General features: G+C 48.6%; 3 protein-coding genes across 3 annotated transcripts; 2 read left to right on the top strand and 1 right to left on the bottom strand.

Annotated features, from left to right (window-relative positions):
• Positions 1–1,715: 1,715 nt before the first annotated feature.
• ESAM (endothelial cell adhesion molecule) lies at positions 1,716–10,448 on the top strand. Its single transcript, XM_027531678.1, has 7 exons — positions 1,716–1,940; positions 5,415–5,611; positions 6,943–7,144; positions 7,312–7,467; positions 8,869–8,991; positions 9,283–9,409; positions 9,617–10,448. The coding sequence occupies exons 1-7, from the start codon at positions 1,871–1,873 to the stop codon at positions 9,930–9,932; spliced, it is 1,191 nt and encodes a 396-aa protein (XP_027387479.1). The 5' UTR covers positions 1,716–1,870; the 3' UTR covers positions 9,933–10,448.
• A 106-nt stretch (positions 10,449–10,554) lies between these two features.
• On the top strand, positions 10,555–28,623 carry VSIG2 (V-set and immunoglobulin domain containing 2). The gene is made up of 11 exons (XM_027531681.1): positions 10,555–11,595; positions 11,940–12,103; positions 12,891–13,098; positions 13,878–14,036; positions 14,983–15,102; positions 15,449–15,593; positions 16,551–17,799; positions 18,143–18,242; positions 21,638–21,741; positions 23,638–23,759; positions 28,167–28,623. The coding sequence occupies exons 1-7, from the start codon at positions 11,532–11,534 to the stop codon at positions 16,678–16,680; spliced, it is 990 nt and encodes a 329-aa protein (XP_027387482.1). The 5' UTR covers positions 10,555–11,531; the 3' UTR covers positions 16,681–17,799; positions 18,143–18,242; positions 21,638–21,741; positions 23,638–23,759; positions 28,167–28,623.
• NRGN (neurogranin) lies at positions 16,967–24,445 on the bottom strand. Its single transcript, XM_027531680.1, has 4 exons — positions 24,250–24,445; positions 18,412–18,638; positions 18,180–18,197; positions 16,967–17,782 (listed from the first exon to the last, which is right to left on the bottom strand). Exons 1-2 carry the CDS (start codon positions 24,262–24,264, stop codon positions 18,417–18,419), a joined length of 237 nt encoding a protein of 78 aa, XP_027387481.1. The 5' UTR covers positions 24,265–24,445; the 3' UTR covers positions 16,967–17,782; positions 18,180–18,197; positions 18,412–18,416.
• Positions 28,624–68,816: the final 40,193 nt, after the last annotated feature.

Here is a 68,816-nt window from a genome sequence, read left to right on the forward strand (position 1 = left end):
AACCAAGAGCTCGCTGCTCTTCTTGGAAGGGGTAACCTAGCCTGACCTGGAAGTAAAGGAGGGATGTTTATAAAAGGTGCTTTGCAATGAAGACTAAAGTTAAAAAAAAAATGACTGTGATAGACTAGAAAAACCAAACCAACAGCACCCCACCACACACACACACACACACAATCTAGTTGACAGTTTCAAGCCTGTAGCCCCTGCATAAAGGTATGAGACTAGCAGTTACCTATTACTACTCCCTTTGCTGGCACTAAGCTGCCGAGTACTAGATTCCAGGGATTGCATGAGCAGTCTAGTGTTTACATTGCCATTTCTCAGCGCCACTGCATGGCAGGTATTTAAAGAGCAGTCACGCAGGTCATACTAGGAAGAAGGAGCTGAGAGGGTCAGTGGGGCACCGTGTATTCTCCTGCTTGGAGAGTGCAGGCTCAAAGACCTGAGAACCATGTGGAGTAAATGGAATCCAGGAGACCTGGCATCTTTTCTGCCCAGTAAACTATCACCTGGAGCAGGCAGCGCCAGGGATTCGTTGTTATGGTTTCTGCCCTCGGTGACCTTGACTCGGTGGTTGAGCTGTGCCCCGACGTTTGAAGCATCTTTATTTTGGCTGTCCGACAGAGAAGCCAGAACAGGTGCGCGCCCTTCTCTAAGAGAACTGCGGCCGCCAGAGGGTGCAGAGGAGCATTTGACCGACCCGCGCGGGGAGGTGGGGGCGGGGTGGGGTGGGGGAGGGACGGGTAAATTAAATTTCACTAGAACATGATCTAGTCCGGGGAATTAAAAGATCAGAACGCGCTGGGGGCGGGATGGGAGGCAGCGAAGATATGGGCAGAAATAAACCGACGGACTCAGTCCAGTCTATCTTCCCGCAGCTGCCCCCTCCTCTCCGGTCTGCCTAAGGCTTTTCAGAGTTGAGAGAGGAACTTGGCTCCTCTCTCCCGTTTCCCGCCCAGAACCTGGGGTTCCTTGCGCCAATCGTTTCCCTCCTTGGGTTTCCGGCACAAGCTCCGAGTGACCCTCGGGTCTGCCTTTTAGGGAGCCTCGGGGAACCTGCGGAGAGGTCCGATCTCCGCCCGCAGGTCCTCGCATCCTGCCCCGCAGCCTAGGGATCCCGCGGCACCTGCAGGGATGGGCGGGGGCGGCCGCGGCCGCATCCCTGCGCCGCTCTCCCGGCCGGCTCCCGCGGCCAGCCCGCCGCTGGCCTTGGAAAACTGGTCGTTTCGGGCAGCAGAACCGGGCCCGCGTGGCCGGCACTCTGGCCCCTTCCTGCCGCCCCGACCCCCACACTGTGAGCCCCAGTGGCCCCGGGGACACGCGCCTGAGGACGCTGTACCCGCAAGCTCCCCCAGTCAGTTAATGGGGCGGGACCCCCGGACGCTTAGGGTGACCCCTGGACATCGGACAATCCCCAAACCTCCCTTCCTTCCTGGCCCTCCTTCCTAGCCCACGTAGCGGACGGGGAAGGGTATGGCATGGTCTGACAGGTCAGGACCCTCTCTTCTGCCCTGGACCTCCGCTGGCTGCGAGGGCCCCACGACTCACCCGACCCCACCCTGCGTCCTGACCGGGTGGAGGCCGCGGGATCCGGCCGTCGGAGCGCGAGGATCGCCCCCCTGCGGCGGGTCACCCTGGAGCCACGCCCGGGAGGACGGCGACCTCTCCGCCCCCTCGAGTGCCCCGCCCCCCAGTCCCCGGCGGTCCCCACCCCGCCACCGGCACACACACTCAGAGACTCTGGCCAGAGCCGCCCTTGGTATCAGTGGCCCGGTTCCCGCGTCCGCTCCAGCTGCCGGGCAGCCTGAACACCTGTCGGTCGGTGCGCCCCGAGCCGGCGCCCCTGACTGCGTCGGGACCAGGGAAGGCCATGATTTCCTTGCCCGGGTCTCCTGCGACCAGCTTGCTGCGGGTTTTGTTCCTGGGGCTGACTACTCTCGGTGAGTGAAAGCCTGGATGGACCTGGAGGGGACATGAGATGGGAGATGGGATGAATCCCACCCTGAGAGGCTGGTTTGGGGAGCTGATGAGGAGCTGGGTGGGACAGGATCCCGCCTCCTCCGGCTCTTTCCCTCCCAGCACTTAAACTTTCCCCTAGGTTGGGTGTCACTGGTTGGTGCTGATTTCTGTCGCCTGTGTTGGGGAACAGCCACCACTTTGGGTGCTGTATGTTTGTGGCAGGGGAGAACGTTTGTTGGAACCATTCCTCACCCTCACTCCCCACCTCCACCGGCAGAGCCAGATGAGCTGAGCTGCTAGAGGAGACACTGGCTAAAGAGCTTAAGGACTTAACTCTAGCCCCCCTCCCAGCCCCCTACCCCACACACAAGCTGATGTGCAAGAGCCCCTGGGGAATTCCCTGGTACTCCAGCTTGACTCACACAGGGACTTCACCTCAATTCACAAGCCTGGATCCTTCCTCTGGCCCCCTCCTTCTGCTTCCTGCCCTGGGAATCAAGGGAGGTGCCCCCAAAGCTTGACCGTGAGGTCATGTAGGACACAGGAAATGGAGGAGGGGTTCGAATGCCTAGAGGAGCAGAATTGTGACCACCGCCCCCCCCCAAGAGGTCCATCACCCCCTGTTGGTTCTCTGAGCCAAAGGGACAAAGGAAATAGAGAGGAGGGCCTCAGAGAGTCAGAGAGGAAAGCCACCTCCTTGGGGCAACTGCTTGAGGCCTGTGTGAAGGCCTTCAGGAACACCCAGAAGCTGGAGTGGCCCGGTCCAACATCTGGGAGAAAAGGACCCACAGGAACAAAGCTCATTATAAACCATTTCACATGCTGCCTCCCAGGCTTTCTTGCCATCCTTCAAGGATCCCAAATGAGGGCGAAGGGTGGGTTTGTCCGGCTCAGCTTTAACTCCTCATTTCTCTCAGGCTGGAAGTCTCCAGGGCTTGGAAAGAACCATAGTGATTGAGACTGAGATGGGGACCATCTAAATCTCACCTGGGTGCTCTTTAGCCCAATCTGTGCTGCAAGGGTGTCAGGGCAGGAAGTATTAGGGTCCCCAGACAAAGTGGGGCTCAAGACCAGACTGCCAGCCCCTCTAGGCTTGGTGGCCTGCTGTAGGATCTCTCCACTTCTCAGGTCCCCCTCTCCCAACTTAAACTGTCTCTTTCCTGCATTCTATCCTCAATTTCCCCATCCCCCTTCCTGCTGGGGATCTCTGAAGCAAGGCAGAAAAATTCAAGTCCGTGTCCAGGGCGTCATCCGATCATCTGTGTCTCTCCTGCAACCCATCCTCTTTCTATCCGAGCTCTGATAACTCTGAGCCTGTTTTCACACTGAAGGTCCAGGCTTCAGCATCCCTACCTCTCCCCACCCCCACCCCCCACCCCACCCCCGCTGGGGATTGCAGAACTCTCGCTGGCCACTTGAGGGTTAAATGGTCCTCTGGATGGTCAGCATTTTGCGAGATACCGGCTCCACTGGGCTCTGCCCGACCGGGTTCTACCCGGAGGCCCTTATGCTCCCTCGCGGCTCAGCGATGCTGCCCCTGGGGCGTGAGAAGCCCGCGGGGGGAGTTTCTCAGAGAAAGGGAGACTAAAAATAGTAGCCCTGGGGAGCCAGCCCAGAGCCCATTTTCGCTCTCCTTCGCTCTTGCCTGCTCCACAAGTTGGTCTGGAGAGGCCCAGTAGGGTCCCTTCCCTGCCCTGGGTTCCTTCACTCAGATCCGCCCGCCCCCCTTTCCTCTCCCTGTGGCACCTGGGAGCAAAAAGCCCTGAAGAATTGAGGGGTCTGTGGTCCGGGGGACACCCAGGATCAGAGCAGTGAAGCCTGGGACCTTCTCCAGCTCCTAGCTGACCTGTGTCCAGGCCCCAGTGTGTCCAGCTTACTACTTACTGACTTACCCTGCCCGCCCCCTCTTTGTAAAGTGATATTATAAATGCAGGACCTGAGCGAGGGGCGCCTAGGGCGGAGGCGGCTCACTCTTCTCCTGGGACCCCGGCAGGTTTCCCGCGGGAACTGTGTCTGGCCGCTGGGAGTGAGCTGTAGGAAGGCCCGGCTAGGGCCTGCGCCCCCCGCAGGCCTCTCTGGTGTCCCGGCCAGCCGGTCGGTCCTCAACGGGCGGCGGGCTCCTTGAAGCGGAGGTTGTTTTCGCCTGCAGAGCCTCCGGTCCAGCGGCGCCCTCGGCATTGTCTCCTGGCTTATCACCGGGCACAAGTTTCCTGCTCAGCCCTCAGGGACCCCGCCAGGAAATGGGGAGAGGGGTGCTAAGAAGGCCAAGGAATTGGGGTGAGGGTTCTGTAAAGACGCGCAACCAGGAAGCGGAGGGGGTGGCGCGCATCCTGGCCGGATCCGCTCCTGGGCCCTCAGAGGCCTTCAGCCGGCCTCCAGGAGGGTGGACAGCCCGGCCTGTGCGCGGCCTCTGTCCGCTCGGCGGCCCCCTAACCACCACGCAGAGATGGCATCTCAGACTCCAGTGCAGACCGTTGAGGCCGAGGACTCAAGAGCCTCAGCAAGAGCTGGGTGAAGGTCCAGAGCCGCCAGCATCCTCAGGCCTGGCTTCCGACAAGCCCAAGGTTCTTCCCCCAAAGGACTTTTGTTTGGGCCTCTCCTCTGCCTCTCCAAAGGGCAGTAAGGGAGTGCCTCTGGACGCCGTGAGGCAAGCTCCGATTCGACAGTCCCCTCCCTGAGACCCATACCCCCGGCCACCTCCTGAAGGACAGCCACAGGCAGATGGAAGCTCTGTGCTTGATCGGTTTTGTACCTGATGGTCAAGGGACTTTGCTTCTCCTCCTAGCTCTGCCGAGGTTCCCAGTGACCTCAGAGTACCCTCCCCCCATCTCCCGTGGGCCCCCAAAGGGCCTTTGAGAGGTTTCCTGGGGGGAGCCCACGTGTGGAGATCCAGCAGGAAGTCGTGGAGCCCAGCAGTCACTGGGCCGCACTGGGCACTGGCCGCTCCAGTCTCTCTGGCTCGGAGTAGTTCTGAAGGAGCCGCGGGGTTAATCGGTAAACGATTAACCTTCCCGGTCCCCTCTGCCCATCTGGTGGAGGACTGCAGGAGACGGGAACGCTGTTGATCCTGACCCTGGTCTTTCCTTCTTGGCTCATGCCCCGGGGAAATTGCGGGAGCAAGTGGCTTAAGTAGAGTGTAGATTAAAGGTATTAAATCCGCCCTTCCTCTTGGGTGTCTTCCCCTTCTCGCTGGAAATCTGCCCCCTCCACTTGGTGCTCTGAAATCTGTGCCTCTGAATACAAATGAATTTACAGACATGGGTCCTATCCTTGCTACAAGCCAGCGGGGCTGAGGCTGGGGAGAAGACGCGGTGATGGATTCGACCATCGCGGGATCACAGGCCAGCGGGCCCTGGGCAGTCTTGGGAGAGACCCCCGAGAGTTTCGTCCTCTGCTGCCACCGCGCTGGGCAGGGTCCCTGGGCTCCGCGCTCACTCTCCTTCTCTCCCCCCCAGCGTCCCCCTCGCGGGCCCAGATGGAGGTGCACGTGTCCGCCAGCCTCACGAAGCTGCGGGCGGTGGAGGGAGCGGAAGTGGTGCTCCCAGCGTGGTACAGCCTGCAAGGGGAGCTGTCTCCGACCAAGCCCAAGCCTTGGGAGGTGCCCACCGTGATGTGGTTCTTCGTAGAAGGGAAGGATAAGAATATGAGCCAGGTGAGGGAACTTCTGGGCAGGAGGCTAGCTACCTACTAGAGGCGGGGCTGGGGGGTTCGGAGTGGGAGGGGGTTAGGGGGAGGGAGGGGAGAGGAGTCGGGAAGTGCATTGGGAAGAGCTGGCGACGGTGGGAGGGGTCGCCAGAGATGTCAGGGAAATGCAAGATCCGTGTCACCAGTTCAAGTTTTGTTTTGATCTTGGAGTCTTCCCCTCACCCAGCCATTTCTCCTTTTCCTAGGGTTCCCTAGAAACCCAGCACACCAAACACTGCCAACGTTTTACTTTGCTGGGTGAGGGGGAAAGTGGGGACTGAGGATACAGGAAACAGGAAGTTTAGGGCAGGTGTCACACAGCTTTTAAAAGTTGAGCATCTTCCTGTTTTCACATTATCTGTCCTTTGGATGTGCTCACAGGCCACAGGTCACAGTAAGCCCACTCCCCAGATGATTATCTGCCCCCCTCCCCCAACTCCTTTATGAACTCCTTGAGAAGCAAGGGTAGGTCTCTTTCTACAGTCTCTTACCTGTTCTACTTTCCTGACATCAGAGGCAGATTTACCCCGAAGCCAGGGAAATGTCATTTTCAGAGCACCTTCTTTACATGGGCTCCCTGCAAGGTCCTAGGAAGAGTGTTGAGGGGGGAGTCATTTGGTAAATAGGGGATGAAAGCATGTGAAATATGAAAGCAACTTAGATTAAAGGAGTGGGGCTGGGATTTATACACTGGAGGGGAGGGTCTTCAAGAAAAAGAAAACTTTATAAGATACTTTTTCTTTTTGGCTGTCCCCCTGCAGCCTGTTTCTTTCATACGTTCTCCCCTTGTTTATATGATTTATAAACATATGTTTTATATGTTTATATGAGCCCCTCCTGGTGGCTCAGATGGCAAAGAACCTGCATGCGATGCAGGAGACCCAGGTTCAATCCCTGGGTCGAGAAGATCCCTTGGAGAGGGGAATGTCTACCCACTCCAGGATTCTTGTCTGGAGAAGTCCATGGACAGAGGAGCCTGACGGGCTACAGTCCAGGGGGTCTCAAAGAGTCAGACATGACTGAACAACTAACACACGTCCATTTTTACCACTTTCTAAACACCCAAGTGGGAGATGAAGAAACAGCATCCAGGGAAAGAGGACCTGTTCTGATGCAGAGGATCTGGGGCGGTGAGAGGGTGGCTAGGGAGACAGAGGTGGATGGACAGCTGCTACAGGTTAGAGGGGATGGTGCAGATAAGGGGTATTTGAGGACCCCCAGTTTGGGGGAGGGGGACGAGCTGAGCCCTGGGCACAGAGCAGGCATGTTGTGATGGGGAGGTGTTGTTGCCCCCACCAGGTGTTGGCACACATCGGTCAGGTCACAACGGGCATGCCTCGAGCATCCCTGGTCCACCCCATGCCCTCCCGGAACGTGTCACTGCGGCTGCGGGACCTGCAGGAGAAAGACTCCGGGTCCTACCTCTGTTTTGTGAACTTGCAAGACAATCAAGGCACTGTTAAAGGTCAAAGCAGCAAACGTTTAGAGCTCGATGTGCTGGGTGAGCCAGAGGCACCCGTGGGAGGTCAGGCAGGCCTCTCCCCCAAGTGACCGAGGGGGAAGGTTGGGGGAGGGGCAAAAAGGGTGGCAGAGGGTCCATGTGTGGGAGGGGGAGGGGGAGCTCCTGGTCCCCTGGTATGAGTTTTTAACCCGTCTTCCCTCCCCCAGTCCCTCCAGCTCCGCCATCCTGCCATCTCCGCGGTGTGGCCCACGTGGGGGCCAACGTGACCCTGAGCTGCCAGTCCCCAAGGAGTAAGCCCACTGCCCAGTACCAGTGGGTGCGGTCACCCCCATCCTCCCAGGTTTTCTTTGCACCTGTTTTAGGTGAGGGAACTTCCAGAGACAACTGAGAGTGTGGCTGGGGTAGAGGAAAGATGAGGGCCAGAGGGACTGGGGGGCAAGGGGCAGCAATGCTGAAAAGCACTGTGGTGGGGGGCGGGGGGAAGGGGGATGTGGGGAGGGGGCGAAGAAAGAGGCCTGCCAGGCGCAGACAGGTGCTGAAGACCATGCCACACAAGAGACGCTGGGGCTGGAGGATCTGCCATTCACTACACGTGTGACTTTGTGACTGTTTCCTCGTCTGTAAAATGGGAGTATCAATAGCCTTGACTTGAGCACACCAGCTGGCTCAGTGGTAAAGAATCTGCTGGCCAATGCAGGAGACACAGGAGAATGGGAGTTTGATCCCTAGGTCTGGAAGATCCTCTGGAGGAGGATATGGCAACCCACTCCAGTATTCTTGCCTGGAGAATCCCATGGACAGAGGAGCCTGGTGGGCTACAGTCCATGAGGTTGCAAAGAGTCGTACACGACTGAGCATGCATGTATGAATACCACTATAAAAAACACTTGGAGGCAGCTGGAACTTTTTTTGTCAATTTTATTAAGATTATTGATGGAACAATTTTAACCCGATGCTTTGGAAGAATTATTCTTAATTTATCAGCTATGGTAAATGTATTGCAGTAATGTGGGATAGTATCCTTATGTTTTGGAGTTTCATGCTGAAATGTTCATTTTAAAATGTCCTGAGAAAAAGAGAAAGAAATGAAATAAGTGTAGTAAAATGTTAGCAAGTGTGGATATATGGGTTTTCATTTTGTTCCTCCTTCTACTTTTTATTTGACCATTTTTATAATAAAACTTTTTAATTTTTTTTTTAACATAGAGCTTACATAATAGGTTTGTTGTGAGACTTTTATATAAATTAGTACATGTAAAGAACTTAGTCTTTGGTGAAGAGTAAGCAGCCAACAAACTTTAACTGTTAAAATCATTAGATTATTTCATACATTCCTTTCAACACCATCAATTAGGTCATATCACCCCATTTTATAGATGAATAAATTGGGACCCAGAGATAATAAATAGCTTTCTTAAAGTCCCATGGCCTGTTCTGGATGCCACGTTTTCTAATTCCTTGCTCAGTGTTTTTTCTCTCTCACTACTCAGAAATAAAAGTGAAAATCAGGTTTTGGTTTTTCTGGGCATCACTTCCTCTTTAGCCTTCTTTCAGATATCACTTGGGAACACTGAGCAGTGGAAATGGGAAAGGGTAGTGAGCTAGCAGTTTGGCAACTGATCGTCACACCTTCACCTTTCATCAGGGATTCAGATAGCTAAGGCTCTCAGAGAGTCAAAATAGACATTCCAGAGGAAGGGCAGGGTGATTTTTTATGGGAAAGGGGATCGATCCTTGGACTGATGGCCAAATTGTGTCCACAGATGCCATCCACGGGTCTTTAAGCCTCAAAAACCTGTCCACTTCCATGTCTGGAGTGTATATCTGCAGGGCCCACAATGAGGTGGGCAGCGCCCAGTGCAACGTGACCCTGACTGTGAGCACAGGTCAGTGAGGGGTAAGTGTGGTTAAGGAGAAGATTGATCAGTGGTGGGAGCGGGTCAGCAAGAGAGGGGAGGAGGGCTGTCTGCGGAGGCCTCTCGTTAGAACAGGACAAGGTGCTTGTCCTGGTTACATGTCTGTGCAGGTGTTTGGTCAGTGACTACTTCCTGCTCGACAGTCACCTTCCCCTTAACAAAGAGAGAAACTGGGTATGGTGGTGGTGGGGCAGAGGGGCAGTGGGATTGGAAAGGGCCAGGGAATGGCTGAGAGTCCGCCTGACAGTAAGGGTTTTCCAGGGCCCAGGGCTATGGTGGTTGCTGGAGCTGTCGTGGGCACCATGGTCGGACTGGGGCTGCTGGCCGGACTGGTGCTCTTGTACCAACGCCGAGGCAAGGCCCTAGAGGAGCCGGCCAATGATATCAAGTAAGTGCCCCTGGTCTCTGCCAAGATGAGGGCTCTCCTTGGGGATTCAAGGAGCTCCCATCTAAGGTAGGGATGGGCGGTGGCTGAGACATCACTTCTATGGGCAGATGTTAAGGGAGGAGAAGTGAGAATAAGACAAAGCATATGGAAACTCCCCTCTCCTCCTCCTTCCACCTTCTGACCTCTTATCACTTCTTTGATGACTAGGGAGGACGCCATCGCTCCCCGGACGCTGCTTTGGCCCAAGGGCTCAGACACAATTTCCAAGAATGGGACCCTTTCCTCTGTTACCTCAGCGCGAGCCCTCCGGCCACCCCAGGGCCCTTCCAGGCTTGGTGCATTGACCCCCACACCCAGCCTCTCCAGTCAGGTCCTGCCCTCGCCAAGGCTGCCCAGGACAGATGGGGCCCACCCTCAGCCAATATCTCCCGGCCCTGGTGGGGTCTCTTCCTCTGCTCTGAGCCGAATGGGTGCTGTCCCTGTGATGGTTCCTGCCCAGAGTCAGGCTGGGTCTCTGGTGTGATGGCCCAGCCACTCGGTGGCTAAGCCATTTGGTTTCTCTCCTTCCTGCAAGGTTCAGTCACACCTGGCACAGAGGCCTGAGATTGGGAGGGTGGCCGCCTTCCAGACCTCTGGTCCTCCGCCCTCACCTTTCTGAGGCTCAGTTGAAACCCAAGTTTCCAGGAAGTAGGAGAAGAGGAAGTGGACCTGGGATTAAGAAGCACTCCCACCCCTGGCTGTCTCTAAGTCTGCAGTGGGATGCTGCTGAAATTGCTACCACTGCCTCCCCCCAACCCCCAGACCTGGTGGGGATCGCCAGTCAACCAATCCTCTAGGCCCCTTTGGTACCCCACCCCACCTAACCTCATCCTTCACTCCCCACTTCAGCTCCTTGCATTAATATAACCTACCCTGCTGGCTTGGTTGGGTTTTGTTGGGGCAGGGGATAAGGAAGATATTTTTTCCCACTCACTTGAAATGCATGATTTTGTTTTTATTTCGCCAACTTCAATAAAGATATATTGTGTTTGTATGGAAAGTGAGAGTCCAGTCGCCTTTTCAAACTTGGAACTCCCAGGGAGAAGCTGACTCTCGGGATGATGCAAAGAGGGTGGTACCCAGACTGTAGACCCAGCAGGGCTTCTCCACACAGCCTCTGACTTGGCTTTCTGGTTCAGGATAGCTCTTCTAGAGTCTTTACAAGGGTCATGTGCTGTCAGGTGGTGCTGGAGAGGCGGGGGGAGGTCCTAACTCACTTTAAGCAGCAAGGGGATGAAATTGGTGACTTTCTGCTGGAGCTCGCAGCTTGGGTGCCTGTGCACTTAATCTTCTGCTTCCTCTTCAAGTGCAGGGCCTGAAGAACCTGACTCCTCCTGCCCTCTCCCAGACCACTGAATCCTTCCTGTCCATCCAGCAGTGACCCCCGGTACTGAGGCAGAGCCAGGCACAGGATGTGGGGCTGCTGTGTCCATACCAATCCTGCCATACGCTTTCATACCCAGGGTGGGGGCTTCTCTAGACCTCAGTTTCTCTGCGCATGTAATGGGGTGGCTCTGGGAGGCGGGAGGAGGGTTGTAGTTTCCATGGAGACACCTATCTCAACAAGGGATGCCAAAAGGGCCAAAGAAGGGGTCTCAGGGGAGAAAAGGACCTCCGAGGGCCTCAGAAGGAACAAGACTCTGTGAAGGGAGTGGAAGGGGGTGATGGGGTCTTAGCCTGGGGTTCAGGCTCACAGTGTGAGACCCCGAAGTGGTGACATCATCTCAGTTATCAGGATGCATCTCTTTTCCTCCAGGGTCGCTCTTTCCCTGCAGAGCTCCCATTCTGATCCCTCCCCTTCCCTGGAGTGCCCACCCCACCCCAAACCCAGCCCTCCCCACCCCCCACACCTGACAGCTTCAGAAATTGGGGGAAAGGGGACAACAGAAGGGGGTAGGGTGAGAATGAGTCCTGTATTGGGCCTGGAGGAGGGAGGAGCCCTTCCTTACCTCAGGGCCCGGCCTCTCCCCTTGTTTGCTCTGAGATAGCCAGTCTCGCTCGGCCCAGCACCAGCAGGCTGCTTGGTGGGCGCTCCCTTCCTTCTCCCAGACCCAGACACTCAGACGGACCAAGAGTTGGCGGGATGATGGCCTGGCTCCCGGGGTGCTTCCTCTGCAGGGTCCTGCTGGTCTGGGTCGGCTTAAGTGGTGAGGAGGGGGCTGGCAGATGGGGATGAGAGCAACCGGACTGGGGAGGGGACATGGAAGGCTGCTGGGAGGGTCGAGGACAGAGGCTGGAGGACAAGTTGGGCCTCTCTCAGTAGGGTTTAACCACCACCCAACTTCTGTTTTTCTTTTCCTGACAAACACACCCCGGGACCTGGCCCAGTCTTGGTCCTTTCACTCACCAACCTGGCGGGTCTGGGCTCCTCCCTCCCGGAAACCTCAGGTTTCGGAAAGGGAGGGATGGAGAGGAGGGAGCTGAGCCCTGGCAGAGGGAGGACACTCAGAGTCATCTGAGCCCTCCCCCCGCCGGCCTCTGGCACCCCCAGCCCCCGGGTTGGCTGTGGAGGTGAAGGTGCCCTCCGAGCCCCTGAGCGCACCGGTGGGCAAGACTGCGGAGCTGACCTGCAGCTACAGCACCTCGGTGGGAGACAACTTTGCCCTGGAGTGGAGCTTTGTGCAGCCTGGGAAGCCTGTCTCCATGTCCCAACCGGTGAGCTGGGGGTGCCTGCGCGAGTGGGGGGTCTTCTTGCCTTTGGTGGACTTGACAAGGAGATGCAGGACCAGGGGACCCACCTAGGACGAGGGCAGGGGGTCAGAGAGAGTGCATTTGGGGATGAAAATACTTGGATGAAAAAAAATCAGTGCACTCTTTCTAGATCTTCTTAGGAACACAGTCTGCATGACCCTGTATCACATACACAGTCCTGCAGTTTGTAACTTCCTCCCCCATAGTTGGACTTCCCTGGTGGCTCAGTGGTAAAGAATCTGCCCCACTAAGGCAGGAGACCGGGGTTTGATCCCTGGGCTGGAAAGATCCCCTGTAGGAGGAAATGGTGCCCACTCCAGTATTCTTGCCTGGGAAATCCCATGGACAGAGGAGCCTGGCGGGCTACAATTCATGGGGTCATAAAGAGTCAGACGGGACTTAGCCACTTCCCTATGTGAGTGCAGCTCCAGTGTCAGTTCATAAACTCACAGAGGCTAAGCTGTTGTGATTAAAAGCAGGATAAAATGCTGCCCCTTCCAGGAATATTTGCTCTCCCTCCCCGCCCCTACCCCTGGATTGAGAGCTTGCGTGGCTGAAAGCAATGAATCCAGTTCATTCAGCACCTGGGAAGGGATGATATTTGGGGACAGATAGACCTTCACGGTTCTGGCTACAGAGTATCAGCTTCCCTGGCTGCTTTAGGGAGGGTCTCTTATACCTGCTTTGAAGGACTGTAGAGTTGACACCAGGTGGCAAAAGGCACATCCGCATGTCTTCTGCTTCTCCCTAGATCCTGTACTTCACCAATGGCCAGCTGTATCCAACTGGTTCTAAGGCAGAGAGGGCCAGCCTGCTTCAGAACCCCCCCACAGGAGGAGTGGCCACCCTGAAACTGACCGATGTCCGCCCCTCAGACACTGGAACCTACCTCTGCCAGATTAACAATCCGCCAGATTTCTACACCAATGGGTTGGGGCTAATCAACCTTACTGTGCTGGGTAAGCCAGGCTAGGGACCCTCCAGCCACCCACATTACCTGAAAGATTGCACTGGCCTGCTAAATCTCCCCTATCCTGCTTTCTAGCCCAAGCACCTAACTGCACTAGAGACCTTGAAGGAAAATACCCTTTCCTAAAGTTGTCTAATCTTACCCCTGCTCCACCCTCCTCCCTCAGTCCCTAGTAAATCTCTCCCACAGATAGGGATCTGAGTCATCCCCCAACAGCTCCATCTTTAGGGGAACCTCCCATTTGCAGATAGATTCTGTTTCTCTCTAGGTTAGCAGCAGAGAAAAGCTATGGCCAATTAAAGGAAGATGGCACTCCATCACTAAGCAATAACTTCCTGTTTAGAGCATCCATCTAACCTCAAACTAGAGTCTGATTGGAGATCAGCAAACAGAAGAAACTATTAAAGGGGCTGGGGATGTTGAGATGGAAAAGAGAAGACTTAGGTGGTGGTGTGTAACAGCTGCAATCAAATATCTGAAGAGCTGTCTTATGGAGGAGAGATTTTTCTTCTTTTTTCTCTGTGGGCCCAGAGGGCAGGAAATGGAACCAATGGGAGGATATCATATTAACACAGATTTGGCTTGACATGAGGAAGAATTTTCTAACAATCAGAATTTCCAATAGTGGAAATTACTTCCTGGAGATGAGGTGGTGTGTGAACAGAGGTGGACCGCTAGGTGGTAGGTAGGAGTATTAAAGCAGGAAACTTAGCACTTCATGGAGGTGGAGCCAGAAGAAAGCTAAGGTACTTCTTATGACTTTTGCAGTGCCCCCCAGTAGACCTGCATGCAGTCAGAGTGGTCAGACCTTCGTGGGGGGCTCTGCTGCGCTCAGATGCAGCTCTTCTATGGGAGCCCCCAAGCCTGTGTACAACTGGATCCGCCTTGGAGCTTCTCCTACACCTTCTCCTGGCAGCATGGTGCAAGGTAAGGGTCCAGGCCACCAAGGAAGATGGGACTCAGAGCCTGGGCAGATCTGGCCTCTAAACTCCACACAGCCACAATAGAAGTTCCATGTCTGGAGGTATGAGATACATGGCTATATCTCCCCTACTTCTTCCTTGGCTGCCTTTACTTTTCCCTCCTGTCATCCTGTACCATCTGCAGCTGTGTGGTCCTGGGAGCATTTATCAAGCTAAACATATTTCTGATATCCTGGAAGACAGTGGAAGGCAGGGGGTATTCTGTGACTCCCACTTGTCTATTCTGGGGCTTGGGGTTCCTTGTAGATATCTTAATGGTCATGAATCATTTCCAAACTTCCTAGAGAGGAAGCCGAGGCAGAGTAGCAAGGACTGGCTTGAATCTCCTACAGGGGATCACATAGCTGGCTAAGAGCCTTGGCTTCTCAGTCTCCTCATGCTGGCTCCAGTGCCCTGGCTACCCTCCCAAGCCCAGCAAACCACTTTACCAATGCAGAAAGCCCCCAGGTCACCTCCCAATGTGTACTTTTCCTTGTAAAGGGAAGGTAAGCAGCTTAGAAGAACATTTGGGTCAGCTTAGAGCCCACTCCAGAGAACACAATTTCTAGCAATCAAACCCTTTCCACCAACCAAGAACCTGACATCAGCCAGTAGCCAGCCCACCCCAGTTTCACTGCGGTGTCTGAACCCTTCATGTGTGCCATTTCCCCTTCCCTGAAAAGGCAGCTGTATAGGGTGGAAAGAGTACAGAAGTTGCAGTGGTTTTGCACTTCCTCTCTGGGTCACCTTGGACAATTACTTTCCTTCTCTGAGCCAGTGTGCCCACTTATAGAACGAGGTTAGTTCCTTCCTGATGGGATTGTGGTAAGGATGAAGTGAGATACAGTTTTGTCATAGTGTAGCTCACTGTGAGTCGAATGAGTGATGGACACTTCTTCCTTATTCTCTAGATGAGGTGTCTGGCCAGCTCATTCTCACCAATCTCTCCCTGGCTTCCTCGGGCACCTACCGCTGTGTGGCCACCAACCAGATGGGCAGTGCGTCCTGTGAGCTGACCCTCTCTGTGACTGGTAGGGGATGCTGGGTAAAGGCTGGGTTGGTCTGCCTGGGTAGGGGGTCAGTGTGAAGCCATCGGGGGCATCAAGGAAGGTCTGTTGCTCTGACGATCATGTGTCTCCTTGTATGTGTGCTAAGTTGCTTCAGTCATGTCCGACTCTTTGCGACCCTATGGACTGTAGCCCCCCAAGCTCTTCTGTCCATGGGATTCTCCAGGCAAGCATACTGGAGTGGATTGCCAAGCTCTCCTCTATGGGGTGGTCTTTCCCACCCAGGGATTGAACCCAGGTTTCCTGCACTGCAGGCAGATTCTTTACCATCTGAGCCACCAGGCATTTATCTCCTTACGTGTCTCCTTAGACCCTTCCAAAGGCCGAGTGGCTGGGACTGTGATTGGGGTGCTGCTGGGCCTGCTGTTCCTGTCCGTGGCTGTGTTCTGCCTGATAAGGTTCCAGAAAGAAAGGAGGAAGAGGCCCAAGGAGACATTCGGGGGGAGTGACCTACAGTGAGCAGAAGGGCTGAGGGCTGGTCAGGGTGGGAGGAAAGGGCTTGGGTTAAGAGTTGGTGACGGCAGCTCTCAAACTCTGACACCTTCAGGGGTGTTTCAGGGTGAGGGGCATGGCTCAGCCCTGGGCTTTGGTTGTGCTGTGGGTGCAGTGCGGCTTGGTATTTCAGCGTGTGAGTGAAGTGTGCAGGGTGGAGGGCTTGGTTCATGAGCTACCCTCTCCCTCCTAACACTTAGAAGAATGTTTTGCTTTTCACTTTTAAGGAACTTTTACATAGATTAACAGGCTGTGGAGGCTGGGAGTTGTTTGTCCTGAGCTCTCAGCTGAGTCTAGTTCTTCTGTGTGGGGCAGAGCGAGGTAGTAAGGAAAGGAGAGGCAAAAGCCACCTGTCATCAACTTCAGCTGTCAGCTGTGGGGTCCAGAGTCAGGCATCCTTTCTCCAAGTGTGGTCCTCACACTGGGAGAGTTCCTATGTGCTAAGCTGCCTCAGTCCTGTCCAACTCTGCGACCCTATGGACTGTAGCCTGCCAGTCTGTCCTCTCCAATCCCTCCTCTGTCCATGGGATTCTCCAGGCAAGAATACTGGAGTGGGTTGCCATGCCCTCCTCCAGGGGACCTTCCCAATGCAGGAATGGAACCTGTGTCTCATGTCTCCTGCATTGGCAGGTGGGTTCTTTTACCACTAGCATCACCTGGGAAGCCCAGTCCTCAGATTACCTGAACTAGGAGTTTGTTAAACATTCAGATTCAAACCACTTCTATTCCTCCTGAAGCAGAATCTGTGTGTGTGTGTGTGTGTGTGTTTGGGGGAGGGATAGGGCCTGGAATTGTCGTTTCAACCAAAATTCCACAAGGATTCCTACGCACAGTAAAAATAAGAAGTCCCTGGGATAGAGGATGGGTGTGTTCTGAGGGATGCACCCAGCTTTCACTAAGAATTGCCTGTATCCCATCAGGGAGGACGCCATGGCACCGGGGGTTTCTGAGCAACCTTTGGAAAGGGAAGATTCTAGCAACGGGCTCCTGGAGAGGCCCTACTCTGCCAGCACGGTGACGACCAAGTCAAAGCTCCCTATGGTTGTCTGATTTCTCTCTTGATCCCTGAGGGGGAATATCAGAAATTAAAGTTTTTGGGTACCATACTGTCTCTCTCTTCGTTCTGCCGGTTTAGCAAATTCCTCTAGACTGCCCAAAGAGTATTCCCAGAAGGGATGCTGTGGGCGGGAAGTTTGGTTCCCAAGGTACCTTCTAATCTTGGTTCCCCTCCTCCCTTCACCCTTCCACCTCCACTTTTTGGTTTGGTCAAAGGAGACTTGTTCAGATTTCCAGCGGTGGCCTCATGTACCCAAACTCCCTCCCTTCTGGCACCCTCTGAACACTTGGACATTCCTCTTTATTGTTCACATTCCAACCCAGCACAGTCACATGCACACACGGAGATAAAAACCCTCCCGGCCACAGCCCCAGGAGCCCGTGGGGGGCGGGGCCAGCAGGAGCAGGGGCGGGGCCGCGGGAGACCCCTCCTACCGAGCCGCCCCCGCGCTCCGCGTTCGCGTAAACAAGCGGAGAGCTGGAGAGGTGGCTCTCGGGGTACGCTGGGGAGAGGGGAGGGCTGATTACAGGCAGGCGTGGGGTTGGGGCGTGACACGGCAACTTCCCTTCTGATCACCGGCAGGGGCATCCGACATCATAAAAACCCTCCTCCCCTCTCTCCTCGCCCCAAAGTTCTAGACTAGGCTGGGGCGTGAGCGGCGCAGCAGAGACGCAGGGGCGCCCCCTTTAGCTGCGCGCGGAACTAAAGGATTTCTTTTTTTTTTTGGAGTGTTCTTGGGCCAGGCTTAGGGCGCCCTCCGCAGTGCGCGAAGGGAAGCACGCGGAGGCTGCGGAGAGAGAGCTGCATGCTGGGTGCGGGGAGAGGTTGGCGAGAAGCTAAAGATTTGGGGGCGCGAGGATGGGGGGGGTCAGGATGGGGAGGAAGGGCGAACGGGGACCATACGAGACTGGAGAGCTAACTAAAAGGGCACGGCCTTAGCGACTGATGGACGAAGTGTTCCTGGGAGAGGGAGTCTCTGGGGGAAGCAGAGAGGGCTCCTGAAGCTGGCAGGTTGGTGGAAAGGAGAGGATCACAGACACGGCAGGGAAGTCTCGTCACTGCGAAGGGGACGCGGCATCCATCTGTCTCGGGAAACTGAGCAGAGAGAAGGGGTGAGCACCTGCCCGCTCCCAGTACTTTCTTCTCTACCCTCCGTCCTGAACCGGGGCACCCAGGGCGGGGAGCGGGGATCACCCGGGACTGCCCACTCGGAGTCACTGAGCTGAAATGAGCCCGCGGCCGGCAGGTGTGCGAGCCGCGGGGTGTTTGTGACCCCTGGGCCCGGCTTGTGGAGTCCAGTGCGGGTGACAGGTGTGTCGGTCCAGTTGCGCCCGTCGCAGCGTCAGCTGTTACCAAGGGTCAGAAAGCCCGTAGGCTTAGGGGCATTTTCCCCGGCTGGAGGCGGGTGGGGGCGGAAGAGGGAAGGGGTGGGTCTGGGGCTTTTCTATCACTCAGGGGTCCCACCCCGCTGCTTCGGAGTCGCATTCATTACCTTCGAAAATGCTCAGTCCTTCGGTCCGGGGCGAGGCAGAACGGAGGATGGAGGTAGAAACAGGTGAGCTCTCGAGCCCGCAGCCTCGTCCCCACCACGCGTCCCCACCCCACATCGCCAATTTCCTTGGCTCCCTCCACACCCTTCTCCATCCCCCAGTGCCCTTAGTCATCCTTGCACCTTCGGAGGAAGGGGCCCGGTGTCGGGAAGGAGAGCCTGCGGCCCGCCTCACCTGGCCTAGTCTCCGCTGGGGCCGCCGCCCGCGCCTCCCCTGGCGCCCCCAGCTCCGCCTGGTCCCCCGGGGCCCGGGCCCTTCCGGCCACGCTCTCCGCTCTTTATCTTCTTCCTTGCCATGTGGCCCCGGAAACTCGCCTGGATTTTGGCAGCGGCCGCGTTGGCACCCGGATCGTCCAGAGGGATGTCTAGAATGTCGTCGTCCGGCTTCGAGCAGGCGCTCTCCTGAGGGTAGGGTAGCGGGGAGGGGGTGTTTCTTGTGGGATGACCCAGCCGAGATCCCCGAGAGGGTGGGGTAGGAGGAGAGACTTGCGGGACTGAGACCAGAGCTACGCGGGAGTGGGAAGCGCAGAGAAGGGGCTAAGGCAGGGCCGGCACTGGGGCAGGGGGAGGGGACGGTGTATGTGTGTGCTTGTGTGTCTTGGGCAGCGGCAGACAAAAAGGAACGTTCAGGGTCAGGTGGACACAGCTGTGTTCCCAACTCCGGAAAAAGAAGCGCACAGTAGATGTGCTACAAGACAGCCAGGTAGCCGTAAGTGAGCCACGGCCCAAGCCAGCGGCCCAGTGAGGGGAGTCGTCTAGCTGTCTGGAGGGTGCCTGCAATTACTGGAGAAGAGCAAAGTAAACCACGGCGGGACTCCTGGACACGGCTGCCTTTCCCCCATCCTCAGAGGGTGCCTCTGGCTTAGAAGGGTCCCTGCTGAGTCCAGGATTCCCTGGGGGAGGGTTTAGAAGAATCAGCAGGCTGTCCCTTCGCTGAGTAAAATCACCCCAGAGCTCAAAGCTGGGATGAAGGTGAAGAGGGGGCTTACCCTGCAGTGGGGCAGCCTTCCCCCACCCAGGGCTAGAGGCCAGAGACTGTTTCCCATTCAGGCTCTATTCTGCACTGCTCCAAACACAGGAGAGAGGGGATGGTCTGCAAGAAGCTACAGAGAAAAGGCTTCACTTCAAAAAAGGACAAAGGAAAGATAAGCAAGAGCAAGAAGTCCTTTCCATGAGGTGCGCAAGAGAAAGAAAAGAATAATGACAATAGTTCCTAATACCACTGAAGCACTGCCCTTGTTCCAGGCATGGCAACACAAGGTTTTACAGATGTTATTTTATTTAGCCCTGCTAACAACCCTATGACGTACCTTTTATTGTTATCCCAGTTGACCCTTAATCAAACTGAGTTAAATCTTGAAAACCTACTTGAGGTTGTACAGGTAGTTATCAGGACCAAAGAGTCAAGCCTTTGTATGTTAGAGTCCAGACTCTATTTTTAACCCCTGCCTGTGTATGTGCTAAGTCGCTTCAGTCGTGTCCGACTCTTTGCGACCCAATGGACCACAGGCTCTTCTGTCCATGAGATTCTCCAGGCAAGAATACTGGAGTGGATTGCTCTGCCCTCCTCCAGGGGATCTTCCCAACCCAGGGATCAAACCTGTGTCTCATGTGTCTCCCCATTCTTTACCACTAGCGCCACCTGGGAAGCCCCTTTTAACCCCTACTTTGCAGATAAGCAAAGACAGTCAAGAAAATGAACCATGCTCTACCACTTGCTAATTGAGTGGTCTTGGGCAAGTTTTCTAATCTTTTCCTATCTCCATTCCTTCTCAGAACTCAAACCATCTGAAATCAGGTCCCTCTGGGTCATGGGGAAGAATAAACACTGTGATATGCAGAAAATTTCTGGCACAATCTAGTCGCTCAATTAATGGTAGCTATTATGATTCTTTTAAATAATGGTAAGTTGATGCAAGATAGTTGTTTCAGTAGGTTGAAGCAGTCATGTAAAAGCAATATCATAGGGAGCAACCAAAAAATAAGGAGACCCAACCCAACAGCTATGAGGTGAGGTGGGAAGCTTAAGGTTAACTATGGAGTTAAAAGGGCATTTCTCCTTTGAACTGACTTTTTTTTTTTTTGCCTGAGGACTTCCACTACTTTCCCTGTGTTTTTGTTTCTCTGGCAGGAGATGACCAAGGTCTTACATACTAAGAGTACTTCAGTTCCATTCCTTTCTCTTCCCTCCATCACCCATCCAGTTCACAGAATTGAGATGAGTGTGAGTGGGACCTCAGTGACCACTGCCCCAACCAGATCCCACCCCAGGACCTTCATAGGTTTCAATCTCAGATGCTTAAGTCCAGGTTTACAAATGGCTTCCTCTCATCATGGTCCCCAAGGTTGTCTGCATTTTCTGGGCTTCAGAGATCTTTGGTTTGCACTCAAGATGCCCACAGTTGAGTTAAGTGCAGATAAAAGGTGTTATCAAGGGCTGGGGTGGCTTTGGAGAGGCCTGACACACTCTTTTTGTCTTTCCTGGGTCTATCCCCCTCTCCCTGACATCTCATTCCCCACTTATAAACAGAAATCACTCTTTTTTTTGATCCTCGATTCTCAGAACTCAAACCTTTCTTGGGGATATTCTTAGGGAATGGCGAAAGTTTCTTCTCCAAAGAGGACAATGATCAAAACCGCATGCCCAACGCCCTCCCCTGAGCCAGCAGCTGTAGCGGTTGAGCGGAGGAAGGGGTATCTTCCCCCAGAAATGCTCATACCCACCTGCTGCCACCACCCACCCCAGCTGCATCCAGAATGGAACAACAGGCAGAGCCACCCCCAACTCACTGCTTCTCCCCAGAGCCCACTCCCTCTCCCTTCAGCTGAGTTCTCAGGGCAGAGCTGGAGGGACAGTAAAAAGACCCAGGAAGGCTGCCTACGTTGGTGCCTTCCAAAACCAAGATCTGATGGTGTGTGCTGAGAGCTCTGCATGAACTAGGGGGCTTCTGGAAGGGGGAGGTGGATAGTTGTGGGCAAAACACGAGTCATGGCTCTTGGTCCCAAACATCACTTCAGCTCTGAGGATCTCAATATCTTCAGCCACATCTAGAAGTTGTCCCCAATTAAGGCAGTCTCCTTCAGCTCCCTTGTTCTAAAGGCTTTAAGAATTATCCCTGCCTACTGCTTGTCATATGCTGGGCCCTGTGCTAAGCACTTTGCACCCGTTGGTGGTGGTGATGGTTTAGTTGATCAGTTGTGTCCGACTCTTGCGACCCTGTGGAGCCCACCAGGCTTCTCTGTCCATGGGATTTCCCAGGCAAGAATACTGGAGTGGGCTGCTGTTTCTTGCTTCAGGGGATTTTCCTGACCCAGGGATTGAACCCATGTCATCCGCATTGCAGGAGGATTCCTTACTGCTGAGCCAAAAAGGACGTCTTCATTTAATCTCTATTTTACAGGTCAAGAAACATCCGAGATATCTTGCAAATTACCCAAGGTCACAGAGCCGACAAATAGTGATGGGATTCAGAAACCTGTGCTGCGAACTACTTCCTCAGGGCAGGTAATTATTTCTATGAGTTGGATCATCAACTAGACTAAGTAAAAAAAAAAAAGTCCAAAACTGTTTCTTTGCCTTTTTATATTAAGTGATTCAGGAAAAGCCTGATATTTGTGACTATGTAAATTGGCAACCGGTACATCTGAATCAACAGCTCTTGCTCTTAAAAAAAAAAAAAAAAAAGCAGGACTGTTTTCTTCCCATTTCTGTCTGAGCCTCTTTACCAAGGAGAAAGAAGGGAATAAGGGAGGCCTAGGTGTTGCCCAAACACCAGGTTGGATAGTTAGCAGGGAGAGCCCAGGATGGATGGTGAAGAAGGACTGGTTCCCAGCCTCCCAGATGTGCTCTGTTCACTATGCATGTCCCAGCTTCCTCCCAGTGCAGAGCTCAGCCCTCCACAGAATGGAGATGGGTAGGAAGATGCTCAGTCCCAGCCCTGCCCCAACCCTCAGCCTGTCACCTCTTCTTGGACCCCCTGCACAGCCTGGCAGTGGTGCTGTCTCTTGCCCAGCCCTTTAGCCCTGCATACCTAAGACACGACCTGAAAGGGGGAGGGCGCCTGTGTACAGAATGCACTGGAGGAGGTGACCCAGAATACGGGGCAAGTGGGATAATTGTGTGTTTGCCTCTGCTGTATTATTTGAGTGAGCAGCGTCTTCTTTTTTAGGGGACACTTATTCCAACCATGCCCACCAGCCCTTCAGTATGGCTTTCTGGGCACTCAGGAACATGGTCCAGGGCAGACCAGAGCCCACAGGCAGGCACCCGACATCCTACTCTAATTAGTCCTGCAGGTGCCAGTGGGGACAAGTTACTGTCCTTCTCTGGCTTTTTGTTGTCTTTGCTCTTGCATTTCTTTCCATTGACCATGATTCCTGACTTACTTCCCCAGCATTCTTACCATCTGGGCAATATTTCCTCTCCCCCACAGGCATACCCAGAACCCACCATCCATTTATTTTCTCTGTTTTGTAAAACACCACTGGGGGGTGAGGAGCCCAGGAACCTCCATTAAGAGCCCAATTTTCCTTTCACAACCAAAAACTGCTTCCAGGAGAACAACAGAGAGGAAAGGCTGGAAGAAAATATGTTATCAGGGCTTTCTCTAGGGGTGGGATTGTAGATGATTGACATGTTTCTTTTTTATACTTTTCTTCAGTTTAAATTTTTTTTTCTGTTATGAGCATATTACCTTTACAATGAGGAAATATTGGAAATATTTATAGGAGAGGTTAAATTACAGCTGTTGGAATCAGACAAGTCTAGTGTTCTACCTTCACACTTAGAAGCTGTGCTTCCTTGGGCAAATCATTTAATCTTTCTAAACCTCACTTCGCACATCTGTAAAATGGAAAAATGTCTACCTCACAGGGTTGTCATGATGGTTAAATATAAAGTGTTAGGTACATGGTAAGCATTCACAAATTGACAACAATTATTTGTATTAATAAGAGCTAAACATCATAACAACAGCCACAACCACTTGCCCCTTTCTTTCTGCCTCTTGGTACTCAGACACAGGGAACCCTCACCTCTTCTAAATTGGGCTATTCCTTCCATCCAAACCTCATTTAGCCCCCTTTTTAAGCCATACGGTGGAGGGTGAGGAGCAGGCAAAGTTATAACTTCTTGTGTCATTAGCTGGGTTGACCAAATGGCTGAGAATACAAGGACTTTGGAGTCGGACTTTCTCTATACGTAAGGACTAAAAATAAATAAAAGTAACAATAAACAAATACAAACATATCGTATACACGTATGATCACCACTCCTCGGATGTGCCAGGAGCCTGGTCCTGTGCGAGGCGCTTTCATGCCCGCACCTTTAACAGCAACCTGCTTTGGCGTCAGGTCTCCTTGTGGGCGCTGACAAATTGCAGACACTTCCTTCCCTCGCCAGCAGGGCTCTCTCGCGGTCACTTCACCCAGCCCCCTCCAGAGCTAGAAAGCGTTGGAGGCCGGGCCAATCCCTCCCCAGGACCACATGGACTAGGCTCTTCGCTGCCCATCATCAGTACTAAGGTAACCAACATGAATTGACTATCTCACCGGGCGCTGCACAGGACGCGAGGGTCACCAAGGTCATCCTGTCCGCCCACCGACGGCGGCAGTAGTGGGATGGGGATTGGGGTGAGGGCCGAAAGCCAGGGGAAAGGAGTCGCGGTTGCTTCGCTAGGCGACGGTTTCCAGCGTCTCCCTGGGGAAGTTCCTCTTCTCGTCTAACCTGCAGCTTTACTGTTGCAGAGCCTTGTCGAGCTCCGGGTCCAACCTAGACTGCTTAGCGGATGGGCGCCCAGACGCCCCCGCGAGTTGGGAGCATTTTTCCTAGGGCTTCCAAGTCAGGCGGGCGCCTTCCACCACCCACCATTCGCGTCTCAGCAGGCACCCTTATGGCTCCTAGGTCTTCTGCACCCACTTCCATCCCTCACTTCCCACTGCCCCTCCAGGAGCTTCTCGGTAGCCCCTTCCCCAGACCAAGCTGAGTGCCCGTCCCCCAGGCCCGCTCACTTACGGTGCAGCAGTCCATGTTTGATGTCAGGAGTCCTTGGCTGGGACGGAGGCTGGCGCAGGGGGTCTGCGCGGTGACAGGTGGGGACCCTGGGGCGGTGGCGAGGCAGCCGATCCGCGCCGAACTAGCAGCTCAGCTCTCGGGTCCTCTCTCCCGCGCTCCGCTCTGCTGGAGAAAGTATCCTGAGCCCTGCGGAAGAGAAGCCAATCAGGAGAAGCCCTCGGCAGAGTGGGCGGGGGGATTAGAGGCAGGGCCACGCCCCCTCGCGGCTCCCTCCTCCTCGCCCCGCCTCCTGCCCCAACCCCTCTGCCTACACACTTTCATCCATTCCTCCTACACACCCCATCCTCCCAAACTCACCACCAACACCCTCCCCGTTGCTGCCGAGGCGGCAGACTGCCAAGCAGATGTATGCCGGCGCACGCAGAAGGAGGACCCCGACATCCCGGGCACAAAAACACTCGCATCTGGGCACAACACTCCTCCCACCCACAGAGAGAAAACCATGCACCCCTCACCCACACTTCCACAAACTAGCTAGAGTCCCAAATATGGTTCCCTCTACCTTCCCTCCCCACTCAGGCCTCAAAGAATTTAATGACCCCCTAGGACGTGCGGTTTAAAGGTATCGTCATCACTCTGCGGTGGAATGGGGAAGGCGTGGGTACATAACCTGGAGGTGGGCACGCGTAAACACAAAAGCTCACACCAGAGCCCAACACGTCCATATATGATACTTCCCAGGCTCACTAAAACGTGCACTTCGACACGCAGACAAAGACTGCAAAAATAACTAAACAGGCCTTGTACACACGCTGTGCTGATACACGCAGACTCCCTGTTATGTGCACACACCAGCACGCATGGACACGGCAATCACCCTACTGGAAATGTCTGCATTACATATCTATCTATCCATCCATCCATCCATCCATCCATCCATCTATATGTCCTGCACTAACAAGATAAAATCATATATGCATGACACCCATTTGGTGTGTGTATATATAGAGAGAAAGATATATGTAGATATACACACCTTTCCTTCCCACTCCCCAAGCCACACCTCCCCAACCTCTTGTTCCATTGCTTCTGTATAAGACAAATACTGGCTACTCTCACCCTTGCCCCTGGGAGGGGAAGAAAATACTCTCAACCCCAGTGTAGGGAAATATCCAAAGTCATCAGTTCTCTGGGTCCATGGTGGAGGAAGGATGTGGGCTTTGTGAGAGGCTTGGGAAGGGAGATATGGGAGGAGGAGCCTCGTAGGAGAACAGCCTGGTGGGGGAACAGCTTGCCAACCTCCCCCAACCGGTCAGGGTACCAGAGCTAGCAGCGTGGCATGCTAGTGAAGAGGTTGGGCCACTTCTGAGAAAACTGGGAGGTCCTTCTCAGCTGAGGTCCTAGAGGAGGGAAGGAAGCAAGGATGCCTGCTCTTCAGATGTGTGGACTGGAGCAGAGGGGAGGAGGGGGAAAATGCCCTGTGGCTCTGGCTGAGACAGGGGTTGCTGAAACGGCACTGATGAGACTCCACAGCCACTTGCCTGTCCTAGCACGGCTGTCACATGCTTCCTTCCTACCTGAACATTTGGGCTTTGCTTGCCAAAGGGAAAATGAGTGGGAGGGAAACTCTGGTGGCCACTCAGGTTGGGGACAGGGTTAGCCAGCTTGTCTCCCAAGCTGAGCTGGATGCCGGCTGGGATTCCAGGCCCCGGGGTGTAGGGGTGTCTCTCTCAGCAGGTTTGGGACCCACCCACCCTTGTAACTGAAAATCTGTTCCCCAGTCTGTCTCTGGCACATCCTTCATCCCCCACCCCCCCACCTCCACCAAATGGCAGAAAGTCCTGGGAACTCGGGCCCTTGCCTACATGAGGGCCTCGGGTTTGTGCCAGTTAGCGTTAGTTTTCAACTCTGGCTTCCAGAGGAGGGAGGGAAGGAGGACCTGAGGGGCACACTGGATATCAGGCCTGGACTCCGTGCTTATCTCTTCCCAAATTAGAGCTGAGGAATTCGGGATTGAGTGAGTTTGCAGTAAAGTCTCCCAAGTTGCTAGGCAACATCACTCTGCAGGCTGCATTGCCTCTGGGCCCTTCTTCCTGCTGGTCAGAGCTGAAGAGGGGGGTATCTTATTAATGCACCCCCCCTTCAGAGCCCCGCACAGGCAGCACAGCCCTCTCCTCCTCCTGAACGACACCTTTGTGTGGAGGTGAGGGTGTCTCTGAACAACCGCAGGCCCAAGGGACAATGGATACGCGACTGTGGTTCTACCTGGAAAACAACCATTTCAGCAAGAGCCCACTTGAGGCGCCTACGCAGAACTGGCCACAGCGCTTGTCAGGGGGATGGGCAGGCGCAGAGGTGAGGAAAAGGTAGACAGACAGGAAGGCAGAGACAGAAATAGGAAGGCAGACACCCACAGACTCAAGTATCCAGAGGGGAGCAGCACCACTACATGGGGATGTCCCCATATAATGACACCTACATGCATACACACACACACACACACACACACACTGGTCACACATCTTCAGAGACACGTACTGTGGGCTCTTCGCCACACAGTCACATCCAAAGATACGCACAGAAGCAGGCCCCTCCACCAGCACACATCAAGGACACGCACATCCTCTGGTGAGGGGTTCCTCTTCCGGACTAGGTGACTAAGGTTGTCGGCAAGTCTGGCTGGGTGGATCTGTGAGCCTCTGATTCTCGAATCAATGAGAAGGAAAGGAGACAGGAGCAGTGAGGACTGAGGGGTCCCAGGACTTTGAGGAACTGACGAGACCAGATGACACTCCCCACAGAGAACTGCCTGGCCTGGGGCCTGGGGCCAAGGTCAGCCTTTGGAGTGTTACCTGTTAACCTGCTGGGCTTGGGCCCTGCATTTATCGTCCTTGACTCTTCACATTTCAAAAACTCCTCAACTTCCACTGCTATTGAAGGAGAAGGATTGCAGGCCTAGAAAGGGGAGGAACTCTGGAGGGGCCTGGTTTGAGAGTGAGCTGGGGCCCGTGGGTGCAGAGAGGAGGCTGGACTCAGCAGGGAGTAGGGAGGTGGAGGGCACAGCTGGAAGGCAAAGCTGGCAGAGGAGGAGATGGCTCAACACAAGAAAGGATAAAAGATGGATTAGTGGGAAGCTTCTAGGGTCCAGTACAGATTCTTCTTGGGACAGATGGAGGGGGATTTGGAGAGAGCTGGTCCTCATAAGCGGAGACAAACGCCAAGGCACATGGCAAGCTATTTGCCAAGACTTGTGGCTTCCCCGCCTTGGAGTGGGCACTTTCTGAACATAACATCCTAGCTGTAACCCACGGTGGGACTCCACCATAAGACGAGGGTGGGACGTGGGAGGCTGCGCCTTTGGTGAAGCCGAGCTGGGGGCTTCTTAGGTCAGGATTTTGAGTGGAAGGGGTGAAGGTAGCAGGAAATTCATTTTTCTCTGCAAATATTTCAGCTTTTGCTGTGGTAGTATTTTTAGCGACTTGGTTGGCAGAGGAGGAACCCGGGTACATTTTTAAAGGGGCCTCTACCAGACTTGAGGTCTCCTCCCACCCTACCCCCACATTTCAGAAAGGCAAGGGGGAGAAAGCACACGGCATTCAAATCTAAAAGTCGGTTTTGCTAGCCGTTAGGCCACCGTGAAGTCATCTTTGCGGTAGTCGTTGTCTGTTTTCATTAACATCATTCTCATTAGCATCCTTATCAAGAGTAAATATTTCTCGAACTTCTGCCGTGTGCAGGGTGCTGCTCCAGGCAGGATAGAAAAAGCTTACCAGGACACACTTGGTGAGAGAGAGAAGGGAGCAAACTTCCGAGTGAGTGCTGGGTGCTGTGTGTCGTGCTAGCCACGTTGTCAATGTGATTTCGTTTAATTCTGATAACAACCCTGCAAGTTAGGCCTTATCTTTCCTATTTTACAGATGAGGATGCGAAGAACTTTCAGGGGTTGAAGAATTTACCCAAGCTTCCACTGGCATGAAATGCAAGAGCCTGGATTAAAACCCAGAAGAGAATGATAATATTATCCTAAATCTGAATAATGATTTACAAGGTGTTTCCACAATCGTGATTTAATTTGGTGCTTTTGAGAACTGTGTGAGGAGGTATTAGTATTTTTGACGCGTTTGAGGAGGAAGTGAGGCCTGGAGAGATTCAGGGACTCGGGTCTTGTTGATACGAGTCTGGTACACTGCAGGACTAAGACTAAAAGGCGAGAATTCTGTTACAGCTTTGAATTCTGTGAGTGTTCACCTCTACAACTCCCAGTGCTTACTGGGCTCGAAAGAATGGGTTACAGTGGTTAACAAATCGTGCGCTGTGTCTCTTCTCTTGGCTCTTACAGTCTTACAGATAAAAGTACATATGTATGTATGTGTATATATATCTATGTGCACATATAGCTTATGTATATATAGATATGCTGCTGCTGCTGCTGCTAAGTCGCTCCAGTCGTGTCCGACTCTGTGCGACCCCATAGATGGCAGCCCACCAGGCTCCCCCGTCCCTGGGATTCTCCAGGCAAGAACACTGGAGTGGGTTGCCATTTCCTTCTCCAAGGCATGAAAGTGAAAAGTGAAAGGGAAGTCGCTCAGTCGTGTCCGACTCCTAGCGACCCCATGGACTGCAGCCCACCAGGCTCCTCTGTCCATGGAGTTTTCCAGGCAAGAATACTGGAGTGGGATGCCATTGCCCTCTCCGATATATAGATATAGATGTATATAAATATATGTATCTACATGTACATGTATGAGACATATTTATATTTCCTAAAGTAATAAATAGTGAACTCTGGGAGTTGGTGATGGACAGGGAGGCCTGGCGTGCTACGATTCTTGGGGTTGCAAAGAGTCGGACATGACTGAGCGACTGATCTGATCTGATCTGAAAGTAATAAATGATAGATGCCAAATGAATGATGCAGACAGTAAGTGTTATGAGAATTGAGATAGGGGAGAAATAATTGAAAATTTGGATGATCCAGGAAGGCTTCCTGGAGGAGGATGGTTTGGAGGAAGAATAGGACTAAAAGAAATAAAAGTCAGGGGACTTCCCTGGTGGTCCAGTGGTTAAGACTTCACCTTCCAGTGTGGGGAGTGTGGGTTCAATCCCTGGTCTGGGAGCTAAGATTCTACATGCCTCCTGGCCAAAAAACCAAAACAGAAACAATGTTATAACAAATTCAGTAAAGATTTTTTCAAAAAAGAAGTGAATAGGGCTGGAAGTAGGCAGAAGGACATTTCAGGCACGCACTGCATTTAGTGTCGCTGTTGGCTCAATGCAGTCTCCCTGTCTAGAAAGACTGTGAGGACAGCAATTCCATCGCCCGCCCCTCACGCAGGGTTTATGTCTAAATCAGTGCCCTGACGACACCCTGGGGCACTGCCAGGCCTCAAGGTCACGTCAGCTGTGTGCTCCCGCCTGGTCAGCAGCCCCGCCGCTCCTCAGAGCTCTAACACACACCTGCTCCCTTGCCCCTGTGCCAGGGGCCTGCCTCCTCCCGGTCCATGCCCTGTTACTCTGGGTCTCAGCGTAATTCTGAGTCCTGCGTGCAGTTTGCTCCTTGTTCCTATATTGCCCCATTTACTTATTCTCTAGCCCTCCGTTTCCCTTTCCTCAGTTTGCTTCCCTGCGTTTCCTGATGAATAAAAGCCAGTGATGGCCTAGCAACATGTGTACCTGCTGAGCCTCACATCCCACCTGCAAACATTGAACCAACAAAGTTATTCTTATAACAAGCAAACAACCATTCTGATAATATTTTAAACTCCCACACAAACCTAAGAACCACTTCAATTTTGGTCCAGATAATGCCTGTTTTAATTGTTTTTTTGTTTGTTTTTATAAAAAGACTTATATGAGGTATGGTTTTTACCTTAGTCTGTTTGAAGACCTTTTCTCCTTTTGTGGTTCAGGTGGACAATGGATAAAAGAGATTCCTGGGGCTTCCCTAGTAGTCCAGGGTTAGGACTCTGAGCTTCCAAGGCAGGGAGTGTAGGTTCGATCCCTGATCAGGGAACTAAGATCCCGCATGCCTCATGGCATGGCCCAAAACTTAAAAACAATTTTTTTAAGTAAAAGAGATTCCTTGTTCTTTCAGTAATGTGCGTCAGGTGAGGTGCAGGCCATTCTTCCTGCCATTGTCTACCTTAGGGAAGAAGGGGAAACATCCAGGAGATAGCGACTCTTGAAGTCATACAGAATGGGCATCTCTTGGAATGTGTATGTAGCCAGCATTCCACATTTAAGTTGCTCCACGCTACACTCTCTGCAGGTGGTGATTGCAGCCATGAAATTAAAAGACGCTTACTCCTTGGAAGGAAAGTTATGACCAAGATAGATAGCATATTCAAAAGCAGAGACATTACTTTGCCAACAAAGGTTCGTCTAGTCAAAGCTATTGTTTTTCCAGTGGTCATGTATGGATGTGAGAGTTGGACTGTGAAGAAAGCTGAGCGCCGAAGAATTAATGCTTTTGAACTGTGGTGTTGGAGAAGACTCTTGAGAGTCCCTTGGACTGCAAGGAGATCCAACCAGTCCATCCTAAAGGAGATCAATCCTGGGTGCTCTTTGGAAAGAATGTTGCTAAAGCTGAAACTCCAATACTTTGGCCACCTCATGCAAAGAGCTGACTCATTGGAAAAGACTCTGATGCTGGGAGGGATTGGGGGCAGGAGGAGAAGGGTTCGACAGAGGATGAGATGACTGGATAGCATCACCGACTCGATGGACGTGAGTTTGGGTGAACTCCGGGAGTTGGTGATGGACAGGGAGGCCTGGTGTGCTGCAATTCATGGGGTCGCAAAGAGTCGGACACGACTGAGCAACTGAACTGAACACTCTCTAGTCTGAGAGCTTGGGTAGAGTGGTGGTTTTCGTCTGGATCCAGAGGCCATGGTTGTCATCCATTTGACATCTAGCTACTATTGCCTTATATTAACACTTAAAAAAAAAATAACCTTTTGTTTTACTTTAGAAAAAACACATGCAAAAGTAAACAGAGTTAATACATAAAGGAACTCCAAGTACCCATCACTCACTTTCAATAAGTCTCAGGTCATCACCAAATTTACCAATATTCCTCATGACTCCCCCATTATCATTTTACTTATAAATATTCAAGTATATGGGCTTCCCTGGTGGCTCAGACGGTAAAGAATCCACCTGCAATGTGGGAGACCTGGGTTCGATCCCTAAGCTGGGAAGATCCTCTGGAGGAGGGCATGGCAACCCACTCCAGTCTTCTTGCCTGGAGAATTCCATGGACAGAGGAGCCTGGTGGGCTACAAAGAGTCCATGGGGTTGCAAAGAGTTGGACACGACTGAGCGACTAAGCACGTATGTCCCTGAAATATCAATTCAATCAGTTTAGTCACTCAGTCATTGTCTGACTCTTTGGGACCCCACAGACTGCAGCACACCAGGCTCCCCTATCCATCTCAACTCCTGGAGCTTGCTCAAACTCATGTCCATTGAGTAGGTGATGCCACCCAACTATCTCATCCTCTGTCAAATCCTTCTCCACTTGCCTTCAATCTTTCCCAGCATCAGGGTCTTTTCAAATGAGTCAGTTCTTTGCATCAGGTGGCCAAAGTATTGGAGTTTCAGCTCAGCATCAGTCCTTCCAATGAATATTCAGGACTGATTTCCTTTAGGATGGACTGGTTGGATCTCCTTGCAGCCCAAGGGACTCTCAAGAGTCTTCTCCAACACCACAGTTCAAAAGCATCAATTCTTTGGCACTCGGCTTTCTTTATAGTCCAACTCCTACATCCATATATGACTACTAGAAAAACCATAGCTTTGACTAGGTGGACCTTTGTTGGTAATGTAATGTTTCTGCTTTTTAATATATTGTCTAGGTTGGTTATAGCTTTTCTTCCAAGGAGCAAGCATCTTTTAATTTCATAGCTGCAGTCACCATCTGCAGTGATTTTGGAGTTCAAAAAAATAAAGTCTGTCACTGTTTCCATTGTTTCCGCATCTATTTGCCATGAAGTGATGGGACCAGTTGCCATGATCTTAGTTTTTTGAATGTTGAGTTTTGTTTTTTCTTTTTGAATGTTGAGTTTTAAGCCAGTTTTTTCACTCTCCTCTTTCACTTTCATCAAGAGGCTCTTTAGTTCTTCTTTGCTTTCTGCCATGAGGGTGGTGTCATCTGTATATCTGAGGTTATTGATATTTGTCCCGGAAATCTTGATTCCAGCTTGTGCTTCATCCAGCCCAGCATTTTACATGATGTACTCTGCATATAAGTTAAATAAGCAGGGTGATAATATACAGCCTTGATGTACTCCTTTCCCAATTTGGAACCAGTCTGTTGTTCCGTGTTCAGTTCTAACTGTTGCTTCTTGACCTGCATACAGATTTCTCAGGAGGCAGGTCAGGTGGTCTGGTATTCCCATCTCTTTAAGAATGTTCCACAGTTTGTTGTGATCCACACAGTCAAAGGCTTTGGCATAGTCAATAAAGCAGAAGTAGACGGTTTTCTGGAACTCTCTTGCTTTTTTGATGATCCAACAGTTGTTGACAATTTGATCACTGGTTCCTCTGGTTTTTCTAAATCCAGCTTGAACATCTGGAAGTTCATGGTTCATGTACTGTTGAAACCTGGCTTGGAGAATTTTGAGCATTACTTTGCTAGCATGTGAGATAAGTGCAATTGTGTGGTAGTTTGAGCATTCTTTGGCATTGCCTTTCTTTGGGACTGGAATGAAAATTGACCTTTTCCAGTCTTGTGGCCACTGCTGAGTTTTCCAAATTTGCTGGCATATTGAGTGCAGCACTTTCACAGGATCATCTTTTAGGATCTGAAATAGCTCAACTGGAAATCCATCTCCTCCACTAGCTTTGTTTGTAGTGATGCTTCCTAAGGCCCACTTGACTTCGCATTCCAGGATGTCTGGCTCTAAGTGAATGATCACACTATTGTGGTTATCTGCATCATTAAGATCTTTTTTCTATAATTGTTCTGTGTATTCTTGCCACCTCTTCTTAATATCTTTTCCTTCTGTTAGGTCCATACCATTTCTGTCCTTTATCGTGCCCATCTTTGCATGAAATGTTCCCTTGGTATCTCTATTTTCTTGAAGAGATCTCTAGTCTTTCCCATTCTATTGTTTTCCTCTATTTCTTTGCATTGATCACCGAGGAAGGCTTTCTTATCTCTCCTTGTTGTTCTTTGGAACTCTGAATTTAGATGGGTCTTTAGATCTTTCCTTTTCTCCTTTGCCTTTAGCTTCTCAGAAAAATAGGGACCCTTTAATCCTTATTTTTAAAGAGTATGTTCTTTGAACTGAAAGCTCCATAAAGAACGAAAATAGCTTTTTTAACCACAGACTCTGATGCGGGAGGGATTGGGGGTGGGAGGAGAAGGGGATGACAGAGGATGAGATGGCTGGATGGCATCACTGACTCAATGGATGTGAGTTTGAGTGAACTCTGGGAGTTGGACAGAGAGGCCTGGCGTGCTGCAATTCATGGGGTTGCAAAGAGTCGGACGTGACTGAGCGACTGAACTGAACTGAACCTTATCTTGATGTATGGGACATAGTGGATACTTCACAAATTCTCTTTTTTTGAATGATTGAAAAATGGGTGAAAGAATTTCAACATGAAGTAAGGGGTAAAGGAAAGTGCATATTTCTGTGGTCAGGCATGATCTAATTTGCAGTGGGAGATTTGTTGAGAGCTTCCCAGGTGGCTCGTGTGTAACAAACCTGCCTGCCAATACAGGAGACTCAGGTTCCATCTCTGGGTTGGGAAGATCCCCTGGAGGAGGAAATGGCAACCCACTCTTGTATTCTTGCCTGGGAAATCCCATGGACATAGGATCCTGGCGGGCTATAGTCCATGGAGTCGCAAAGAGTTGGACACGACTGAGAGACTCAGCATACACACACACACACACATATGATTCTGGTGGAGGCCCAGGTATGTCTTCAGCAAGAATGTAGTAGGTGGGCCTTAAATAGGGAGGCGACTCCTCCACTCTCTGAGATTCAGCTTCAGGGCTTCCATTCTCAGGAGCCGAGACATTGGGATCTGTGTTCCGTGGAAATCCTTGCTGAGATCCCCCTCCCCACCCCTTCATGGGAGGAGCATGGAAGACAGAACATGACAGGGCCTGAGAGCCTGAGAAGGAACTTAGCCTACAACCAGTTTATCTAGTTTCGTGTTTCTCTTGCTGTTTTATGGTTTCCTTCCTTTAGCTCAGTCGAGCATTTCAGCTTTGTCTTAGCTACACAAAAAGACATCAAAGGAAGAATGACACACCCCAGGGCTCGAGGTCCACAGGCCAGCTGGGTGGCAGCATCCTTCAGTAAGAGAGCTTAAGAGGAAATTGGCTGTCAGGGAATCAGAGCCTGACTTTGTGGCTTTGATGTCCTTTTTTAAAAAAAAAAAAAACTTTTTGGCCACACCCCTCCACCTGTGGGATCTTAGTTCATTGACCAGGAGTCAAAAACACACCATCTGCATTGAAAGGCAAAGTTTTAACCATGGGAATGTGAAGGAAGTCTGCTGTCCTTTTTTAATTTGGAGGTTTTCTTTACAGTGATAAGCTTAGAGGGTTTTCTTTTCATTTTAAAAAGTGGGATTTTTCTTTCATTTGGTGGTCTGATGCAGTTGATCCCTATTCCCTTGAATAATTTTCTATGCTAATGATTTCTGCCTACCAGGCCAAACCAATGGCTGGTTGGGTAGATGAAGATCAGTCTGCCACTGCCATTTATAGGAAAGCAAGGATCTACCTGGTGGCTTTAGCTTGTGGCTCAAACGGTAAAGAATTAGCCTGTAATACAGGAGACCCGGGTTTGATTGTTGGGTTGGGAAGATCCCCTGAAGAAGGAAATGGCAACCCATTCCAGTATTCTTGCCTGGAGAATTCCAGGACAGAGCAGGCTGGCGGGCTAGAGTCCATGGGGTTGCAAAGAGTCGGACATGACTTAGCGACTAACACTTTCACTTTTTAAGGGCCTTCCGCAGTCACTTTTGTTGAACCAATACAGATCCGCCATCTGGCTGGAGATGGTGTTATCAATAAGCATCTACTGAATTTTCACACGGACTTGTGCGAGGACAGTTAGTGTTGGTATGGAAAGGTTTCTTATCTAGACTTCACAAGGAAGGGGACACAGACAAATCTGTCCTCACAGACTGCCATCCTATTGGATGGCATATGTGACCCAGACATAGGAGAACAGATACTAGAATTCAGCCATTGTAGGGTCTAGATGGCAGGCCTTCTACGAGAAAAAGCTTCCTCGAGGGCTTCCCTGGTGGCTCAGTGGTAAAGAGATCGCCTGCCAATGCAGGAGACACTGGTTCCATCCCTGGTCTGAGAAGATCCCACGTGCCGTGGAGCAACTAAGCCTGTGCGCCACAACTATTGAGCCTGTGCTGTAGAGCCGGCGAACTGCAAATACTGAGCCCATGAGCTGCAACTGCCGAAGCCCATGCACCCTAGAGCCGTGCTCCGCAACAAGAGAAGCCGCCTCAGTGAGAAGCGCACCTCAAGTAGAGAGCAGCCCTCTCTCGCCTCAACTAGAGAAAAAGACCTGTGCAGCAACAAAGACCCAGCACAGCCAAAAATAAATAAAATTTTTACATTATTAAAAAGAAAAAACACTTCTTCAAGCGCACCACCCAATATGAAAGGCATGTCACACACCCCTCAGATTAGACCATGACACAGGAATTTGATCGTTTGGTCAAATGCCTTTCCCTATGTAAAAATGACAGAAGTTCTACCCAGAGTAACCCTGACTCTAACTTTGGTGATGTTTCTTTGGTTTGACTTTTTTCTTTTTTACTCTTTTTGGTCAGACTGAAGCACTGGAAAGTAAAGGATTATTAACAACAAGCTTTTGTTATTCTGCAGTTTGAGTGGAGTGTTTGCATTCAACGAGGCAAGAACTGATCGTTATTTGGGTTGATATACTTTTGTTATTTTTGCTTTGCCTGCCGTGGGATCCTGTGTCGGAGTGGTATGAGGGTGGGGAGTGCTGGAACATGAGCTGTTTTGGGGTTGGGTTGTTAGTGGAAATGTTCCTACTGCTTAGCGGAGAAGGCATGTTAGGTAAAACCACTCTGTCCCTTTGAGTCTTAAGGTGTTTAAATAGCGTTTCCAGAGGTGTTCAGTATTCACACATGCCTGGAAGACCGAGTCAACAATCTGTACAGTAGACACAATCCTGTAACAGATGTTCCTCATAAGTGAGACTAGAAAGTTTGGTTCTTTTAAAAAAAAATTATTTTATTATAGTTGATTGACAATTTTGTATTAGCTTCCAGTGTACAGCAAACTGATTCAGTTATATGTATACATATATACATACATGTATATACACACGTACATATATATATACACGTATGTGCTTAGTTACTCGTGTTCGACACAATCTTTTTCATACTTTTTTCCAATATAATTTATTACAGGATATTGAATATAGTTCCCCGTGCTAAACAGTAGGACCTTGTTGTCTCTCCAACTTATATATACTACTTTGCATAATCCTAAGCTCCCAACACATCCCTCCCTGCCAACCTCTCCCTTGGCAACCACAAGTCTATTCTCTGTCTGTGAGTCTGCTTCTGTTTCGTAGATAAGTTCATTTGTGTCGATTTCAAATTCCACATGTATGTGACATCATACGATATTTGCCTTTCTCTTTCTGTCTCACCTCACTTGGTATGATCATCTCCAGGTCCATCCGTGTTGCTGCAAATGGCATTATTTCATTCTTTTTTATAGCTGAGCAGGAAATGGCAACCTACTCCTGTATTCTTGCCTGGAGAATCCCATGGACAGAGGAACCTGGTGGGCTTCAGTCCATGGGGTCACAAAGAGTTGGACACGACTGAGTGACTAAACAACAACAGTATTTCATGGCATACACATGTGTATATATTTATGTCACATCTTCTTTATTCATTCATTGATGGACGTTTAGGTTGCTTACTTATCTTGGCTATTGTGGATCGTGTTGCTGTGAACATAGCGGGGCATGTATTTTTTTGAATTATAGGTTTGTCCAGATACAGTCTTAGGAGTGGGATTGCTGGTTCATAATGGTAACTCTATTTTTAGTTTTTCTTTAAACAATTTTTTTTAAAGTCTTTAATGAATTTGTTACAATATCATTTCTGCTTTACGTGTTTTTGTTTGTTTGTTTCTTTGGCCCTGAGGCAAGTGGTATCCTATACCCCAACCAGAGATTGAACAGGCACCTCCTGCATTGGAGATGAAGCTTAACCATTGGACCACCAGGGAAGTTCCCTATTTTTAGCTTTTTGAGGAAATTCCATACTGTTATCCATAGTAGCTGCACAAATTTACCTTCCTCCCAACAGTGTACAAAGGTTTCCTTTTCTCCACACCTTCTCCAGCATTTATTGTTTGTGGGCTTTTTAATGATTGGCATTCTGACTGGTGTGAGGAGATACCTCATGGTGGTTTTGATTGCATTTCTCTAATAATTTAATGTGCTTAGTCATTCAGTCATGTCCAACTCTTTGCAACCCCATGGACTGTAACCCGCCAGGCTGCTCTATCCATGGAATTCTCCAGGCAAGAATACTGGAGTGGGTTGCCATGCCGTTCTCCAGGGGATCTTCCTGATCCAGGGGTTGAAACTGGGTGTCCTGCATTGCAGGCAGATTCTTTACCAACGGAGCCACCAGGAAAGCCCAGTACTTTAAAGTCTGGTTCTTAGAGAATAGAGAGCACCGTGTGTCCTACATGGGAACAGAATGGCAGATTGAGCTATGTTATGATTTGCTAAACATATGTCAGATCATCACAACAGGAAAGAGACCCTCCCCCCACCCCCCACCCCGGTGGCCCAGTGGCTGGGCCTTCACCTTCCAATGCAGAGGGTACAGGTTCGAACCCTAGTTGGGGAGCTAGTATCCCACATACCTCCTTGCCCAAAAACTGAAACATAAAACAGAAGCAATGTTGTAACACATTCAATAAAGACTTTAAAAATGGTTCACATCAAAAATGTCTTAAGAAAAAAATAACAACAGGAAAGTTCCACATTTGGGATATTATATGAAGACGTGTAGATCTTAATCAAACCATCATGGCAGAAGCTATTGGTTACCTAGCCAACAACCATGTATTTCCCCCTACTTGCTTCCTAAGAGAACGGCCGTTTTGTTGGAGCCTGTCATGGGTCCGGACCTGACAATGCGTCATAATCAGTCTAAGCCTATTTCCACTTTCACAGCTTTTATGACAGCTAAGGCTGATCACACAGCCCAGATATGGCCAATGAGATATGAACAGATTTCTGCTGAGAAATCTTCTGGGAAAGCTCTTGCTCTCCAGATAGGAGGAGGCAGAGGCAGCTGGCATCACCAGTTCCTCTTCTTCCTGCCTTGAATACAGACCTGAAGTTCAGAGCTGCATCAGCTGTCTTTTGACCGTAAAGCAACATGCTAAACTCATGAGGAAACAATCTCTTATATAGTTAAGCCACTATCAATTCAGGCTTTCTATAAGATATATACGAATGACTCTCTAATATGCTGTAATAATACAAGAGATGTTTGAGTGCCTCACATTAACGTACCCAGTATTCTGACAGGACGGGGGCAGGAAGTGCGAGTTATTTCCAGGGATTCTTTGATGACAGACCCTGAAGATTCTAAGTCGGAACAGCTAACATTTCAGACATGAGTTTATTCGATCTTGTGCAGCTGGGCTTTCTCATGTGTTGTCCTAGATTAGCTCTGCTTGGTTGAGGAACCATTGTAGGATTCTGGGTGACCATTTATAGTTCCTCTAGTCACGCTCAAAGCCTTTGTCCCCTGGTCTGTCTCAGCACCTCTCTCCCTTGTCCCAAGTCTGTTGTGTGGGCTTGCTATACTTAGACTTACTGGAGAGTCGGGAAAATTCCTTTAAGACAGAGACAAGAACCCAAAGATAGATGAGGACTGGATAGGTACAGGCATTTTTTCTCTGGTCAGATGGCTGATCTTTATTGGTTTTAAAAAATTGACAGGTCGGAGACCCTTTGCATGCGTATGTGTGCTCAGTCACATCCAATCTTTGGCGACCCCGTGGCCTGCAGCATGCCAGGCTTCCCTGTCCTTCACTGCCTTCCAGAGTTTGCTCAGATTTATGTCTGTTGAGTTGACTGTGCCATCCAACCATCTCATCCTCTGTTGTCCCCTTCCCCTTCTGCCCTCAATTTTTCCCAGGATCAGGGTCTTTGCCAGTGAGTCGGCTCTTCACATCAGGTAGGCAAAGCATTGGAGCTTCAACTTCAGCTTCTGTCCTTTCAGTGAATATTCAGTGTTGATTTCCTTTAGGATGGACTGGTTTGATCTCCTTTCTGTCCAAGGGACTCTCAAGAGTCTTCTCCAGTGCCACAATTTGAAAGCATCAATTCTTCAGTGCTCAGCCTTCTTTATGGCCCAGCTCTCACATCTGTCCATGACTATAGTGCAATGAAGCAAATACTGTCATCCACGTTTTACCAGCAAGGAACTTGTGGGGAAAAAGAGAAGTTAGGTAACTTGAATAAATCACACAAGCTGTAGGCAGCAGAGCTGGGATTCCACTCAAATCTGGCTCACCACAAAGCTCTTCCTTATGATGCCACCTCTCCTGTCTTTGGGGCTTCTCTGGTAGCTCAGCTGGTAAAGAATCCGCTTGCAATGTGGGAGACCTGGGTTCAATCCCTGGGTTGGGATGATCCCCTGGAGAAGGAAATGGCTGGCTACCCACTCCAGGATTCTGGCCTGGAGAATTCTGTGGACTGTATAGTCCATGGGGTCACAAAGAGTCAGACACAACTCCTCTCCTATCTAGATGAATTTCTCCCCTACCCGTGTATCTTTCAGTCATGGAGCCATGTGGCCGAATTGCTCTATGCACATTAGGCAACCACCTTCTGCTCCCCTCTAGGAAAAGATCTTGGTTCTGAGGGCTCTTGTCAGTCTTCTGTTTCCTTTTGGAGTTACTAGTTTAAACAAAATCAAGAATTTTATCAGACCACTTACCTGGGTTGGCATGGGTGGATGTGGACCCGGGGGCTTAGAATGGTGCTGTCAAGTCTCTGTTTCCCTTGCCATCTTTCCACAGTGCTTCTCTCAGAGTCTCTCTGTGTTAGATTGACCCTCACATTGGTAAAAAGGCTGCAGACAGGCACCAAACTGCAAAATTTAAAAACAGAGAGAGATGGAAAGACCCTTCTCTGTATGAATCCATATACCAAATTTTGAAAGGGTTCTGTGCAGTCCTTCTTGGGTATTTCTTCACAATACTGACAAGCACTCCAGGAAAACGCAGATTGGACCAAGCCTAGGATGAGATGCTGACAGCCATAAACACATCCATATAAATGCTGAGCAAGGTGAAATCATAGAGTGGAGAGCTGTGGTCTGTTTCCTCCTCCTCAATATTACACCAGCACTTTATTAGCAGTTATCAGCCTACCAAGAAGCCTCAGGGGTTCCCAGGTGGTGCAGTGGTAAAGAATCTGCCTGCCAATGAAGGAGGCTCAAGAGACTCGGGTTCCACCCCTGGGTTGTGAAGATCCCCTGGAGGAGGGCATGGCAACCCACTCCAGTATTCTTGCCTGGAAAATCCCATGGACAGAGGAGCCTGGCGGGTTACAGTCCATGGGGTCGCAAAGAGTCACACACGACCGAGCACAGCACACAAGCCCTGCCTGGTAATTGTTTACATCTTACCTTCCTCACTCGGCTGTGAATACCTGTGGAACCAGGATTCCATCTTTCATTTTGACATCTCAGAATCTAGCATATTGCCTGAGATAGAGGAACTCAAAACATATTTACCAAACAAATGAATATAATACAGAATAATGCTATGATTTGCAATGCTGTGGTTAAGAAAACATTCTCCAGAGGTCTGGCAGGCACCACAAGAATAAAAGCCACTCCTTAGAGGCCTCTGTATAATTTACAAAGTAAACGATAGCTATTTCCTGAAAACTTTTATATACACATCTCATTTAAACCTGAACGCAACGAGAATGTATGTACCAGTACTTAGAAGCCTCGCACTTAGCGGGTGTAGAGGAGGGTGAGGGAGGTGGGAGAGGCGGAGGATGTGATCTGTAAGGAGACTGTGGTCCTGAGGATAACTAAGGCAATGAGAAAAATCACTCCAAGACAGTGGGGGACTAATTCCTTCATTCAAATGGATGCTCAGGTGCTCCCTGGCAAAGGCCCAGCGTCAGCTCAGGTTCCAAGGAGGAACTTCGGGATCTATTCAGAGCGGAGTTAGAAGGGTGATAAGAAGATGAGCTAAAAAACATGACATGTGTGGAAAGGTTAAAGGAACTGGGATGACTCAGGTTGGAGAGGAGAAGGCCAAGGGGAAACTGAATCATTTTCTTCAAGACAAAGAAGGGATCTCTCGCTGGGGGCTGGTGACCAGCTGTCCTCCGTTGCCTCTGCATGTGGAGCAAGGGGAAACGGGCTTAGACCGAAGGCAGGGCTAAGATTAGAGACAAGGAAGAACTTGGCAGTGAGGGATGTTGTATAACCTACTTTACAGACACTTGGGGACTGAGGAGACTCCCACATTCCTGGTCCCGGCCCAGTGGACTGGATGCGGGGATGGTCTGGCAGGCTGGCGGGGAATGGAGGAGGAAGGGATCCTGGGGGCCCTCCGTCCGTGGCCCGATCTTCCTTGGTGTCCTCAATTTCCCGTTGGAAAATTCAGTTCCCCAGTTTTGGAGCTGGCAAGGCAGCACCTCCCCCACCCACCACGCACTGCACCAGTGTTCTGGGCTGGGTAATAATGCCTGTCATTTCCTCTCCCGGGGGAGTGGGGCTGCAACCGCCCTGACAGCCCCGAGGGATTGAAGGCAACTAAAAATAGTGCATTAAATATAATCTGTTGAGGGGCACGTTTGCATTGCTCTTCTTTCCCCCTCTGGTCTTTTTATCCTGCTGGGCAGGCCAGGCCTGGGTCCAGCTCGGGGGCCCTGGGAATCAGGTTTTGAGCTCCAGCTGCTCTCATTTTGTTGCAGAAGGATTCTCTCGGCAAGAGATTTCAGGGAGCAAATCCACAAAGTACAACCGGGGATCTTCAGGGGCCACCTCTCCTCACTTCCCAGTGGGCCCTCTGGGTCCTTCAGGGCCCAAAGGTACAGGGAGAGAAGCTGGAAGTGGGGGAGACAGTGTTGAGAAGGAGAGCCAGCTCCGGCTTTGTTCTCCCATCAGCCACTTCCGTCTGCTGCACAATCTCTCTGAGGTTAAATATTAATTAAGAGCAGAATGACAGTGAGCGCTGAGCAGTGTCACTTTCTGTCCCAACACAAATGCTAATTTCCTTCCCGGTATGAAGTGACTTTGGAGTGGGATTGGCAGCGCAAGGAGAAAGCTGGTGGGGGTGGGGTGGGGAGGAGGAGAGGGGAGGAGAGATGGGTAGCCCAGCTTTAGAGAACTAAGAGGAATGATGCGAGGGAGGGGGAAGAAGAGGGCTGTCAGGTGACAAAATGTGGTCATGATGCCAGCAGGGCCCTGTGGGACTCCTGGGCACGGATGCCTTTGGTCCCCCATCCCTTGTAGGCAAGATTCTAGCCTCCACGACCTTCTCTGAGTTCCAGGAGGGAAAACAGTTGCTGATCAAAGGAGAAGCAGCAATGAAATCACCTGAGGCAGAGTCTCATCCACAGTAGGAGATGGACCACTTAGGACCCTGTGCACACCCTAATCTGTCAGCAACCCCGCCCTTTTGAAACTGCAGAAGAAAGAAGAATGCAAGGTTGTTACTGCCTTGATCCTTACCCCATTCTCCTGCCCGACTATAAAACCTTTCCCTGCTCACCAGGGAAGGGACCGCAGTTCTTGAGGCGCTAGCCTACTTACTCAGTTCCCCCTTTGCCTGGCAAAGTAATAAAGCCACTCTTTCTTTCTCCTCCATAACTCTGTCTCCATATTTCTGTCTGGCATTGGTGCAGAGAACCAAGATTTTGGCAACAGTCACAACACAATCCTAGACTTTCTCCACTTTGTTTTTTTTTAAAAAACTTTAAATTTTGTATTGGAGTATAGCCAATGAACAATGTTGTGTTAGGTTCAGGTGGACACTGAAGGGACTCAGCCATACATATCCATGTATCCTTTTTCCCCCAGACTCCCCTCCTATCCAGGCTGCCACATGACATTGAGCAGAGTCTCCTGTGCTCTACATTGGGTCCTTGATGGTTATCCATTTTAAATTTAGAAGTTGAACATGTTCATGTCAAACTCCCTAACTATCCCTTCCCCCATCATTCCCCACTGGCAATCATAAGTTCATTCCCTTAAGTCTGTGAGTTTCTTTCTGTTTTCTAAATAAGTTCATTTGTATCATTTCTTTATAGATTCTGCATATAAGGGATGCCATACGATATTTCTCCTTTCCTGTTTGATTTACTTCACTCAGTATGATCACTTTAACCTGATGATCTAAGAAGCTGGGGTAGAGCTGAGTGACCCCACATCTATAACACAGGGTTCTTGACATGGGTCCATGCATTGGTTACAGGGTTCATGAAACTGGAAGTTGTTTGCAAAATTGTGTGTGTGTACATAAGCAGCTTTCTGAGGAGATTTCTGAATTTCCATCACAGCCAATATAATGTTCCACAGGGTCAGCCCCAGTATGTGGTACCCATCTCATGGCTCAAGATGGCTGCTAGAACCTTAGCCGAACATCTGTCTTCTAGGCAGGAGAAGGAAAAAGATGGGACGAAGAGGGGAGGGCAACAAAGTTCCACTCCAGTTTTCTGTTTCCCTATTAATGAACTGTCTCAGAAATCCCTGGTGGCTCAAACAGTAAAAAATTGACCTGTAATGCAGGAGAACAAGGTTCGATCCCTGGGTCAGGAAGATCTGCTGGAGAAGGAAATGGTTACCCACTCTAGCCTTCTTGCCTGGAGAATCCCATGGACAGAGGAGGCTGGTGGGCTACAGTCCACAGAGTTGCAAAGAGTTGGACAGACTGAAGCAACTGAGCTCGGGGGCGCCTGGAGAGGTTAGTAGAAGAGAAAGGAATTTAGGGAGGAATACTGATTTGTGTGAGGCCTTAAGGCAAAATCAAACCCCCATTTTTAGGGCAGCACCTGGAACTGTGGTGTTGGAGAAGACTCTTGAGAGTCCCTTGGACTGCAAGGAGATCCAACCAGTCCATCCTAAAGATCAGTCCTGGGTGTTCATTGGAAGGACTGATGCAGAGGCTGAAACTCCAATACTTTGGCCACCTCATGCAAAGAGATGACTCATTGGAAAAGACTCTGAGGCTGGGAGGGATTGGGGGCAGGAGGAGAAGGGGACGACAGAGGATGAGATGGCTGGATGGCATCACTGACTCGATGGACATGAGTTTGAGTGAACTCCGGGAGTTGGTGATGGACAGGGAGGCCTGGTGTGCTGCGATTCATGGGGTCACAGAATCGGACACGACTGAGCGACTGAACTAAACTGAATTGAACTGGGAAAGAAGGGGCAGGAGGAAGAGAAAACATAATCTTTGGAGATCAGATGTTTTGGCAGGGCTGGAGAATTCCTTTGGGAATCTAGAAGTGTTTCTGTTTAACACAGGGAAACTATGCTCTCTATGTTGGGTTGAGTACAAAGCCTGACTTTTTATTCTGGAAGGAGACTGTGTTGTTCTTTATTTTATTTTTAAAAATATTTTTTGGTTTGCTTACTTGGCTGCCTCTGGTCTTAGTTTTGGCACATGGCATCTTAGTTCCCCGACTAGGGATCAAACCTGCAGCCCCTGCATTGCAAGGCAGATTCTTAACCACTGGACCATGAGGGAAGTCCCTCTTGTTCTTGTATAGCTTGAAAGTTCTGGTCAAGGTGTCAGGACGGTGAGATGGAGGTGTTCAGGGAGAGGAGGCAAGAGGCCAGGGTGGGGGCTGGGATGGGAGCCACCTTGGTCCAAGTGTTTTGCAGGCCTTTGGGAAGGAGATCCCATGCTAGGTCCTTCCCTCGCCCTTCCTTTTTCTGTCTTTCTTAAAATATCCTGTGTTTCTGCAGCAGTGCGGCTGCTAATCTAAAATAAAAACAGCAGGAAATGCAAATGGTCAGGTTCTCCTAGCAACAGGAGCCAACCCACGCAGGGCGTGTGGAGCAGAGAAAACTGTCCTGAGGCTGAGATGTGGGTGGCTGGGCCGAGGAGCAAGTCTCCTCTGACAGTCTTGCCTCTCTCACTGCAGACAGGGGCTGTCTGGTGGGCAGCCACCTGTTGTGCAAAGAAGCCCTCTATGAACTGGACTGGGGCAAAGGATCACATGCTGGGGAGATGGTGCGAGGGTAGGGAGATAGCAGCAGCCTTGGTTTATTTAAGACACCTCCTAACCAACACAACACAAAATGTAAGCCATTTTCCTCTGATTAAAAAAAAAAAAGACATCTGTTGACGGCAGTGGCTGGAGTGGCCCCTTGGAACCTGACAGAGGGGGTCTAACTAGGTATGTGATTGGGAAAGGCCTTGATTTATCAACATGTTCTTATATGTCCATTTGAGTCAACCCTTGGAGCCTTGCCGTTCCGAAACAATAGCCATAACAATTTCATAACAATAGGTTATGAAATGAGAGGAAGCAGAAAATGGCTCAGATGCTTAGGTAGGGGGATCAAAACCAGGAGACTGCAAAGACTCTTAGAGACTCCTGGTTTAGGGACTTACTTGCTGGTCCAGTGGTTAAAAGTCAGCCTGCAATGCAGGGGACATGGGTTTGATCCCTGCTCCGGGATGATCCCTGCTCTGGGATAATCCCATGAATGGTGAAGCAACTAAGCCCGAGAGCCACAGTTAATGAGCCAGCCCTCTAGAGCCCATGCTCCGCAACGGGCTTAGGCAACTTACTTAGGTTCTGAGAATTGGATTCTTTATCTGTAAAGCAAGAGCAATTGTGTCTGTTTCACAGAGTCGCATCTCACAGAGGTATGTGAAGTGCGAGCACCGCCAGGCATACAGTAGGCCCTCAACAGATACTGGTTTTTGCACCTCTTACTTGTGGTTGCGGTTGCTCAAGGGACCAGGTGGGAGTTTCGACTGCTATTGCCAAGGCAGGGAATGCTATTTTCCAGGTAGCCCGAGATGGAGCTCAAAATGGAATTCTCCCACACACACACAAAGGAGCTTGCCTTCATTATTGATTAAATGGCTTTTAAATAGATAGATCTGAGACCATAATGCCTATGTCTGTTTTTCATCATTGTGTCCTCAGCACCTGGTACTCAATAAACAATTGTTGAGTGAATGAACCAATGTGGTGTTTTTTCCATGAGGAAAGGCATTTTAAATATGAGATAGCCAGCTTACAAAAGAATATTGAAGCAAATGGACTTCCTGAGTTTGATCTGCTTAGGCAACCTCTTTGAGGTCAGGTCCAGAGAAGACAGGTCATGGCCCAGGGTGGGGACCTGACCTGCTAGTGGGTTTACCAAGCCATGACCTGCAACCCTGATCTGTGCAGTTTCTTGGCTCAGACAAGACGACAAGCTGTCCTGATTGATATAAATGGCTGATGAGGGGGTGGGTGTTTTCAGGAGATCTCTGATGGGCTGTTGGGCTCAGAAAAGTGAGTCATCACCCTTGGCCTCAGCAACTCCATCCTCCATCCCACTCTTCTACCTGATGAGGGGCATATGAGGCTGAGGTCACCTTCAAGAAGAGGTTTGCTCTTCCGTCTTATTTGTAAACATCTCCCTGACCCTACACCACTGTCTCAGTCCCTCTCTGTGGTTTTTTTTTTTTTTAATTAATTATTTTGTTTGGTTGTGCTGAGTCTTAGTTACGGCAGGCCAGAACTTTGATCCTCATTGTGGCGTGTAAAATCTTCAGTTGCTGCCTGTGGGATCTTAGTTCTTTGACCAGGGATCAAACCCAGACCTCTTGCATTGGGAGCAGGAGTCTTAGCCACTGGACCACCAGGCACATTGCCTTTTTTACTTTCTTTTCTCTCTATCACACCCTTCTCTTTCTCTCTCTCTCTCCCACACATACACACGCATACCGACACGCACATATGAATTTGGATATTGATTTTTACTATTTTAACTCCAGGTTCTGTTTTTCAAATGTGGATAATTCCAGCTTATTCATTATTCTCTTGTCACTGAGGCTGTCATAAAAATGAGTTTCCCGTTGTTGAGATAGTAGCCCCTGTGTGTCTCAGGGAGATCAGCAAGGGCAAAGACCTTCCCATCAGACCCCTGGGAAATCACAGAGCCTGTTGGAGTGTGGGCTTAGCGTGTGAGGTCCCCAGGGAATTATGGCCCACTCCTCCTGGGAATTGTGGACCTGCTGAGCTGATTTGCAATCTCCTTGAATCCCAGACTTACAGGAGTGTTCAGAGTCTCTTCTTTTTGCTTCCTCCACTTAACACATTAAAGACCTACAAGAGGGCAGAGTACTTAAGGATGAGACAAAGTCTTTGGCCTTAGTTTTTTTCTTTATAAGTTATATTAGTTAGCTCCCTAGAATCTGGCTGCCTGATACCATTATCCATAAAACAGGTGGAGAGTAAGAACTGTCTTTGTCTTCATGGGTAGGAAATCAGGTCATCCTCTCCAAAGGTATAGAATACTCCCCCAGGCTGTGGAGAGCAGGTTCTGGTTTCTACCCAGAAAAGCTAGAGAGGAAAACTGTGGCTGCCTACTAGAGTATCAGGGGAAAAAGCAGAGATATTTTTAACATACGGAATATCAGTGAACAGAATGCTAAGGAACTAGAAAACTTATTCCAATAAATATGAAGCATATGCTCTTCCTAAAGCAAACCCAGCTTCTGCTATATACAAATTTCATGAAGGAAAAAAAATGTCGGAAATAGCAGAAATATCTGGCCTGAAGTGGGCTACAACCACTTTCTGCAGGAGACCTGGAAGGCTGCACAGACAGCCTGGGAACAGTGACTGGGGGGTCGGGGGTTCTTGGCCATCTTGTCATGCGGGTTGGGGATTGTCCAGAGCCCTCTGGAGTCCGGGGAGCCCAGCTCAAGATAGACAGTCGGACACACAACCACAGCTTGTAATGTCAGAGCGTGCATCACCAACAATTGGAACGTCCTCTCCAGCTCCGCTCCCCAGAATCCCCAAACACAGAAAATGCCTTTCTGAGTGGCAGAGATTCCTGCCATCAAACGGCCTTTTGGATTCTCTTCAACCTGTTTTTCCTCTTGCAAGCAGGAAGGGCGATTTGTATTCATCTCATTAGTAGGGTTTTGGTAATTGGGGCTATTATTAATAATTTCATTGCGAAACCTGACAAATATTTTACTCTCTCCTGTAGTGGGTAATTGCATCCCCAACAGCATCTCTTTTTGTGGCGCCAGATGGAGAGGATGTGTGTTTGCCATTCTCATTAATACAGTTAGTACCTTAGCATCGCGCCTGTCCTCTCCCTAGCCCCACGCTCTCCTGGCTCGAGGTGGGGAGGGGAGACCGAACCGGAGGCCTGCTGGGGCAGGGTGGAGGGCGCCTGGGGCCCTGGGCGGAGGCGGGGAAGGCTGTGGGAGGGGCTGGCGGGAGAACCCTGAGAGAGGCGAGGCACTGCAGAGTGCTAAACCACAATAAAAACACCGCCGCTAACAACAGGGTGATGGAGACACAAATCATGACGCTGCCTAAAACTCCCACTGCAGTATTTCAACCCCAGAGCAGCTCCCCCGACTCAGGGCGCCGCCGGCCGCCCTTCCACCCCCCAGCGCCACCCCCGCAGCCAGACTGCTGACACGGTGCAGCCACTCACGCCCCCGGCTGTCCCCGCGCCCAGCACTTCGCTCCTCCCCGCCGGGAGATGCTGGGAGCCCCGTCGGGGAAGGGGGAGCGCTCTCAGCAGGCTGGTATCTGAAAGCCTGTTCCTCTTCCCGGGGAGGAGGAGGAGCAAGGATCGCGCTCCAGTTGCCTGGGCCTCCAAGTCTCTCTCTCCACCCCCCATCCGAAGGCTGCTAACCTGGCCAAATCCTCACGACGTTCCCGGCCCCGCCTCCTCAGCCCCAGCTGGCCCCTGACTAGCAGACGCTGGCCTGATACAGCTTCTCTCCTGGAGGGATAGGGACAAGGGCAGACGCCGGTGAGGGATGTAGCTGCTTCTGCTGCTGCTGCTGCTGTTAAATCGCGTCAGTCGTGTCCGACTCTGTGCGACCTCATAGACGGCAGCCCACCAGGCTCCTCTGTCCCTGGGATTCTCCAGGCAAGAATACTGGAGTGGGTTGCCATTTCCTTCTCCAATGCCTGCATGCGAAGTCGCTTCAGTCGTGTCCGACTCTGTGCGACAACAGCCCATGGACAACAGCCCATCAGGCTCCTCTGTCCACGGGATTCTCTAGGCAAGAATTGCCTAGAGGTGGGTTGCCATTTCCTTCTCCCATGAGGAATATAGTCCAGCCCGCATCTCAGGGTTCCTTTCTGCTGCTGCTGCTAAGTCGCTTCAGTAGTGTCTGACTCTGTGCGACCCCATAGACGGCAGCCCACCAGGCTCCCCCGTCCCTGGGATTCTCCAGGCAAGAACACCGGAGTCGGTTGCCATTTCCTTCTCCCATGAGGGATGTAGTCCAGCCCGCATCTCAGGGTTCCTTTCTGCGGGGTGTCACAAATGAGACCCATGACGGACTGGCTGGAGTCCCCTGGCTCCTGCCTTTTCCCAGTTGTCCGGGAGATGCTTGAGGGTTACCCCTTACTTCCAACTTCGCCTACTCCAAAGGGAAGGCAAAACTAGGCAGGGTATCCTTTCTCTGGCATCTGAGTGTGGATTTGGGGACCTTGAGCGAAGAGTTCCAGAAAGAAACCACCTCGAGGCCAGCCACAGTCTACTCCTAGGAAGGAGTCTGTCCTTCAAGGGACCTAGGTTGTTATAGAATGAAAATAATTTTAAAAAATCATCCCTGGGTATAGCAGCTAAGAGTGGCCATAGTGCTGCTCCATCCAGGTTTGCCCAGGGGCACCACTTTCTTTTCCCCCATTTTGGGTCACCTACTAATATCATTTGAGCCAGATATGGCATTGGTGGCAAAGACTATTACAGTGGGGTTTGGACTTGAAGAACCTGGGTAGAAGCAAGCCTATGGTCCCTACTCCTGCTAATGCTCTGAGCTTTGTGTGACCTCTGTAATTTAAGATTGATACTTCTTCCTGAGCTTTAAAATTAAAAAATTTTTTTATTGGCAATAATAAAATAATTTTTTTATTGGAATAAATAGTTGCTTTATAACATTATTTTCTGCAGTTCAGCAGTGAATCAGTCATACATATACATATATTTCTTTTTTGGGATTTCCTTCCCATTTAAATCACCAGAGTTCTCTGTGTTGTACAGTAGGCTCTCAATAGTTATCTATTTCATATAGAGTATCAATAGTGCGTCTCCTTCATGGACCATAGCCCTGTTGTGAGAAGCATCAGCAACTTCATGGACATGACATTGAGCGAACTCTGGGAGATAGTGGAGGACAGAGGAGCCTAGCATGCTGCAGCCCATGGGGTTGAAAAGAGTTGGATATGACGTAGCGACTGAACAACAACAATCAATAGCGTGTATATGTCAATACCACCCAATTCATCCCAGCCCTTTCCCTTCTTGGTGTCCATATGTTTGTTCTCTACATCTGTGTCTCTATTTCTGCTTTGCAAATAGGTTCATCTGTGCCTTTTTCTAGATTCCACATATATCATTAATGTACAATATTTTTTTTTTAGGTTTTTGAAACAAAACTGAATGAAAATACCTGAGTATTATAGCGGTTTCCCCTGACTCGGATGGACTCATCTTTTCTTTCCAACATATGATCCCATACCTCTTCTCCCCCCAAGAAACTTTCCTTGACCTGTTCTTTTCCATGAAGTCATCTTCATGGAGAAGGCACTACCTGTCTCACTCACCATTGATCTGACAGCCTTATGATGAGTTTCCTGATATGTGGGTAGGAGCAACACGATCATATGTGGTATATGTTGCCTCTAAAATTCAAAGAGGCAAGCACTGTGCCTGTCAGAGTATATCCTGACATGATCTAGACCTCTAGATCCTTAGGAATGCTGCTGATGTGGCAAATCCTTGAGCTTTCTATCATGACACCAATGTGACAGACTAGTATGATGTTCTTAGGGTACCAAGACAATCAAGGTCTCCCTAGACTGTCATGACAAAGAGCAGGTGCCTTTACAGTGAAATATATTGTTGTCTCTGCCACCTGGAGTCAGATTGCTTCTGATTAACTTTGGCCATCGGAATGGGGAGTGGGGGAGAATTTGTTAGGCTACTATCTGCATACCAGCTTCCAAGGGCTCCGTTGCTTTGTTCCAGCAAAGATATCACATCCAGAATCAGCTGCAAATGGCATCACTGATTAAGTGTGTGATAATCTACAGCCATTCTCCAAGACCATCTGTTTTTTGAAAGAGCCAAAAAAGGAAGTTAAATGGGGATGTGGTTGGAATCACACCTCTGCCTCTTTCAAGTCTTTAATGGTGACACTAACTCTGTGATTCCTCTGGCATGGTTTCTAGCTTGTTTTTGGGTTACTAGCTCAGCAGAGGAGAATGGGTTGGGGTAAGGCGTTTGGGGACCTTCTGCTTGGCCCTCCTTTCTGTATAATAGACTGCACTCCATAGGTCATGGGACCACTATGTTATTACGTGTGTCTGTTCCAAGTATATTTTCTGAGACTGGGAACCATAAAAATAGATCCATGGTCCCACTGAGTTTCCAAGGAAGGTGGATCTTTTACCTGACTTTCATAAGCACACTCTGACTAGTGGACCAAGGTGGGGGGCTTCAGATTTTAGCATTTGTGTGGGCATTTTCCAGGCAAGAATACTGGAGTGGGTTGCCACTCCAGGGGATTGTCCCGACTCAGGGATCAAACCTGTGGCTTCTGTGTCTCCAAAGAGTCCTGCCAAGCATTGGGCCTGAGCCACCTGGATTAGGTTACATTTACCACAGAGACACCTGGATTAGGGTCAGGTTAATTGGAGGGATTGGGGGCAGGAAGAGAAGAGGACGACAGAGGATGAGATGGCTGGATGGCATCACCGACTCGATGGACATGAATCTGAGTGAACTCCGGCAGTTGGTGATGGACAGGGAGGCCTGGTGTGCTGCGTTTCATGGGGTCGCAAAGAGTCAGACACAACTGAGCGACTGAACTGAACTGAATTTATTTTTTAATTCCTTGAAGAATGGAATACCTTCCAGGAACTCCTGAGGAAATATGGCTGCTGAATGGTTGAGTAGGTTGCATATAATAGATCCTTTTTAGCATCCTCACATTCTTTAGCATTTAGACCTCTGTCTATAGCATGTCTGATATTTCAGTCTTACTGGCTATAGCTTACTGTCAAGATTGGCTAACCTAGTTGAATATTAATACCTCTTCCCAAGTGCTCAAACCATGACATTACATCCTATTTTCCAGTTGAGCACCCATTTCAAAATATTTTAGGTAATTAGGCCTTCAATTACATTCTTGTTTGTCTAGCAACCTTAGAATCTAGTTAAATGCATGTTCCCCAGAACTCTTTACAGGAGTTGATGTAAGTTAATGAAATCCTGCACTTCTTTTGGCAAACAATCTGTCTCCTCCGGGCACATGTCTTGTACTTTACTATCTGAACTGTGCTGCCATTTAACCCTCCTTGAGCATAGTGGAGGTGGTTTCTGAAGAAATCACATTTTCTTGGCATGGTCATTGAAAGGTTTTCATTTGGGAAGGTTTAGAAGGATTTGCATATTCAAGGTCTCAGTTTCATCTGTGTCTGCACAAATGTCTCCATTCCATACCTTGGAATCTTCCTTCTTCCTCATCCGTGTGTGCATGCTCACTCACTTCAGTCATGTCCAACTCTTTTGTGACCCCATGGACTGTAGCCCGTGAGGCTCCTCTGTGCATGGGATTCTCTAGGCAAGAACACTGGAGTGGGTTGCCATTTCCTTCTCCAGGGGATCTTTCTGACTTGGAGATTGAACCTGGGTCCCCTGTACTGCAGGCAAATTCTTTACCACTGAGCCACCAGGGAGGCCTTTCCCATCATACCCTCCACTTATTGTAAGGGACTTAAACCAAAGGGTTTGAGTATTTAATTGGGTTTGCAACTCTGCCACATTAAAATCATTTTCTAGACTTGATCCTCACCCACATCAATCCAGAGGCTACAGGAGGAGAAGTATTTCTTTAGAGCAAACACTGAGACTTCCTGATTTTCCACCTGGTTCTGAGTTGGGTATTAAAAGTTTTCAACAGGTCCTTTTCCCTTCTTACTCTCTTTGGAGCCATCAGAAGCAGCCATCTGACTCTACAATCTTTATAATAGCTATTGTCACCATGGTGACTAAGTATCACAGTCACTTTATTTCTATTGCCCACCACCTGAACTTCATCCCTTGCAACACCAATGATAAATTGAGTCACTGTGATGCCACTAAATGCCATGGATTATCAGTATCCCATTTTCTCCTGGTAAAAAAGTTAGTTGTGTGCTTCTTAAATATGAGAGTAATAGAGACTTCTCTGGTGGTCCAGTGAGTGGCTAAGATTCTGCACTCCTAATTCTGAAGGCCCAGGTTTGATCCCTGGTCAGAGAACTAGATCCTATATGCCTCAACCTAAAAAAAAATCCCTCATGCCCCAATGAAGATCAAAGATCCTGCCTGCCTCAACTAAGACCCAGTGCAGTCAAAGAAATAAATATTTTTAATATTTATTAAATAGAATATTTAATATTTATTAAATAGCATATATAAATATATATGAATATAAATATTTAATATTTATTAAATAGAATATTAGAATAGCTATAGAATATTAGAATCCCATTTTTAGGGATGGTTTTCTTCGGTCCTTTTTTGATATCTATTCTTACTTTTGTCTAGAGTCTGGAAGGCAACATATGGCACATTCAAATAATGTAATTGAGGTGGATTTAATAAAAGGGGCTATTTATAATGACGAAGATGGGACCAGCAGATTGAATAACTGACTTCAATTCTTTATCCTTATTTTTATCCATATCCTTACATGGTATTGTTATTTGTAGAGTGTAATTCCCTGTCTCACTTCTTTGGGCTTGGATGACTTTTTGGCCAATAGTATGTGGGTGAACGTGAGACCATGCCAGTCCCAAGCTTAGGCCTTAAGAGGAAGCCTGTGTTGTGTTTGCTCTTTTGAGGCTCTGCCACTGTCATGAGAGAAACATACCTACCGATCCAAGGAGGGTGAGAGGCCTGTGGAGCAGAGTTGCTTCCATCTCACAGACCTCCAGTGAGAAAAGCAGCTGCCCCAGCTTCCAAAGCATGAAGTAAAGAAGTCCAGCTGAGCCCATCCTAAGTCACCCCAGTTCTAGCTGACCTGGAGATCTGTCAGAACAAATGGCTGCTTTAAGACATGGACTCCAGAGTGGTGGAAATGCAGTGCTGGTATATGCAGCAGATACACAAGAAAAAGTAAAAAACAGTAAGAGATGGGGCAGAGCCTCACAGATGCTGATGGAAGGCTTAAAGGATCAAGGGGAGGGAGGAGTTACCAGAACTCGGGCAGTAACTGTAGGAGACGGTGTGTGATGAGAGCTGTGGCCTTTGATAGAGGGATGGAGACAATCCATAGAAGCCAAGTGAGGGGAACAAATTTCATTCCTTTGCTCTTGTTGCGTCCTCTGACCTCCTGATGGTGCCTTTTGTTATCAAAACTGGAAGGCAAGGGAGCCCACCGATGCAGACCGTGAAAAAAAATTCTCTGAGTACACAGAGCGGGATGAAGGTCTGGAAGGGACAATGGAAGATACCTAACACACTTTGCATGTCTGAGAACATCTTTGTTCACCCTCACACTTGTATGATAGCTTGGTGGAGTATAGAATTCTAGGCTTGAAATTATTTCCTTTAGAAGTTTGAAGAAATTTCCAATACAGTGTAGCTATTGAGAAGCTTGAAAGTCTTCTGATCTCTTACCCTGTATGTGGGATCTATATGTGTCTTGAAATAAGTAGAATCTTCTTGTCCCCAGTAGTCACAAATTTTCTCCATGTGCCTTGCCGTGGATTTACTTTCAGTTATTGTTCTGGACACCCATAGGGTCCTCAATCTGGAAACCTATGTCCTTCAGTTGTTTCTAGAATTATTTCTTGGATAATTTCTCCTATTCTGTTTTCCTGCTCTCTCTAAATTTCTAATTTTCTTTCTCCTATTTTCCATCTTTTTCCTTTGACTCTCCTTTCTGGGAGCTTTCCTCAATTTTTCCCTTCAATTCTCTTGATTTTATTTTAATAGCATTTTAAAATTGAAATATGTCTCATATAGCATATTTACAACTTTAAGTGTATACTTCAGTGGTTTTGAGTCTACTCACTATTTTGTGCAGCCATCACTGCTATTAAATTCCAGAACATTCCCAACATCCCTGAAAGAAGCTGTGTGCCTATTAGCAGTTAATCCTGATTGCCTCCTACTTCCAGCCCCTGGAAAACACTGATCTATTTCCTGTCTCTTATGGATTCACCTATTCTGAACATTTCATATAAATGGAATCATACAATATGTGGACTTTGTGTCTGGCTTCTTTCACCTGGTTCATCCATGTTCCAGCATTTGACAATATTTCATTCCTTTTTAGGGCAGAATAATATTCCGTTGTAGAGTGGTCCCTCACTATCCATGGGGATTTCCAGAATCAATCCAAATCTATGGCTGCTCAAGTCATTTATATAAAATGGCATAGAATACAGTCAACCTTCCATATCTGAGGATGTGAAATCCACAAATAGAAAGGGTTGATTGCATTTATTGGAAAAAAAAAATCCAGGTGTAAGTGGACTCCAGAAATTCAAACCTCTGTTTTTCAAAGGTCAAATGTATAGATATGTCACATCTCATTTACTTAGTCATCAGTTGATGAACATTTGGTTTATTTCCACTTTTTGGTTATTACGAATAATGCTGCTGTGAACATTCATGTACAAATTTTGTACAAACATATGTTTGCAGTTCTCTTGGGTATGCACCTAGAAGTGGAATTGCTGGGTCATATGGCAATTCTATGTTTAACTTTTTGAGGAACTGCCAACTTCATTGAGTTTTAAAAATCTGTAACCAAGTTTGACATTTCTGAGAGCTTTTCTTTTCATTGCCCGAGTGTTTATCCTTTGAAAAAAATTGGTTGTAATCTCTCTCCTCTCTGAGGATATCACTGGAATTAAAAAAAAAAAAAGATTTCTTCTCCCTGAATAGCCTATCTTATAAAGCTAATTTAATTTTTAAAAATCTCTGCTTTCTAGGGCTCCTTGGTGGTCCAGTGGTTAAGAATTTGCCTGCTAATGCAGGGGACACGGGTTCCACTCCTGGTCCGAGAAGATCCCACATGCTTCGAGGCAGCTACACCCGTGTGCTGTAACTACTGAGTCCACGAGCCAGAACTGCTGAGCCCGAGTGCCCTCGAGCCTGTGCTCTGCAACAAGGCAGGCCACTGCAGCGACAAGCCCTCACACCTGCTCAGTGCAACTAGAGGAAGCCTGCATGCAGCAAGGAAGACCCAGCACAGCCAAAAAGCAATAAAACGAAAAAAAAAAGAAAAGAAAACCACTCTGTTTTCTGCGTTAGTAGCTTTGACCAACTGTCTATATATCTCATAATCCTCGGCCGATCAAGAATGATTTTATTCAAGAATAAAGAACCAGAAAACTGACTGGATCACATTTGCTATCACATGGGTCATCTTGTTGATTTTGAGTTTCAAAGTGATTTGATGGGCTGTTTGTGGAGAACTCCTAATGCCAGTTATTTCCATAAGAGTCTTCAGAGAAGGACCTTCCAGTCTCTCATCTGGAAGGTTAGGGTTCTTCTCCCTATGCTGTGGGGGAGGAATGGGAAAAAGGGTTGGATGTCTCTGGACTCACGAGTCAGTGTGCTCGTGGTCACGCCACACTTCTTTGGGCGAGGTGGTTCTGCCCTCAAGGGGGCCTGTATCTCCCAGTCTGGGGACTATGCTATTTTCTCTGGATTGCAAACCTCCGGATTTCTGCTAGTGTGTTGGGGCAGGTTCCCAGTGGCATGAAATGGAGAAAGGAATCTAAGGATCTGACTGCTGCTTAAGCAGCTTTTAAGCCATTTTCTTTTACATCGCCTGCCACCTCCCCCCTTTAACTAATGAGTCCTGCATATTCCTGCCAATGCGGTGGTGCGAATTGTGTTGATGCTCAGCCTTCCTCGGATTAGGCTTGGGATTTGGAGCTCTCAGTTCAGCTGAATCTAGTTTCCAGTTTCTAAAATTTGTTGATTTTTGCCTCATTTCCTATTGCACTAACCATGCTAGAATGTAAAAAACAAACAAAAATCCACTTGCTGTTGTTTTTGTGGGGTTACTGGAGGACACAGAATTAGATGCACATGTTCAGTCTTCCAACTTCATCCAGAAGCCTGCGTCCCACTCTTCTTAATGGAAAAAAAAAAAAAAGAAAACTGATATTTTGATTCCCATCTGAATTAGACACCATGTAATCATGGAACAAAACCCTCTATAGTTATCTTAATAGATAGAATGTAACATAAAGAATTGTTAATCAGGTGTAAAGAATTGTTAACATGGTGACTGAAAAAGTTAATAGAGGAACCTCAGCTATTAAGGAGATAGAAATTACAGGAAGCAGCTACTAACTGTTAGGCCTGGAGGAACAAAGAGAAGAAGCTGGAGTTTTTAAAACATAGAAGAGACTCACAGACTTAGAGAAAACACTTATGGTGGCCAGGGGGAAGGAGAAGGGGAAGGGATAGTTGGGGAGTTTGGGATGGACATGTACACACTGCTATATTAAAAATGGATAACCAACAAGGATCTACTATAGAGCACAGGGAACTCTGCTCAGTGTTCTGTGGCAGTCGGGATGGGCAGGGAGTTTGGGGGAGAATGGATACATGTGTACGTACGGCTGAGTCCCTTCACTGTGTACCGGAGTTGTGTACGACATTGTTCATCGGCTATACTATGATATAAAAGTTAAAAACCAACAACCAAACCTAGAAACATAGTGAAAGGGGCTCACGGAGCTGGAAGTCAGACCTCTGAGGAGGAACACATCTCGGCTGGGGCTGGCACCTCTGAGGGGGCGTGCTGAGGCCAGCTGTGACTGTTGGAAAGCTGGGCTAAGCTGCTTCAGGACTGGACACTGCCCTGGGGTGAGAAGAAGCACAGCGAAACCGACGGGCAGAGGAAGCCAATAGGAAATGGACAGAAATGAGCACGTGTCACCTTCTCCTTCAGCCTTGCAGTCTCCCTCGTGGCCCTACTGTAAGAGCCTAAAAGAGGTCCAGGGCTTCCCTGGTGGCTCAGTGGTTATAGCATCCTCCTGCCAATGAAGGAGACACGGGTTTGATCCCTGGGTTGGGAAGATCCCCTGGAGGAGGGCATGGCAACCCATTCCAGTATTCTTGCCTTGAAAATCCCATGGAGAGGAGCCTAGTGGGCTACAGTCCATGGGGCTGCAAAAGAGTCAGACACAACTTAGCAACTAAACAACAACAAAAGAGTCCAGCTTGCAAAGGACAGGAGTGAGGTGTGGCATGTGGCGCCCAGGCCCAGCATCACAGAGCCAACCGGAAGGCGGGCTTGAAGCTGAGGGACAGCCGCTTAGTAATTAGTATAGTCTATGCTTTCGGGTACTTGAATGCCTATATATCCTGCTGAGCCTATTGTGAGCTTTCATTACAACAACGAAATCCACACTGTGTCTCCATCTTCTCACAAAACCATTCTCACTCTCTCCCCAAATGAGAAGACGCCAAGTCCCAATAGCAGTTGTACTGATACGTGGGAGATGGTTTCACTATCTATTCCGAGCTATATTAATTGCTGATTAAATTCAGCCACAGTTCCACCCAAATACTCTGTTTCTAAACAATGTCTTTTGATCCCGGTGTTCCTCCTTTTTGTCAGTTGCTTCAGAATTTGGGGTGGGAAGGGAGGGGTATTATATACTGACCTTCTTCCCCACTAATGGGTGTGCTTATTGTCGACACATTTGCCAGCTACTGTGCCAATTTACATTCATCCCCAAGAGCCATGTGAGTTTCAACTGTTTCACAGGATCCACTCATTACTGTCAGACTTAAATTTTGCCAATTTATGAATGAGAAATTGTATCCCATTATTGTTTAATTTACATTTTCCTTAATGGGGAGGCTGAACATGTTTTTCCCATTTGCTTTTTGGACTCGGGTTTCTGCTCATATTTTTTGCCCAATTGTCTAATTTTTTCTTCTTAATGAATTGCAAGAATTCATAAAATTTTTTTGGTAAAATTTATATGAAACATGTATACATATGGCTGATCCATGTTGACTGTGAGGAGTTACCCTACATCCAAGGGCAGAGAAGCCCCAGCAAGATCGTAGGTGCTAGAGTGGCAGCTGCCTGGTGCTGGAGTGACTTTGAGGAGATACCTCACATCGAAGGGTAAAGGAGAAGCCCCAGCAAGATGGTAGGAGGGGCGAAATCACATTTAGAATCAAATCCCATACCCACCAGAAATACTCAAACATACCTTCTGCCAGCAGGACCCAGAGAGTGAGACAGAACTGTGTCTGGGTGTCTCCTGAGGAGGGACGGGTCAGCAGTGGACTGTTGCAGGGGCAGGGGCTGTGGGTGCAGCAGGCTTGGGTATGGCATAAGCCCTCTTGGAAGAGGTCACCGTTATCCGTGCCATAGAGCCACCGGAACTTACACAGGACTGGGAAACAGACTCTTGAAGGGCACAAACAGAACCTTGTGTGCACCAGCACCCAGGAGAAAGGAGCAGTGACTCAAGAGACTGACCCAGCCTTGCCGGTGCATGACCCAGGAGGTGTGGGTCAGTGGTGGCCTGCTGCAGGGTTGGGGGCACTGAGTGTAGCAGTGCGTGCATGGGACCTTTTGAAGGAGGTTGCCATTTTCTTCATTACCTCCACCATAGTTTGGCCTCAGGTCAAATACCAGGGAGGGAACACAGCCCTGCCCTTCAACAGAAAACTGGATTAAAGATTTACTGAGCATGACCCCACTCATCAGAACAAGACCCAGTTTCCCTCTCAGTCAGTCTCTCCCATCAGGAAGCTTCCATAATCCTCTTATCCTTCTCCATCAGAGGGCACACAGACTGAAAACCACAATCATAGAAAACTAATCAGTCTGTTTACATGGACCACAGCCTTATCTAACTCAATGAAACTATGAGCCATCCCTAGCTCTATCTATCTAGGGCCACCCAAGATGGACAGGTCATGGTGGAGAGTTCTGACAAAACGTGGTCCACTGGAGAAGAGAATGGCAAGCCACTTCAGTATTCTTGCCTTGAGAACCCCATGAACAGTATGAAAAGGCAAAAAAATAGGACACTGAAAGATGAACTCCCCAGGTTGGTAGGTGCCCAATATACTACTGGAAATCAGAGGAGAAATAACTCCAGAAAGAATGAAGATCAGATCAGATCAGATCAGTCACTCAGTCGTGTCCGACACTTTGCGACCCCATGAATCGCAGCACACCAGGCCTCCCTGTCCATCACCAACTGCCGGAGTTCACTCAGACTCACGTCCATCGAGTCAGTGATGCCATCCAGCCATCTCATCCTCTGTCGTCCCCTTCTCCTCCTGCCCCCAATCCCTCCCAGCATCAGGGTCTTTTCCAATGAGTCATCTCTTTGCATGAGGTGGCCAAAGTACTGGAGTTTCAGCTTTAGCATCATTCCTTCCAAAGAACACCCAGGGCTGATCTCCTTCAGAATGGACTGGTTGGATCTCCTTGCAGTCCAAGGGACTCTCAAGAGTCTTCTCCAACACCACAGTTCAAAAGCATCAATTCTTTGGTGCTCAGCCTTCTTCACAGTCCAACTCTCACATCCATACATGACCACAGGAAAAACCATAGACTTGACTAGATGGACCTTTGTTGGCAAAGTAATGTCTCTGCTTTTGAATATGCTATCTAGGTTGGTCATATCTTTCATTCCAAGGAGTAAGCGTCTTTTAATTTCATGGCTGCAGTCACCATCTGTAGTGATTTTGGAGTCCAGAAAAATAAAGTCTGACACTGTTTCCACTGTTTCCCCATCTATTTCCCATGAAATGATGGGACCAGATGCCATGATCTTCGTTTTCTGAATGTTGAGCTTTAAGCCAACTTTTTCACTCTCCACTTTCACTTTCATCAAGAGGCTTTTTAGTTCCTCTTCACTTTCTGCCATAAGGGTGGTGTCATCTGCATATCTGAGGTTATTGATATGGAGCCAAAACAAAAACAGGAGATGGCAAGAGTGAACATAGACATTTTAGGAATCAGTGAACTAAAATGGACTGGAATGGGTGAATTTAGCTCAGATGACCATTATATCTATTACTGTGGGCAAGAATCCCTTAGAAGAAATGAAGTAGCCATCACAGTGAACAGAAGACTCCAAAATGCAGTACTTGAATGTAATGCCAAAAACAACAGAATGATCTTTGTTCGTTTCCAAGGCAAACCATTCAATATCACAGTAATCCAAGTCTATGCCCAAACCAGTAATGCTGAAGAAACTGAAATTGAACGGTTCTATGAAGACCTACAAGACCTTCTAGAACTAACAGGCAAAAAAGATGTCCTTTTCATTATAGGGGACTGGAACGCAAAAGTAGGAAGCCAAGAAATACCTGGGGTAACAGGCAAATTTGGCCTTGGAGTACAGAATGAAGCAGGGCAAAGGCTAATAGAGTTTTGCCAAGAGAACACACTGGTCATAGCAAACACCCTCTTCCAACAACACATGAGAAGACTACACATGGACATCTCCAGATGGTCAATATTGAAATCAGATTGATTATATTCTTTGCAGCCAAAGATGGAGAAGCTCTATACAGTCAGCAAAAATGAGACCCGGAGCTGACTGTGGCTCAGATCATGAACCCCTTATTGCCAAATTCAGACTTAAATTGAAAGTAGGGAAAACCACTAGACCATTCAGGTATGCCCTAAAAAAATCCCTTACGATTATACAGAGGAAGTAACAAATAGATTCAAGGGATTAGATCTGATAGACAGAGTGCCTGAAGAACTATGGATGGAGGTTTCTGACATTATACAAGAGGCAGTGATCAAGATCATCCCCAAGAAAAAGAAATGCAAAAAGGCAAAATGGTTGTCTGAGAAAGCCTTACAAATAGCTATGAAAACAAGAGAAGAGAAGGGCAAAGGCGAAAAGGAGAGATATACCTATTTGAATGCAGAGTTCCAAAGAATAAAAAAGAGAGGTAAGAAAGCCTTCCTCAGTGATCAGTGCAAAGAAATAGAGGAAAAAAAAAAAAAAAATGGGAAAGACTAGGGATCTCTTCAAGGAAATTAGAGATACCAAGGGAACATTTCATGCAAAGATGGGCTCGATAAAGGACAGAAATGGTATGGACCTAACAGAAGTAGAAGATATTAAGAAGAGGTGACAAGAATACACAGAAGAACTGTACAAAAAAGATCTTCACGACCCAGTTAATCACAATGGTGTGATCACTCACCTAGAGCCAGACATCTTGGAATGTGAAGTCAAGTGGGCCTTAGGAAGCATCACTACAAACAAAGCTAGTGGAGGTGATGGAATTCCAGTTGAGCTATTTCAAATCCTGAAAGATGATGCTGTGAAAGTGCTTCACTCAATATGGCAGCAAATTTGGAAAACTCAGCAGTGGCCACAGGACTGGAAAAGGTCAGTTTTCATTCCAATCCCAAAGAAAGGCTATGCCAAAGAATGCTCAAACTACTGCACAATTGCACTCATCTCACACGCTAGTAAAGTAATGCTCAAAATTCTCCAAGCCAGGCTTCAAGAGTATGTGAACCATGAACTTCCAAATATTCAAGCTGGACTTAGAAAAAGCAGAGGAACCAGAGATCAAATTGCCAACATTCGCTGGATCATGGAAAAAGCAAGAGAGTTCCAGAAAAACATCTATTTCTGCTTTATTGACTATGCCAAAGCCTTTGACTGTGTGGATCACAATAAACAGTGGAAAATTTTGAAAGAGATGGGGATACCAGACCACCTGACCTGCCTCTTGAGAAACCTGTATGCAGGTCAGGAAGCAACAGTTAGAACTGGACATGGAACAACAGACTGGTTCCAAATAGGAAAAGGAGTACGTCAAGGCTGTATATTGCCACCTTCTTATTTAAACTTATATGCAGAGTACATCATGAGAAATGCTGGGCTGGATGAAGCACAAGCTGGAATCATGATTGGTGGGAGAAATATCAATAAGCTCAGATATGCTGATGACACCACCTTTATGGCAGAAAGTAAAGAAGAACTAAAGAGCCTCTTGATGCAAGTGAAAGAGGAGAGTGAAAAAGTTGGCTTAAAGCTCAACATTCAGAAACCTACGATCATAGCATCTAGTCCCAACACTTCACGACAAATAGATGAGGAAACAGTGGAAACAGTGAGAGACTTTATTTTTCTGGGCTCCAAAATCACTGTGGATGGTGATTGCAGCCATGAAATTAAAAGATGCTTGCTCCTTGGGAGGAGAATTATGACCAACCTAGACAGCATATTAAACAGCAGAGACATTACTTTGTCAACAAAGGTTCATCTAGTCAAGGCTATGGTTTTTCCAGTAATCATGTATGGATGTGAGAGTTGGACTATAAAGAAAGCTGAGCACCGAAGAATTGATGCTTTTGAAGTGTGGTGTGGGAGGAGACTCTGGGAGTCCCTTGGACTGCAAGGAGATCCAACCAGTCCATCCTAAAGGAGGTCAGTCCTGGGTGTTCATTGGAGGGACTGATGTTGAAGTTGAAACTCCAATACTTCGGCCACCTGATGAGAAAAGCTGACTCATTTGAAAAGACCCTGATGCTGGGAAAGATTGAGGGTGGAGGAGAAGGGGACGACAGAGGATGAGATGCTTGGATGGCATCACTGACTCAATGGACAAGCTCCAGGAATTGGTGATGGATAGGGAGGCCTGTTGTGCTGTAGTTCATGGGTTGCAAAGAGTCAGACACAGTCAGTTCACAGCTGACTGAACTGACTGATATGAAAGATACAAATTAGAATAGAGGATCTGCTGTTGTTGTTCAGTTGCTAGGTCATGTCTAACCCTGTGACCTCTGCAGCACACCAGGCTTCCCTGTCCTTCATCATCTCCTGGAGTCTGCTCAAACTCAGGTCCATTGTGTTGGTGATGCCATCCAACTGTCTCATCCTCTGTCACCCTCTTCTCTTCCTGCCCTCAGTCCTTCCCAGCATTAGACTCTTTTCCAATGAGTTGGCTTTTCATATCAGGGGCCAAAGGATGGAGCTTCAGTATCAGCATCCATCCTTCCAATGAATATCCAGGGTTCATTTTCTTTAGGATTGACTGGTTTAATCTCTTGCTGTCCAAGGGACTCTCATGCGTCTTCTCCACCACCACAATTCAAAAGCATCAATTATTCCATGCTCAGTCTTCTTTATCGTCTAACTCTCACATCCATACATGAGTAGTGGAAAAATCATAGCTTTGTATAAAAGATATTAAAAAATACTCTCGTGTTTCCCTCACCTAGTTTCATTAAATTATTGTATGGATTTTCATTCATTGTCTTAATTTGCTTCAGATTAAAGAAAACAAGAGAAACACAGTGGACACTCTGTGTCCATGGAGGCTGCTGCAACCAATCCCCTATGGCTCCCAAAGGATGACTATACACTGTTGAGATCCTTTTCGTTCCCTTCTCTGTTTTTACTCTTCTCTGATCCTTCCACAGTCATCTCTATCATGGATTTAGTGTTTACCATTCTCATGCACAGCTTTTATACTGAGTGGGAGTTATATTCTGGATACTAATCTTTTGTTAATTTTATGCATTTTGAATTGCAAATACCTCCTCTCATTCTGCGCTGTTTTTTTCACTTTGCTTATGGTGTTTTTTTGATATTTGAAAGTTTTAAATTTTAATGTGATCATATTTATCAGCTGTTTCCTTTATGGTTTGTGCTTTTTGTGTCATGTTTTTAAAAAATCCTTTCTCTTATCTTTCCTGTACTCTTTTTTGGTGGATGTTTTGTTTTATTTCCTTGATGAATGTCTGTGGTTCCTTGAGGAAAGACAAAATCATGACTATGTATGTCTTTCATCCTCTACAATGTTAATAATTCCAGTGACTCTCAAATGGTAGGTGGGAAAGGCCAGATTGGTGGACAGTCACTTGTTATCTTTCTCTGCAGATCAGGCTGTAGCTGCTGTTCTCTTTAGTCGCTATCTTAGGTTCTTTCCTCTCTTTCCCTTTTTTTCATATCTACATTTCTCCTTTCCATTCTTTTACACAGTACTCAAAAGTTTAGAAGAACATCAGTTGCAGCTTAAAACTACTAAAAATAAAGGGGATTTACCATAAACAGTAAATGCTAGAGAGGGTGTGGAGAGAAGGGAACCCTCCTACACTGTTGAAGGGAATGGAAAGTGGTACAGCCACTATGAAGGACAGTATGGAGGTTCCTTAAAGAATAGAGCTACCATATGACCCTGCACTCCCACTCCTGAGCATGTATCTGGAGAAAAACACGGTCCTGAAGAACACATGTGCCCCAGTGTTCATTGCAGCACTGTTTACAATAGCTAAGACATGGAAGCCCTCATACATCTATTGACAGAGGAATGGATAAAGAAGATATGGTACATGTATACAAGGAAATATTACTCAGACATTAAAAAGAATAAAATAATGCCATTTGCAGCAAAATGGATGGACCTAGAGACTGTCATATTGAGTGAAGTGAGTCAGACAGAGAAGGAGAGATATCCTATAATATCCCTTATATGCAGACTCCAAAAAGAAGTGATACAAATGAACTTATTTACAAAACAGAAATAGATTCAAAGAATGAATTTATGGTGGCCAGGGGGAAGGATTGGGGGAAAGGATAGTTAGGGACTTTGGGTGTTGGGATGGACATGTACACACTGCAACATTCAAAGTGGATAACTAACAAAAGTACCTACTGTAGAGCACAGGGAATTCTTCTCACTGTATGTGAAAGCCTGGATGGAAGGGGAGTTTGAGGGAGAATGGATACATGGAAATATGTGGCTGAGTCCCTTCCCTGTCCACCTGAAAGTATCACAACACTGTTAATCAGCTATAAAGTGAAAGTCACTAGGTGGTGTCCAGCTCTCTGTGACCCTGTGGACTATACAGTCCATGGAATTCTGGACTGTATACTGGAGTGGGCAGTTGTTCCCTTCTCCAGGGGATCTTCCCAATCCAGGGATCAAACTGAGGTCTCCCGCATTGCAGGTGGATTCTTTACCAGCTGAGCCACCAAGGAAGCCCTAATCAGCTATACCTCAATATAAAAGAAAAGTTTAAAATGGAATAAAAAAGTAAAGGGGATTAATTGGCTCAAACAAGTAGAAAGTCCTTGGACTTCAGCTTTGATTCAGCAGGTCATTGACCTAACACCATCAGTAAAGGGACAGATACTGTGTCTTTCCACTTTTTTGCTCTACTTCCTACCAGGTCAGTTTTATTCTAAACTTGTTTCCCTCTCAAGCGCATGACATTTTTAATGCCTAATTCAGGATTTCTTGAACTTGACACTAGTGACATTTGGGTTGTCTAATTTGGGAATGTGGGGGTCTGTCTTGAGCACTGTAGGATGGTAAGAAGTATGTGGAGAGAGGAGCCTGGTGGGCTACAGTCCATGGGGTCACAAAGAGTCAGACAGGACTGAGCGACTAACTCTAACACTAACAAGAAGCATTCTGGGCTCTACCCATTAGGTACAAACAGCAGAAATCCTCCCCACCCTGAGCTGTGACAACCAAATGTCTCCAGACATTGTCCGATGTCTCCTGGGGCGAAATCGCCCCTGGTTGAGAGCTTCTCTCCTAATTAGATAGGCTTAAATCGCATCACATGTCTGGTCTTGGAATAATAAGAGTCGCCTGAAGGGATGAAGGTGCTAATTGGCTTAAGTGGATCTGGATTTATTTCTAGAGCAGGCTCAGCCTTTGGTCTGTGTTGACAACAGGTAGACACTGAAAAGAAGATCTAGGTGAGAGCAGAAAGGAGGACGGTGGAGATGATTCTGAACAGTTAAACGGCTCCCCCAAACAATCTGATATGAAGCCCAAAGTGACAGCTGAGCGACCTTTGCTACTCTTTCCCACTTTAATATTCAATTGTCAATTAAAGGTAAGCCTTCACCATTAGCTCTTCCATTGTAATAGAAAGAGGAAAGATGGATGAATAGAGAAACTCGTGCATACATACAATGGAATATTATTCAGCGTCAGGATTTTCAGAAGGAAATTTGCAACAGCATGGGTAAATCTGGAGGACATTATGGGAAGGGAAATAAGGCAATCACAGAAGGAAAAATGCTACATGATTCCACTGGTATGAGGTATTAATACTAACTAAACTTATAGAATTTACTAAACTAATAGAGTTTTGCCAAGAAAATGCACTGGTCATAGCAAACACCCTCTTCCAACAACACAAGAGAAGACTCTACACATGGACATCACCAGATGGTCAACACCGAAATCAGATTGATTATATTCTTTGCAGCCAAAGATGGAGACGCTCTATACAGTCAACAAAAACAAGACCAGGAGCTGACTGTGGCTCAGATCATGAACTCCTTATTACCAAATTCAGACTGAAATTGAAAAAGTAGGGAAAACCACTAGACCATTCAGGTATGACCTAAATCAAATCCCTTATGATTATACAGTGGAAGTGAAGAAATAGATTTAAGGGCCTAGATCTGATAGAGTGCCTGATGAACTATGGACAGAGGTTCCTGACATTGTACAGGAGACAGGGATCAAGACGATTCCCATGGAAAAGAAATGCAAAAAAGCAAAATGGCTGTCTGGGGAGGCCTTACAAATAGGTGTGAAAAGAAGAGAAGAGAACGGCAAAGCATAGGAGAAAAGGAAAGATATAAACATCTGAATGCAGAGTTCCAAAGAATAGCAAGAAGAGATAAGAAAGCCTTCCTCAGTGATCAATGCAAAGAAATAGAGGAAAACAACAGAATGGGAAAGACTAGAGATCTCTTCAAGAAAATTAGAGATACCAAGGGAACATTTCATGCAAAGATGGGCTCGATAAAGGACAGAAATGGTATGGACCTAACAGAAGCAGAAGATATTAAGATGAAGTGGCAAGAATACACAGAAGAACTGTACAAAAAAGATCTTCACGACCCAGATAATCACGATGGTGTGATCACTCACCTAGAGCCAGACATCCTGGAATGTGAAGTCAAATGGGCCTTAGAAAGCCTCACTATGAACAAAACTAGTGGAGGTGATGGAATTCCAGTTGAGCTATTTCAAATCCTGAAAGATGATGCTGTGAAAGTGCTTCACTCAATATGGCAGCAAATTTGGAAAACTCAGCAGTGGCCACAGGACTGGAAAAGGTCAGTTTTCATTCCAATCCCAAAGAAAGGCTATGCCAAAGAATGCTCAAACTACCACACAATTGCACTCATCTCACACGCTAGTAAAGTAATGCTCAAAATTCTCCAAGCCAGGCTTCTGCAATACATGAACTGTGAACTTCCTGATGTTCAAGCTGGTTTAAAAAAGGCAGAGGAACCAGA

The sequence above is a fragment of the Bos indicus x Bos taurus genome, chromosome 29 (assembly GCF_003369695.1).
Source record: "Bos indicus x Bos taurus breed Angus x Brahman F1 hybrid chromosome 29, Bos_hybrid_MaternalHap_v2.0, whole genome shotgun sequence".
Lineage (NCBI taxonomy): Eukaryota > Metazoa > Chordata > Mammalia > Artiodactyla > Bovidae > Bos > Bos indicus x Bos taurus.

Excerpts from the sequence above, each read along its gene's own strand:
- ESAM (XM_027531678.1), top strand. The coding sequence starts at position 1,871 with ATGATTTCCTTGCCCGGGTCTCCTGCGACCAGCTTGCTGCGGGTTTTG. Across the intron at positions 8,992-9,282 it reads GACCCTGACTGTGAGCACAG|GGCCCAGGGCTATGGTGGTT; the intron begins GTCAGTGAGGGG and ends AGGGTTTTCCAG. Across the intron at positions 9,410-9,616 it reads GAGCCGGCCAATGATATCAA|GGAGGACGCCATCGCTCCCC; the intron begins GTAAGTGCCCCT and ends TTTGATGACTAG.
- VSIG2 (XM_027531681.1), top strand. The coding sequence starts at position 11,532 with ATGATGGCCTGGCTCCCGGGGTGCTTCCTCTGCAGGGTCCTGCTGGTC. Across the intron at positions 14,037-14,982 it reads TCCTGGCAGCATGGTGCAAG|ATGAGGTGTCTGGCCAGCTC; the intron begins GTAAGGGTCCAG and ends CTTATTCTCTAG. Across the intron at positions 15,594-16,550 it reads TTCGGGGGGAGTGACCTACA|GGAGGACGCCATGGCACCGG; the intron begins GTGAGCAGAAGG and ends GTATCCCATCAG.